Source organism: Thunnus albacares, chromosome 8 (genome assembly GCF_914725855.1).
Source record: "Thunnus albacares chromosome 8, fThuAlb1.1, whole genome shotgun sequence".
Classification (NCBI taxonomy): domain Eukaryota; kingdom Metazoa; phylum Chordata; class Actinopteri; order Scombriformes; family Scombridae; genus Thunnus; species Thunnus albacares.
The window spans coordinates 23,988,717-24,057,577 of NC_058113.1; the positions used below are offsets into that span (position 1 = coordinate 23,988,717).

The window sequence follows — 68,861 nt, forward strand, 5'->3', positions numbered from 1 at the left end:
TCAAACCCTTATAAAATTGTTTTATTATGGTCAGCAAATGGTACAAATAACACTGTGAATATAGTGAAAAGTTTACTGACTGCACCTTTAACAGTGATTCTCTTTAACATATAAATGACAAGAAGTTATAGTCTGCTTACTAGAGGGTCTAATCTCACTCACATTAAGTTACCAAGTGTATACTTTAGAGTCATTGAGAAACAGGAGTTTGATGAACGATCTGTCTCAGACACTGCGTTTAGCAAAGCTCCCATCCACCACTGATGGCTCAGGGCTTATTGTTCTCTAGTAGGAGCTTCACTGGCCCAGACTCTCTTCTGTTAAAGCTCAGGCAAATGTTTGACATGCTAAGTCCAGTGGGTTTGCCTATAAGCACATATATACACTCCTATCTTGAATACACACAGACACACAGACACACAGACACACACACGCACATACATACACAGAGGTAATATAAAGGTGTGGTCTTTTATTTAGTTTAAAGTCTGTTGGAATATTTGTTCCTGGAAAAACAAACTGCAGCTTGCAGGTTTTTTCAGTAAGCAGGAGGTAAGATTGACAACTTAACTGAAATCAGACTCAGTTCTCCCTATGTGATGTGAACCTATTTATGTAATGTAACCATTTTACCAAGCTATCTGGAGGTGGTATTTAATAGACTCAGCAAGAGCCAGAACAATCACCAAAAATGTGCTAATATGTCATACCAATAAAACATTTACAACATGATTTACTGTCCCAAAGAATTAGTGGTAATGGCAAAACTTCACTGAGATTTCCTTTTTATTCTTTTTACTTTTACTCTTGTTTTGGAACATTTTCCTAATCGCCCACTCCAACAACCTAACAACCATCACAAGACATCTCATTCCTAAGCTGCAAAAGCCAAATGACAAAGCATTATTATGATCAAATATAATTTCAGTAGACATTTCTGTTAGATCAGTCCTCTGAGGAGCTTACTCACTCATCTCTATTGTAAAAACATGATGCTACTGTAACTGAAGGGGCAACGTGACCATTGACAATACAGATGTTTTTGTAATTACAAGTGGTCACTAGTAGACCTTTGTAGAAGTCACAAAGGTCTACAAAAACCCTTTAAATATCTGAAAACATGCAACCAGCCTTCACTTTTATACACAAACTCCCTGTCACAATAATATATCTGAACCCACTAAATCTCATGGAGCTGCGGCATGTCCATAAGCATATGCAGCTAATGCTACAGACCCAATCATGGAAAGGGCATACACGTGTTTTGTGTCACAGAGTAATCCGTAGGGTCCATGTAATTGATACAGTATGCGGTGCTGGCGTGCTGCTGGATGGTGGCCCAGATCGATGAAAGGGGTGAGATCATGGCTCTATTTTTGGAGCTTGGAGTTTGGGATGATCTAAAGCCCACTGTGCTTTGGAGAATCAGAGAGAAATGTTCATGTGAATCATATTCAATATACAGAAACATACACAGACAACCAGTTACTGTCAACACACATATACAGCATACTGTACACGCACACACATACACACATAAACCCCATCAACAAACACACACACAGCTGAGGTTCAAATGCGGCTTCCTAATGCCATGAGCACTGTTTGATTTGCTTGACTGGTACCGTGATAACATCAGTATGAAGATGGTACGTGGGATATCTCCTCTTGATTTACATAGCAAAGCATTCTGGCTCTGCCTCACATCAGGAACACATCTGGGTGCTATTAACCACTTGCCCTAACCCCCAGCTCAGTCCCATATCTCCATTACTCTCCCATTACCTGCCATGGCCCACAGAACATGCTCTTCGTAGTACAAGCAATGCACTGTGGTTCACTTTTTATGACACGAGGATACACAGGGATTCATTCGGGTAAGGGTTGCAGTTACTCTGAGCCAAGCTGGTGTCACATTGGCATACCCAGCCATGTTGAATTTATAACTCTTCTTGAAAAGTATCTTAAGTCAAATAATACGCCGTCAACAATGCCTGAATGGCTTGATTCTGTGTTTACCCCTGGAAAGGTTTTTGCCCTTGAAAGCAAAGCTGTTGTTCATTGAGTGTATGTCAAATAAAGTACATGCCCAAAGCCAAATACATCAACACATGAAAAAAACACAAGGCTTTCTTTCAGCTTGATATATCAAACACTAAAACATATTCAAGAAGTTCGGATAAGATTTGAGTCGTGTAATGGAACAAAAATGTCAACGTTTGAATGCTGCACAAACACAAGTTTAGATCTAAATTTATTTCCACTTTAGCCATTCAAGAGGAAACTCAATAAAAGTTAGGCAAGTTCTGACTATGCATTCATTGGGACTGTTTGTCTTTGCAGCTGGCAGAACAGTGTAGTTCAAAATGGGGTCAAATATGACTTAAAATGTGTTTGTTTTACCTGCACAGAGGATTAGGATTGGGTAGGGATTATAACATCAGGATAATTTAGTGTCAAAGTCACCAGCCCATATATGCTGCCTCTGGAGTGCTTGGAACCTCTTGCAAAAGACTAGGGGAGTTCGAGCACAGTATTCATCACATACCAGGAAATGTGAATACCTGTCCGCTACCTTTAAATGCATTTTCTGTAGATTGCTTATCTCTTCAAGTACTTTACAATCTCCCCCTCGCTTCTAGATGTCTAGCTACTCATCGCGTCTTTGAGAGTAGTCACTCTTCTCTTTATGTATGATTTGTTCTGGCCTTTACTGTTTTCAGTTCATCACATTCTAAATAGCGTATCTCATTGATTCAGCGCAAAAGAGGATAAAACTAACCATGAAATGAGGTCTGTCCATGTCTCTGTCCTGCAGGCAACCACATGCCTGTCCTATTTCCAAATGCAACAACCCTTTCTCTTGGTCAGATACTGGCAGGCCTTGACAAGGAGGAAGCAGCACTAACAGTTAGCACAGCTTGAAACCTCTGAGATCTTCATGTCAAGAGGAACTGGGAAGAAATGGGCTCCCGCTTTCTCCAGAAACGTCCTTTGCATCTCCTTCTTGGATGTAAAAAGAAAAGCTCACTGTGGCGTCCACAAGAAATTACCTTCACCCTGTGGACCTTCATGAATACTTTTACAGACACTGCAAACAGATATCTTGGTTTGGACAATGTTTCTGTTTACCATGTGGAAAATAATCGCCTGTACCTTTGCTGTTTTGGGGAGAGCTTGAAGTTCCATTATGTTCTAAGACTTGGGAGTCCATTCTCTGGCTTGATTACAGGTGTGTGATAAATGTCTTGAAGAGACATCCAGCAGATATTTTTGTGATACAGTTTCAGATTCCTTGGCAGCTCCTAGGTAACTGTTAACCTTTCAACAGCTACTGTGAGTGAGAGAATAACTGAGCCAAGACCGAGCTTTGATTCAGTATATTTATATAAGGGGAACATGTTGGGTTTCAAAATGAGCTCCATAAGCTGAGAATAGTGAATAAATTACCCAGATTGATTTGTGTGACTCTGTGCATCATTAAGTCCAGACTGATTTTTTCTTCTTCAGTAGCTTCTACAGAATCAAAGGAGGAACTTTATAATGAACATAATCAAGGGCAAAGACACAAGATGCTATAAATTCTCATGGCAGCTTCTGTGATCTCCCTCGCTAGAGGAGGAGAGAGCATGTGTGTGGACTTGGAGTTGAAAAACGATGAAATGTGATTAAATTCAAATCTGACCACTCTCATTCTGTGAGGCTTTGTCCCGGCCGAACCGCAGAAAGACCATCTGTTATGCCAGGAATTGTTTCAGCTGCACAGACATTCTTGGAATTAAAAATATTTCTTTCCCTCTGCGGTTTGGCGTGTGTCATTACAATGAGGAAATAACACTGACTTGCTCCCTTGTGTAATCTGACCTTTTCATCTTCTGTGTATAAATCAAATGTGGCTTGACTCCCTGCATAAATTCCACTGAAGGGTTATGACTTTGATTTCTTCATAGTGGAAGAGGAGCATTGTGGATGGTTGGATGGTTTATGAAAGAAGTGTTGCTGGTGAAGTATCTGGGGAAAAGTGCCTCTATTCTGTGACAAACGTGCTTTGGAGGTCTGCCCCTGTTATGAGGCAGCTGATCAATCACCCAGTTGACACTTGTGTACAGTAGACAGATCAGTCATTCTGTCTTAGATACGGGAAACGATACTGAAGGAAGACGTTGTTCTGAGACAGTCCCTGCGGAAAGAGACAAACCTTGTGGGAAGGAAGGGCCATTGTGGTTATCATCGAGTGGATGAAAACAACAATGTTACACTACCACACAGCTCCTTCATCCAAACCAAAACAAACAATGCTCAGTCAGAAATAGCGCTTGACCTCTTTTCAGGCCACAACGCCATACCATATTGTGTTTACACTGGCTTTAGTCGGAAGACATTTTCTGCTTTGACCTAACATAAATAACTCATTATTCACTGACAGATTTTGGGAAGAATTAGTTGATCTAGTTGTAACCTTTAAAATGTGTCACTGGCATTGTATTTTGTTGTATTCAACTGATTTAAAATGAGATTTAGACATCTCTGTGGGTTGCTTTCCCACACTATTTGAGCCATGTCAGGATGGGTTAATGATTATTTAATAGTCAGCAACGTGCAAAGACTCAGGAAGGGGATGTCTGTGAGTGTTTCACCTCAGGATATGAGGCCAGGAAAGAGCAAATCATAAGATAGCAGGGACAAAAAATAGGACTAAAACATTAACGTCACAGGAGCCCAGACATGGCACAAAGACATGTGCTGCAGCATGTTTGGCATGATCACTGGAAAATTTTATTATATCATATATCTTTAGTGCCATGCATTCCACTCTGTGAATAAAAAATATTAAAAGGCAGAGGAAAGCTTTTACTAAAACCCATACGTGACCAGTCCTAGCACACATTGCAACTGAAACTTTATGCAGGTTTGTCACACAATAAGACCACATGGTGTCCTGTTTCTTGAGATATACTCACATCTATCGTAGAGCAGTTGGTGTGAACGCTCCCACCAACCAGCACTCCCCAAAAATTGCAGTTTAGAGTGTGAGGAGTGCAAAGCTTTGTTTACTTGATTGATTTTTGCCAAAGTGCAAGACTATCCTGGTCCCAGCCAAAATGATGAAATCACAAAGTATCATTTGGAGTTTGGTTTGTTCTGTTCAGTTGCCATGGTTAGTGTCAGTGTTTGATTACGTCAGGAGCCCTAATCATCATGTTCGAACCTAGGGCTCCTAGGTTTGAACATGATGTGTGCAAAACTGATACTAGTGCAAATCACTAACGCATGACTCCTTTGTTATAATGAAGGGCTGGTTTTCAAGGCTGTAGGGAAGGGCAACATCTGTAACAGAAAAGCAAATTGGGTCACTTGAAAATGACTGAAAGTTGAGTCATGGGATAGTACAGGGCAGGGAAGAGGAGGTCTGTTAATAATTTCCTTCTTAGGGTAAAACAAAAACACAACAAAACAACAGGGCCGGATAATTAGTGTTTAGATAGGCTTTAAACAGGTCTCCAGTTGTCATTAACCACCAGTAACAAATGCCTGAGTCCTGATGAAGCTCAGGTTTGCTGCATTCCAGTATGAAAAGAGGCCAGTTACTGTACTGTAGGTGTCCAGTCATTAGCTTTGACCTTGGCTTGAAGAATAACTGCAGTCATTCGAGCCGTTCACTTTATTACCCTTGAGACAAAAACAAAATATCTCATTGAAAGACCATGTTCTTCAGCTCTGCTTGGATAGTGATGAATAGATTCCATTAGCAGGGAGGGATTAGACTCTGCGGGAGCTAGGAGATGAACTTGTTCATAATTGAAAAGAAAGGAAGGAAGCTCGACAGGAAGACAACGCATAGGTCCATCCCTATGGTGCAGAGCAGAAACAAAAGGCCCATCGTCTCGCTCCCGTGGGGACCGAGGGGGTGGCCTGGAAAGCATGTTGCCATAGTGACCGCTCTGTCACTTAGCCCCCAAGCGCTGCCTTAGTCAGGCGCTCTGCAGTGTACATAGGATCTGCCAAGAGTCAGCAAGATCAAAATCTGCCCTGGAAAGCACACAGGCTCTGCTAAACCAACTGTAGCTGGCAGAGGAGCTTTTTCCCAAACAGGCGTACAAGCTAGAAAACCTCAAAGCTCAGCATTTTTAACAGCCCTTGATCCCCCACCGGCATGTAAAGTAACCCCCAGCAAGTTATAGGGCTTTTATTGAGTAAAGGAAAGTGATTCTGCAGCTCTTGTTATGGGGTTTCAAGCAGATTGTTGTGGTTTAAGCTACGAGAGATGTGAGGGGACTTTGGTGTAAGGAAAATTATATTTCCACACTATAAATTGGAATGTTTTCTTCCCCGTACTCTGCATCCCTCCAGCAAAAGATAGTATTGTTTTAACATCAAACTGACATGACATTACTCACTTTTTGTGTGAGAAAGTATAAACTATGTAACTGCAGCCATTGTGCATGTTTTCCATTTTTAAAAGAGGATAAAAATGTTTTAGACATGTTTGTGGAAACAGCATTTAAGCCTCTGGGTGGTTGTTTCCTATGGCAGCAGCTGACTTGTGAGAGCAAGCCTTTCTTGGCGACACGCCATTAACTTCTATGGTTCACTACTGACTGAAAAAGGTCATACTGTATAACCTTCGAGCTTTAATATAAAACACAAATGGCATCGGCCAGACTGCCAAAACTTGTGTAGTCCTTTAACCACGGCACTTCACAGAGTGACATCGTAGGGAGTTCTCAAATCACAGATGGGACTAAGCAACAGCTAACAATGTTGGTCCTGCAACTGGTTTTTGAAGTGAAACAAACTATAAGATATTACACCAATCAATACAGTAAAGACACTGTCAGTCAGAAGCAAAAATGTACAACCCCTGGAGAACACTAATGGAGGCGGCAAAAAAAACACTCCTCTTTTTTGTAATTACAATTTTGACCAAGTACACAAACCAAAAACAAACACCAAGGATATATTGGTTGCCTAGCAAAAATTTCAGTTTGACTATCAAGATATGTTTGCTTTGCTTTTCCATGCTGTTATACAGCCTGGATATTCCTGTGATTGTGCAGTCTCTGTGCATTTTACCCTGTGTGGATTCAAGACAGCACAGTGAACCCACTGTAGAATGAAAAAACCCTGCCTCTAGTCTCTTGCTGGACCGTGTATTCTGCAATAGGCCTGTCGTTGTTTGCATTTGCAGAAGCCTCAGTGAGTTTGGATCTAATGTAGCTTGACGTCTGTATGTGTGTGTTTGCTCTTGTCTCAGGGTGGCCAAATGAACTGTTTAGCCTGAGGACCAAAGATTGCAGGCCCCGATCCAACAGTAAAGGAGAAACAGAGAGTAAAGCTTGACCATTTCGCGTCCATTCTCTAACTTCTCATTACATTATGAGCTGGGACTGAGGACTTTCTTCATTGTTTCATTTTGTGGTAAGTTCTATACTTCATCTAATTTCTGTTTACTTCTGCTTTTACTGGAAAATAGAGTGTTTTCAAGTCCATTATTCAAGTCCAGTATTCACATCATGATAGAACTCAGGCACTGAGGTTATCAGTGGGTGCAATATGGAAGTAATGCAAACACAAACATGTGGTTTGTACAATTTGAGGACATCCATATGATCCATGTGTAGGAACAGTGACATGTGGTTCAACTTAGAGAGCAGTGCACACAGGTTAGAGTGGGACGGATTCAGAGTTAGTCATCATTTCTCATGAACAGAGTGTTTTTTTTTCCACAGCCAGCCACAACACAAAGCACATGTTAAAGGGGAATGGTGCTAATATTAGCTGGAAGGATTAAAGATGCCTCCTGTTATTTTGAACTGGTCTCTTCTTTGTTTCCATCAACACTGTTATGTGTCTCATGGTGCAACACCATGATGTCATCAAGCCAGAGAGGTGGAAATTGTTAACAAAATGGCAAAGCAGAGGAGAGAAGCCAGAGTTCGCAGGAAACGGCTGCCGGGTAGAGGAGCAGGGGATCTGGGGAAGGTTAAGGTAGAAAATACAGAAAGAAAAAAAACAACAGGACCTTCGTGTACTGTTCAATGCAAGCAAATCCAATAAATGTTTTCTCTCAGATGTTAAACAGCTTGTCTCTCTTGAGGACAAAAGCTACTGAGTCAGGAGGTAGCATTAAGGTTACAAAGAGGACTGGAAACAGACAGTTGCTGAAAACAAAAAACAGACTGCAAAGGGGAATGAACATGAACTGTATTTCATCTGGCGCAAGGCTCCACAATTTTTACTTTAAGAAACACTTCCTTGGGAACAATAGAGTCCCTTAGACTGACAGGATGCCAGAAGGATAGACAGCTTAAATGTCAAGGACACAATGTCCAGACAATACAAATAAGTCAACAGCATACTTGCCTTTTCCTCTGAGCCTCACAAATTGATCTGGGATTCCCATCAGACAGGAAGGAGTCCTCTGTGGCTACTTGGAAAATTGACTCTTGACCTCTCTTACAGAGGGCTGTCATGGTTCAGAGAGAAAGACAGTGGCAGCGTGCCATGTGCCAAACACATTATGATGATCCCAGATCAAGCCAGTACTTAAAGAGGACACAGAGGAGCTTTTGTTTGACACTTGGATGCCTCATCATACCCACTCGAAGGCATATGAAGAAGTGCTGTGGTCAGTGGGTTTGACATCTAAGCGTTGCACAGAATGTGACACTGGAGGAAGGGTGTCTGAGAAAGACATTTAGCACCTGGAAGAGCATTGATTGAGTGTCTAGTCCTGTGTAGCATTATATGCTTAAGTCAGATTTAATATGGTGTTCCCTGTGATTTTCTGTTTTCAGCTGTGAAGAAAGCGAAGTCAATATCACCATGGATGTGAAGAAAAAAGAAATGGACCTCCTGAGCAACAGCATAGCTGCATATGCACACATCAAAGGTAAGTCACATTCTGAAGCCCAGCAAAATACCTACATCAACCTGTGCTCATGACGTGAAAAAGTTTTTTTTTAAGTAATGACATTTATCTCACGTTCATTTTTATCCTTTCTGTAGCAAACCCAGAGAGCTTTGGCCTTTACTTTGTGCTTGGAGTGTGTTTTGGCCTGGTGCTGACGCTCTGCCTCCTAGTCATCCGCATCTCCTGCAAGCCACGGACCAACATTGCCCCCTCCACACCTGAGAAAAAACAGTTAAAGGACATCAGCGAGGAGGACGAGGAGAGTGAGGATGAAGAAGATGATGAAGGGGAGGATGTAGAGGCACCTATCCCTTTGCCCAGCACAGAAATCCCTGCCGGTAATCACACCAGCCTGCCAGATGGAACACTGAGCGTGAACGTATTTACCTCCGCTGAAGAGCTGGAGCGAGCACAGCGACTGGAGGAGAGGGAACGTATCATACGTGAGATTTGGAGGAACGGCCAGCCTGATATCCTGGGGTCAGGAACAGGGACTATTGGAAGAGTGCATTACTACTAAGATACATGAGGCGACAAGGGAACCACTGTGAAGGAGAGACATGGACCTGTGGGTGGGCCTGGAGTCCCTGAAGCCTATAAGACTTGAAAGCCTGTGTCAGAAACAATGCAACACCATGCAAACAGGCTGACAGTGATGTGCCACATTTGATATAATTGGCTCTGACAGAGCTGAACTATGTGATATTGCACTTCCTATGTATGTTATTTTCAACTGACTACATGATATTAAACCACAAGGTGTCTTAAAGACTAATGAATCCATATGAAAACAATGCAGTATGAGTGTGGGAGCTGATGGACACTTGAAGTAACTGGTATATTAAAATGTATGGCGCTTAATGACAAAAATGCACACAATAAGGTATGTAGTGAGTAAAAAATGAAAGCATAAATAAGGACAATGTATGTACTGTATGTTGCAGTGAAGATTCTCTTTGTGTGAATGAGGACATTTCTCCTTATGAATGGTGAGTTTATAAGGAAAATACAAAACTACTCTTGAAACGTCTTCTCGAAAACACCCTCAGGAGACCTCTCAAAGGAAATTACATTGTTTGAACAAGAACATATCAATCAATTTAGGGGGTCAGATTACATTGTAAAGACAATTAAGTCTTAATTTATGAGTAGGCTATATTACACCATGTCTGTATTTTCAGGGATAATTCCACCAAAGGAAATGACAGAATTAAAGTATTAAGATGAAATAATGCACTGTTGTTTCTCTTCGTAATGCTCAAATGTCAGACGAATATACAGAACAGATTTCTTCTTCTCGTACCTTTGGGCCATGGATTTATATCAAGATTTTTTTTAAAAAACTGAGAAAGCCTCATTTTGCCAGCATGATTAATGGAAAGGTCATCCTATGTCATTTGTTTTTTTCTGTTCAGTGTCTCTGTATGTGCCTTTAAAGGTTAAAGAAATACAGTTTTATAATAAAATTTCTGGGAAGCCTGAAAGTTGGCTCAGGTAGATGTGTTGCAGTCGGTACCGGTTGCACCTTATATCAAGCGCACCCTTCATGTAAAGGCGGGCCATTTAACCTGCACGCTGCTCCTGCGTTTAAGTTATTTCCTAAAGAAGAATTCGGCCAAAACTCCAATTATGTAACTTCAGGACAGTTTTGTGGATTAAAAATGAGTATTTGTGTCTCTTGCCATTATGTTAGTCGACCATTGATCATGTTAGTTGCCCCGAAAATCCACTTCAAGCAGTAGTAGTTTTCCTTCACCTACTGCTCACAACTTGGGACCACAGCGCTTCACTCCTCGCCAAGCTAAGTATTTTCTGCTTGTGCTAATTGTGTGTATGTCTTTCTGCTTAGTTTATGTTTGTGAGCTTGGTAATGCTTTAAGGCTGATTTATGGTAGGTCGCTCGAGAGAAATGACACTTTACTTCCATGTCGCGCACCTGCAGAATTTTGTTATGTCGCGCAGTGTGATTGGATGGTGTTACTAACGTCACCATGGAGATTGTACTGAACTTCCTTATTGATATTTTGGTCTGTAACTTTAGATAACTTGTAAACTAACGTCCTTGTTTAATTAGTTTAGCTAGCTCGCCGAAGCATAAATTGAAAACGTTGCACGACTCTTTAATTTCTGTCAAGCGACACTTATGAAAAATGTCGAGCGACCTACCATAAATCCGCCTTTAGCCACACTAGCAGCCAGGTTTTAGGGATAGTAATGTCAGCCGGTCAGTCTGTTGGTCCACCACTTTGGTCCAGACTGAAATATGTCAACAACTATTGGATGGATTGCCATAAAATGTTGTACAGACATTCATGGTCCCAAAAAGATGAATCCTAATGAATTAGGTTACTAAATTTTCCTCTAGCCCCACCATGAGGTTGAAATTTTTGATTTTGGGTGAATTATCTTGACAACATGGATTGCCATATTTAGTAGCCTACAAGTTAATCAAGGTTCCCAGAGAATGAATGATTTTGTTGATCCCCTTTTTCATTTAGTGCCACCAGCAGGCCAAAGTTTCCAGATACCCTGTGAATTATCTCAACAGAATTGGCAGAGAATTTCATACAGACTTTGATGGTCGCCATCAGGTCACCCTCAAAGCAGTACTAGAAGTACAACCTATAGAGCTGCTAGTGTGGCTGTTGACCCTTCTGTCTTCTTGGCATGTCTTCAGTCTTCTGGCTGCTAATTTCTGCTTGTGTGCTGTTGATATGCTGGCTGCTAATGTTGGCTCTTTATGCTTTTGATATGCTGATTCCTCATTTCCACTCTTATGTCGTTGATATGATGCTTGCTATTAATTGTATGCTCTTATGCTGCTGTTAACTATAGGTAGTGTTTGCACTGGTGCTGCTTTCCTGCATGGGCTTGGCTGAGCTTGTTTGCTTGCTTTCAAAATTATGCTTTTGATTCATGTATGCTGTAGTGAAACATGAGGGAGGGGGACATAACTGTCCTCCTGTACACAGCCTATTCCCATCATTATTTCCCTTTTGTCTCAAAAAAGATACTGTAGGTAGCTACTTTAACAGTCGTCAGACACTTTATATTCAGCTAAGTTAGAGATATTTCAACTTAATGCTATGACTTAATAGGACAGCTTGCTTTGCTGTTTTTCATATCTGCACTGGTGTTGCTGCTGCTACGGTTATGTTGCTGCCACATAATATTACATAAGAAAAGCCATCTAATTTTGCTAGATTGAATATTTCCTGATTGGAGGTGCTCACTAGATTCACCTTGTAGTCGTGGTGTCCTGCAGGATTCCACATAATAGCTGGTGTTAGGCTTTCTGTATATAGTGTGGTTTTGGCGGGTATTATTGTCACTCCCAAATCTATGCAGTTCCAACTTTACAAGGGGAGTGACGAGGTCAGAGCCTAGGTGGCCAGTATCAACTCTGTATACTGTGTATTATTCACATAATAAATCCATTCCACGTGAGTTGGCTGACTGAAATATTGTTTGGCTGCCAATAAAGACTTACAGGACATTGATGAATTGCCCACAATGGGCAAATGTTTGTTCTGGATATTATCACAAGTTAGTTTTTCAGTGGTTGGTTGATTTACAAGCCATGAATGTATGAATTCTTGGCATTTCAATAGTCTTACAAAAGGCGAAATGGGCTAAATGCTCATTAGTGTATGGCATGTGTCCATTTTTACCCTGGATGCTATAAACGTTAGTCTTAGAACCTCATGGTGTTGAGCCTGGTGTAGCGTTGCACAGAGGAAGGTTTTGGTTGGAGAGGATGGCAGGCCAATAACTTCCGCTAGATGTCTGAGTCGTCTTCAAAGTACACACTGTGCTGGAGGAGCAGACAGGGTTCAGGTTTGCCTTGGGGCCCGCTCTGTTTTCAGATGGAGCCCACACTGAAGTCATCTCTGTTGAGGTCTTGGAAAAGCCTCTCATGTGGTCAAAGCCTTTCAGAAATCAGTGGTGTTGATGGTGTGGACTCTTTGAAGCAGCTGTGTAATTTTATTTGTGTAAACCTCGTGAATTTGAATGGCGTCTACCTCGAAATCATAGGATCCGAAATATGTTTTACTAGACCCCACAATTCAATATTTTGAAGAAGCGTCTTCTTCTTTTTGCAGGATATAATCAAGACGCACATATACTTAGAAACAACATATTTTCAGTGTCATGGTAATTATGCAACTATGAAACAATACATCAGTAAAATTAAGTGAACATCAACATGAAGAAAATCCAGTTCGAGAAAGCCATAAATCTGCACCACAACACAGTGTGGGAAAGATCTCCACAAAGACGAACATAGTACAAGGGTTAAGACTGTCATTTGTGGTTCTTTAGTTGAATCCAGAAAACACCCTTTTATTTTGTAGATCTATAGCTTCATGCTATTTAAGCACTAACTTAAATAGTTAAATTTATCATTATATATAGTATCAATTATCATAGTGATTTTCTCCATATTAAAATGGTATTTTTAATATGTGGAAGATTTATTGTCATTTCCCATGAGGTCATGCATACGATTTGTTTCTGTTTTTGTCCAGCCCCATTCTTTGACAGAGACAAACTGTTCTTTGTCAGTTCAGTTGGTCTTTTCATTATTTCTATTTTTATCTCAGAGTGCTTTTTGTATTTGAACTCTGAGCTCCAAAATGCATCAGTTTTCAACACTCTGCACTCCCAGCAGCCCGATCTGACTTGTCTTAAATTCCTCCAAAGTTATGGTGCGTTGTCTTTGTCTGAGACTTACAGTTCCATATTTCTTCCAAGTGAGTCAAATATCTAGCTGTGTATTATGATTTATAGGAGTGCCTTTAGTGTGAGCAGCGCTCGTCAACACTGAGATTATTGAATCTTTTAGAGGTCCCTCAGTGAAAAAAGTAAAATGTTCACTTGCAGGGCTTTAAGGAAAATGCATTAATTTTCATATCTTTCAAAAGTTTAGAAATGTATGAAATACCAAGTGACCCTTTGTGCACTTTAATTTATTTCACCCCTTGTGCAAGAGGGAACGTGCCCTTAATGACCATTATTCTACTGAGTTTTTAAAAATAGTACGTTCCCATGGCAATTTCAGAAGCACCCGGTCCCTGATGAGCTCCAGATGTCATCCAGATGTGCACTACAGTGGGCAACACTAGTGGACTTAGACAGAAACACACCACCACGAAGGACCATCACCGTCACCATCATTTGGAGCCAAAACCAAATCTATACTCCAGAGGTGTGGTCGTGATCCAAATATAGTCAAGTTAAATAATTCTCCCTATTATGGGTGCAAAGACTTTCTCATTAATTATCTTCTCATGTTCTCTACATCCATTGCAATGAGTCACTATGTTCTGAGTTTTGAAAGTGAGTCAGTTTTTCTCTGAGTGACATGGGATTCCTTTTCCGTTTCACTGCAAAAATGCTCTTGACCACAAACTCTGTTTAACTCTTGAGGCAGTTAAACAGTACTCTGCAAGGTCTTGTCTCATAAAAACATGAACACTGGTTATTTGCCGTAAATCTTACGTCTTAACACATTTACTTTCCTGAATTTAATACCAGTATGTGAGGTCACACGCCCCAGCTCACTTCCATAAATGCAGCAGTCACTGGAAAGTTGAAAACATCTCTTTATGTAGAATACTAGACATACAGTGCCCCCCAGTGGATTAATGCATTATTACATTCTGGTATAAAAAAATTACCTGCATGTCAGTTTTTGACAGTAGCATTTCAGATATTAATATTCTGGTAGATGACTTAAAAATTATCTTAAAGTTTTCTGAAAAAGACATCACAGTATTTTCTCCTATGTACAGCAACATATATATTACATATTTAGCTGAGGCATCAATTATGTAAATGTTAAAAGTTCAGTAAAACCTATGATGAATAACAGGAACTGTGACAGTTGAAATATGCAAAACATGAATTTGCTACCAAGCATAGTCAACTGATTACCAAAATTTGTAATTTCCAGCATTAGAATATGTAAAACTTTAACAGTACATCATTGTAAAAGTCTTTTGAAGGATCCAGTTTCCTTGATCTAGCGCAGGAATAGCTAGATCCTGTGTCTAATGTAGCCCTCGTTTGTGTGTCTTCAGTGGGAGAGCTTGCTTAGTCTTCTCCCTCCTCAGTTTGATTCCATGTCAAAAAAAATGTTCATCTTGTTTAAATTCGCAGTTCAAGGGCCTGCATGGGACCATGTCAGACAGCCAGCCCAGTCACAGTGTGTGTTTGGAATTAATGTTTCTTCTTCAGATCGTTTACTTCTTCCTGTATGAAAAGGACATTTTTTTTTAATTTATCAATCATACCACAACTGTATTTTTTGTTGTGGCAATATGCAGTAGGCAGAAAGTACAGATGCATGCAAAACTCAAGGCATGCCTTACTGACCTGCAGTGCCAGCCGTTTGTTTCTCTCTTCCTTCAGTTCTTCTTTCACTTCCTGCATGTCTCGCCTGATCAAAAGAAACAGAGATGAAAAGAGGAGGTTGTAGACATGGGCATGTCTAAATAGGTCAACATGTACGCTGTCAGTCAACAACTTACTATATATCAAACTTCTTTGGTTACATTTCACACCATCTGAACGGATTAATTAGATCAAAACAGAAATGGCTTTATTTTTGATTACTCTAATTAAGCACATGTAGTGGACAGACATTGTGTAAATATATGATATATTGACCTTTCCTGTACACTTGCGTTTAATAAAACATGAAGAGTCACACTTATGATGACTTTCACTACAAAGATTTATGTCTTTGGTGGCACAATGTAAGACATTCAGCAGTCATCACGAGAGCGACTGTTGGCTCACAACAAATAAAAAGCATGCCGGTACTAGTCTGAGGAATGAACGATTGTCTCACAGATAGCTTGTCAAAACATTTTAAGTATTTTTGGGTTCTTTCGCCTAAAAAAATATTCACTTGATTTGACTAACTCAGACTGCTAAAGCCCCGTATTAGCATCAGATAAACTTTTGCACAAAACAAGGGCAGTGGATTTTGTCCCCCATCAGTTACATTAAAAACAGATTATGAAGGGATCTTTAAAGTACATCAGTACATTTGATGATGTTAAATGTCATTCTGTCTGTTGGTCAATCCACTATTTTGACCCAGACTGAATAATATCTCAATAACTATTAGATGAATTTCACTATGTGGTTGATATTTTTTGTTGTTTAGTGAAATATCTTGACACTTGAATGGACTGCCATGAAATTCAGTACCAATATTCATGGTCCCCAGAGGATTGATTGTAATAATTTTGGTGTTCCCAGACATTTCATGTAGTGCCACCATCTACAAGACGGATTGACACGAGTTTTGGTACAGACATTGATTATCCTCAGAGGATGAATGCAACTGATTTCGTTGATCCAATGACAAATGTCAACCATGGAGTTTTGTGGTTTTTAGTGAAATATCTATAGTGTGGATTATCATTAAATTTGCTTTAGACATTCATGTTCCCCCTCAGAACAAACTCTAATGACTTTGGTAGCCCCCTCACTTTTCATCATTGTCATCCGGTCAAAGTTTTAACTTATCCAGTACTTGCAAAGTTTACTTTTCAGCTGTACTTTGCGTTTAGTTCTGATTAGAAAATGTTGGCATAACACGCTAAATATAGTGAACATAGAAAACATTACATGCTAAACATCAGCATGTTAGCATTGCCACTGTGAACATGTTAGCATGTTGACGTTAGTATTTAGCACAAAGCACAGTTGTGCCTAAGTACAGCCTCACAGAGCCGCTAGCGTGGCTGTCCCATTAAAAACAATCTCCGAAATGGACAATTCTATTTGAAAAATGTGACACCTACAATATGAAGACAGGCGTAAGTGGATGTCATTATGAAGCACTCATTTGAGCAAGGCGTTAGCTGCAGTCACACTCTGTATATTTTTAGATAATGTGCATGAAGCTCAAATGGACATACACTTTTTTAAAATGCATGACCCTTTAGATTCACCTTTTTTAAAAGTACATTGGTTGAATTCACATGTTAATGGCTCAAAATAGGTTCAGCTAAGCTGCCAAAATATCATGTGTCTACAACTGCTCACAGCAATGCCCATGTTTACAACCAGGCCTCTGATGTTTCATATCCAAATAAATCAAAGAGACAGGAGATGGGGAAAGATCTAACACTGGTCAGCCCACTTTTTCTGGATGGAGCACTTATGTTTTGTATACAGTTTGTATGCTTCTTGTATGTTTTGATAAGTCACTTCCTCCACTTCCTATGTATAAAATGTCCACAACATCTCAGCCAGGAAATATGGAGCATTTAAATGTTTTGAAGTCACTCTATGTGATTCAAAATGACAAGACAGTTTTGGTTTTATATTTAAAATGTACTATAACTTTAATTTTTTTTTTAACACCTCTCAGATAAACTGAATCAGCTGAGTAACACTCACTCATGTCGTGTCTGCAGCAGCTCCAGAGCCATCCTCAGCTCTTTGATCTCAGTCTGCAGGCTTTCTACAGTCAGCTCTTCGTTATGGGTTACAGTTTTGCCATCCACAACTACTTTGGGTGGTGCTGGTCGAAGTGGAGGTGGTGTCCTGGGTCGAAGATCAGGCTTTGCAGGTGATGGCATGAGATTTTCTGTACCCTGAAATGATTAAGGTGACTTTGCATGACATTGTACAGACCACAGAACCACTTTACGTTAAACCATGGCTAAACTGAGACTAGTGTGGTGTCACAAACCTTTTGCAAGCCAGGTAATTTCTCTGCCTGGAACTTTTTTGGTGATACTTCTGGTTCTGTCTGGTCAGAGGTCTACAGAGAAGAATCAGCCACAACCTTAATGGCAATCATTTCTAAGAATCATTCCTCACAACATGCCTTAAGAACTTGATATCTCCAGTATGCCAGTTTGTTGACTGGAAACTAAGTACAAACAATGAAAGAGTTAGGAAACACCACCCTCATAATTCACCTCTACTTCAGTGAATTAATTCCCTCATTCCCAGAATGACTTTCAATGATCCCATGATATCAAGCCTGAGCTTGTTGCTGTCAGTGAAAAGTGGGCACTCATGAAAATCACTTTGAGCTTGACTCTTGCTCAAACACACCTTGTTGCCACATTGCAGTCTTATCTATTGAGGTTGGTAGTGCAGAAATGATTTCTTCCTCTCTTACAATGATTTTTCCGTGTGTGACTGTTGAACCTTAGCGCAAAACGGGCATGAGCAGAAACGGAATATGTCTGGGGAAAAAAAGCCTTTTGTCTAACAGTTACTACTCGTGGCATACTTTGTAAAACATTTTCTGTCATTGAACCCGAAGCTGTGCTGAAAAAAAAACAAAACATACCACCAAACAACAAAATGGGTCTAAAAACGTAAGGCACTAAATGTGTTTGTGTCCATTATCAGGAAGTCTGTCATGCGCCGCTGTAAGTACTTTTACCTGACAAGTATGCACTAGATAAAGAAGGGAGTGCCTCATTGTTGCAGTGTTAATCTCAAGCTGCAAAGGTTATCTATAGAAATGCTGGGTAATGGTTCCTGCCACAGTGAAGGGTTCATAATTATTATGTGATTTTTCTCTTGATTACTACTTTTTTCAGCTCAGGCAAAAATCACCATATGAAAAATAATAAATCAATATCAGTTTGTCACTAAAGTGGTCATACTTGTGCTGCTGTGACCAGGCCTGACGGTGGTCTCCTCTGTGGGGGTTTGGCTCTGTTAGCTGTGGGATGGCTCAGCTTTTCAGTCTGCACGTCCACTCCATCAAACTGGTCGGTCTCTTTCTCCTCTGGTTGTTTTGGTGCAGAAGCCACATCACCATTGGTTCTACTGAAAAAAATCAAGTAAAAATCCATCATATTTAAAGGACAAGTGTGTAAATTTTAGTGGCATCTAGCAGTGAGGTTGCAGATTGCAACCAAATAAATAACCCTTCCCTTCAATCTCCTCTTCCAAGCATGGAGGGAACCTACAATGGCTGCGAAACTTGCAAAAAACGTGAAAGGCTCTCTAGAGCCAGTGTTTGGTTTGTCCATTCTGGGTTACTGTAGAAACATGATGGTGCAACATGGTGGGCTCCGTGGAAGTGGACCTGCTCCCTATGTTGTAGCGATGCCACGGTGAGAAAATATTCCCACCAATTAATACATTTGTGACAACACAGGTGTTACTGGTTACACTGGACATTTTACAAGATGAGATATTCGTTGATGACGCTCAACATCTGTAGAGTGCTTACCTGGATCCTTAACATTAGAATTTTAGTTTAGATCTTCCCCTTACTTAAGAGTTAGTGATGGCAGGAAGCCGGTCTGTGACGTACACAGACATGAGGATGAGCCAGAGGACAACCACCACTTAGAACCAGAACCGGAGCAACCCGTCTGCCATCCAGAGAGAAAGACACCAAGGGCAAGCTGAGCAGACAGAGAGCGGGAGAGTTTCTGCCGAAAAACAAGCACCGAGAGCTGGGAAAACATGAGAGCAGCCGCTCGCTAAAAGCTACATGTGTTTACCTCAGAGAGCAAGAGGGGGCACTGATAAGTGAAAATGAACTACATGGGTTTTATTTTTATTAAAAATAAAGCAAAACGACAGTATGGGCGGTGAGCAAGTAATGTAATCAGTGTATGCCCGAACACCGTGTAACACCAGTAACACTGACTACCACAGCAAGGCTACTATGTAGATATAAAGGGCTCATTCTAAGGTAACTAAAACATAATGATTCTTATTTTCATGGGATTATGCACTAATTAAAACATACTCATGAATATTATATTCCATTTTTGCCAAGTCTGTTCTGCTAGATGCCACTAAATCTTACACGCTGGTCCTTTTAAGTAACAAATGTCACTATTTACTGTAAGTAAATGAACGATGGGAAAACATGAGCAAAATGACCTGAATTTCTTAAATTCTCTCCTAATGCAGTTGTGTTGCAAAGGCTGTTTGTGAAACTTTGAATGTGGTTAGCAGTTTCCTAAATTCTGGTACTTGCAGGTGCAGAGCAAGACAGCTGAAGTGTTGAAGTCTCTCTGTATGTCTTATTTTGTCCTGGCACATGTTTCACTTTCATGGCACATATACGTTATGAAATTATGGCAGGTCTCTAGAGTCTCACCCACTATAACCTTTACAAACTGGCTTTATCCGATGTGAGACATTTAAATAATGAGCCTGGAGGTAAAGGTCTGGAAGACTGAGCTTTCGTAAACATGAAGAAGGATTCTTAAAAAAGCAGGAAAATGATCCCTTTCCAAACGTATTTGTTTGGAAACAATTTTTAGAAAAGCTTGTTCTCCACCAGCAGCCCCTTTAAGACAGGGCAGTTTTTGTTTTCTCAGTCTTGTGTGTGTGTGTGTGTGTGTGTGTGTGTGTGTGTGTGTTTGTGTGTGTGTGTTTGCTCAGGAAACAGGAAATGGGCTGCCCTCGTCTGTTTAGGCCTGATCTGACTCATCCCAGAGTTTCCACTGAGCCACTAAAGGTTGGGCATCCTGGCATTCTTCTTTAAGGACACCATAGCAACCAGTGGCAGCAACCAAAACCTTTAACATCTAAAAGCTCTGCTCCTGGCGCCAGACCAAAGAGGAGAAAGTGTTGCTGACATTTCCTAAAGGCCCTCTGCTTTAGAAAGGTTGCAACTGAATCACTATTCATGTTTCAGTAAAGGTGGTCGAGTGGTCTCTGATTTGGGGGACAATTCATCAGTAAGTCTTGAGTGCGTGAGACACAACATCAGAGATGCTTTGGTATCACTCACTTGGGTAAAACCTTGTTAGGTTTGTCTTTGACTGGAGGTGGGCTGGGCTTGTTCATGGATGGCAGCTTGACTTTGGTTGGAGGATTGCTTCTCCAGTCCTTAACCTCTGTTTTATCATCTGTGAAGCAAATTCATCACATTACTTCACAACATAATTTATCTTTGGATGGAACGTGTCCCAATAATGTTTTAATTATAACAAAAGCAAATGCCATTAATACCTTTTGTCTTTGTTGGACCACCTTTTTCCATTGCTGAGGTGTCTGTCTTTACTGAAAAAGGATAAGTGAATGAACAATTACCAAAAAGTTGCATGTTGTATGTAAATAGCAGTTAGTTAAAATAGTAAAAGTCTGCTTGTTGTCACATTATGGAACTGGCTGCACACAATGATGCAGTGACATCCTACATTAGGGTTTTGTCAGACAAATGTCGCTTTGATTCGTTTGAATGCTATCTTGAACATTTCTACAAGGCATTTCTCAGGTATCATTCTGTCTAACCACAAGACTGGAGCAGGTTGTTGCTAAAAGAGAGCTCGCATGATCAGCAAACCTGCCCTCGATAAATAAATGCTAGCTTTCACATGTTACACAAATGTGACTTCCCCTATGATAAATGAAAGGACACATATACTGTACCCATTATGTTGATATCGCCACTCGTTTTAATACAGTCTAATATTGTTGTCGTGATTTAGGAGAACTACACTGCTTTTAAAAGCCACAAACTTATTTTATTAGTTGGAGCAAGGAGTTTGCTTTTTTTTTACTCCAGAAAGCATTATAGTTTAATGTGGTTGAGGAAAAAATGCTAACAGTCTTTAATTGAGCTGTAATCTAGTTTAAGAGCAGATGCATGGGAAGGCAATGATTTTCACAATACAGGAGCAGTCCAGGTCACAGCTGTATCCAATAGCACTGCAGTAACAGTTCCCGAGGGTCTCAACAAGTTCTTTAGGGACAGTTACTCTGGCTCAGCTCAAACAAAAAATACAGCCCCTGAGAGGACTTAGCCTTGGAGACTGAGAGAATTGATGACTAAATTATGAAACCTCAGTGAACTGAAGGCAATGTGAGAGATCCCAAATGAAAGTCTAGTGCTTATTGCAAACCTGAGTTTGATCTTAATATATAAAATATAAGCACAAATCTAAAAAGTACAACTATTCTTATGCATAGCCTTCAAGAAAAAGAGCACAATAGTACATTTAGAATAGTAAACTCAAACTCAGAGATGACTAACGGACTGAACGAGAACACAGGAAGCCTACCTTGAGTGTTCAAAGCATTGTGCAACATTCCCTCTCAAGCAAACCATCCACAGAGCTGTAATAGTAGCTACAGTGCTGCTTCTTGTGCTGGTTGTGAAAATCTCTGTGACAGAGCTCTCCTCAGCTCCCCCCACCCCCTTGTTTCCTCCAAGACTCCTGAACTGTGTCACATGACAGCCCCAACCATCCCCCATCTCACTATAGTCTGAGACTTCCTGTGAAATTCTTGTGAGTGATACTGTGTGGAAAAAACTGCTGTAATTATCATAATGTGGTGGAAATGCAACATGTCAGCCTGTGCTGAGATTCAGTTACCTCAGGTGAATAACCTGAATAACAGAGCACAATGTGTGGCAGTGTTGTCACCTGCCTGTTGAACCACTAATGATTTGAGTATGGTTCATTCCGTGTTAAATCAGGTAAGGTTGTTGCAGCACTGTCTCAGATTTTGTTCAAACCTTGTCTATATCATGAATGGGTCCCAAAACCAAGGCCTATAAAGTATTTCTGTTCAAATCCTCATATTTTTTTTCAGCCCTTGATATTATTTCATTTTTATAGCCTCAAAAATGCTTTATCCGGGAAGCCATGTTTGGACATTAATATCTCAAAGTATTGTTCCTAGCCTCACCAAACTTTATAGGATGGCAGACAAACATGTGTTCTGTATGCCAAAGCCATTAAAAGCCTGTACTGCATGCCATTTTATTTTTATAAGGCCCTAGATTGGGAAAAAAGCGCAAAATTCCTAAATGAGAGTGATATTGAGGGTACTACAAGCCCACATTTTTGCAACAGTATGTAATCAATCATTATTTTTTCTGGAAATACAGTCTTTCATTAAAAAAGCAAGGCATGATGATGATGATTTTGGTCATTTTCATAGGACCAAAATGGTATGTTGGGTAGCTAGTAAGAACATAAATATGTACATGGAAATTGCTTGATTTATGGTTATTAAGAGTACAGTTTTGGGACCCAAACATTATATAGACAAACTCTGAACAAAATCTAAGACTGTGCTGCAACCGCATTCCTGGATTCTGTCTGCTTTGACACGGAATGACCCGTATGCATTTTGGATTTCCAACCAAGCAAAGGATTGGAAGTCAAAAGATGTAAAGGAGGGACATTTTTGTTGTTTTGCTGGTACAAAGTTTGCTAAACCTGCAACTTTGCACTATAGATGGCACTTCTCAGCTGAAACTAGAAACCACATCCTCCTCTGAGGCTTGCAAATTTGATTTCTACAAAGGATGTTAATGTGCATTCACTCTCTTGATTTATATTGGCAGCAAAAAATGTGTTAATACATTAACAACAAACATTTAGCATGATTTTAACATTAACATTTAAGTACCTTTTTAAGTAAAGTTAAGGAAATTCCGATATCAAAAATATTCTTTAGAAAACTGTAAAAAGAAAATCAGTTATCATGAACAACCCAACACTACAAAGGGTTTATATTTGCCCTTACCAGCGAATGTGGGACACACACAGTCTAACAACATCTAAAACCTGGGGCCTATTTGAATTCTTCTTCATTCACTGGTTATATGTATAGTGTGGCTCCTTTTTTATAATGTAAACGTTTTACAGATTTTGTGTGAATAAAAACAGCATTGCCTTTTAAATAAGAATTAGTCAGAGAGGCAATAACTGTGTTCTAGTTATTCAATGTGCACTGCAGGGCAGACAACATCTGCCTGTCTAACCTCCTTTGCATACCGACTAAATGAATACTTACAGACCACAGTATGTCATAGACAATTTGTAATGAACCATGAAGTCAGGTATATTTAATCTAAAAGAACAAGATCACTGTGTCAGGAACATGTTCACATAACTCTTGTGACTCCAGATCATCGGCACAGTCAGTGAAAACATTTTCTCACACAGTTTAAATAGGCAGTAAAATATTATTTAGGCCAAAATAAGCACTGATATGATTCTCTGATTAATAAAGTGTGCTAGCAGTCATTGTAAAAATAATCTTCCTAACTCTTGTGTCATCGATAAGATTAAGCATCAAAGATGAAAGGAGGTTGGAAAGACGAATTCAATAAATTACATATGTAGAACAATACTGAAAGCTCAAAGATTCTTCAGGAGCACATCAAAATAATGACATTGATGATCAGGGGACCATTTTGTCTGTTTTTCTACTACACACTCAAAAGCACCCAGCCAGTAATACTGCCAATTTCTCCATCTGCTAAAACAACAATCCAAACAACGCCAGGCTAAACAGCACTGCAGCCAGAAGTCATGAGTCAGAACCTCTAAAACATGAAGCCTTGCTAGCCACTCTAGTGTCAAACAACATTTGTTCCTGCGCCGCTCCATTTGATCAATGCTGTTCTGTTCGCTTACCTGAGAGTTTCTTGTTGATGTTGCGTGCAGGCGGTTGGCTTGTGGTCCAGGACTAGAGGAGGAGAAACGGAAAACTCAACAGGTTGGCAAGTACGTCCCCTTGTGCATTCAAGACACCTCTACTTTACGCACTCTTTCCACTGAGGGGATTTTCAGTGAGTAATTCCAAAACAGAGGAAAGACAACCCTGAGTCACTCTGTATTGACTGTAGACTTGCCAAGGTAGATAAATAGACATTATGTACTCAACATTTTAAGGACATTTCAAAATAATAAAGTAGAGCCAATATTAATTACTATAGAGCATGTCCATGGTTTCATGGTAGCACAGTGCAATAGTCAAACCCGTCTTGAATATGGTTAAGTTCCAGTCCAGCAATGATATTTTTGAGATAGTGCGTCAGGTCCACTCACTTTCAGATTGTCCACTGGTGGTATCACCATGACAAAGTTATCAGGGAAGAAGCCGCAGCGTCCGTTCAATTCTCCCTCCCACCAGCCATCATCTTCTGTTTCCTTCAGATGGAGATTAAAGAGTCACATAACCTCAAAGACATGCAGCACAGTCCTCTGGGATGTGAAATTGCTGCACAAGAGGTTACCAAACGGTCAAGCAAACCAAACTGCCAGGGCACACAATTGATTGTTATGTATTTATCTTTTAAAGCTATCTTAGAACTATTTCTCTTCCATGATATCGTACAGTATGATTTGGTATCAGTCACATTTGTGTCATTAAAACATTTGCGTCATCATGTGCACCATGGCACGATTTCCTCAAACCCAACCGGTTGGGCTGGTTAAACAATATGATACACCTGCAGCTACTTTGAAAGGAATGAAATGACACCCAGAGGAGTTGTTGAGTCTGTCAAAAGAATGACCTCAAAGGATAGCATGTCAGAAACGTTGCCATAACATAACAAAAAAATGCGCTCAAACCTTTCTCAGTATTACAACAAGGTCTCCTTGTTTCATGTCCAACTCATCCTCTGCTCTGGCCTTATAGTCAAACATGACTTGGCAACACTCCACCACTGAGGAAACGTATGAGAGTTAACAGTTACAAGCCTAACAGAATACAAGCAGGAAAGTATACTTTATGTTTGATGGGAATAGAAGATTTCAGCAATAATGACTGATTTTATCAGCCTTGCATGCAACATCTCACATGACTAACTCAAAGAATAACCAAACAGAGGGCGTAAGAAACTAGAGATAAAAGTTGTAAACCCTTGATCCCTGAGGGATATTCCACTCTGACGTAGCACTTTGTTCGGTGACTACTGAAGCTACGTTGCCATAAATATTTATTTTTGACCCACCCACAAACCATTCAGCTAGAAGTACCGGAGTTACCACTTGTCACATGTTGATGGTGTCAGGGTATAATTAGACCCGTCTAGTGACTTTTGAAATGTTCAAAAATAGAAACAGTGTCTAAAATGAGGATATTCCATTAGTGTTTATGATTTTGCAGTTTAAGAAGTAGCTTTATAGCAGCTTATGATGAGACTTAAGAAGAACTTACCATTTTTTGCTTTGTTCCTCACACTTGCTCTTTGAGATATCTGTAAGGAGGCAAAAACAAAATACATGAAGTCAAAGGAAAACAATTCATACGTAGTTAGACTGAGTTATTTCTGTGGTGCATACTTCTTTATTGAACACAGCGTCTGTGAGTTTGGGTCTTGTCTTTCCCTCATTGTATTTGCCGTCTGTAAACAGAGTATCACCAATAATTAGTTTAGTTGTTTTTCAATGTTAATTTAGATTAAAAATGAACAATAAAAGTACACTAAGTTTGGGTTTACCCACCTTTTGGGGAAACAAAGATTTCTTTGACAAAATTTGATGGAAATGCCCCCACTTTTCCATTTTTTATCCCCATCCACCATCCATCTTCAATCTGTCACAGAGACAATGTACAGCAAGAAAATATGTGAGAAAACATGAATTGTTTTAAAGACAAATACACATTGTGTAGCTGTTAGCACTTTGCTAAAACATGAACATTCATTACACATTCAGGAGATTACCAACAGTCTGTTAATGATCTCTGGCTATTTGACAGTATCAACGTCCACATGATCTTTCAGAACTAGTCTGATCAGTTCGCATGAATTTCCGTAATGCTGCAAATTGTCCGGGAAACATGCTTTGTCAGCCTGGCAGCCAAATATAGAGCCCAAGCACTAAATGAATACCATACAAAAAATGTTCTTTATTTACCCAGAGAAGATTGGCTGAGCAAACATTTCACCAACGCCCTGCTTAACAAATTATGCTTAGGTTTTGGCTACTCAGCAGCTTCAGCAGCCAGCAGCAAAGTGTCTTGATTCTGGGCACCTTTACAGTAGCCGAATATTCAGATTTTTACCAGCAGGGATTCATACGGGCAACCAGAAGCTTAATCTTCTAACCATTGGGCTACCGCAGTGTGTTTGCAGAGTCAGCTGAGTCACTGTTTGGTTACTTGTGAGTGTTTGAGCAGCGATAAGAGGGAACTCTACTGTACCTCATTGATGATCTCTATAGTCTCCCCAACAACCAGCTCCAGCTCGTCTTCATTCATGCGGCTATAGGCAAATGCTACCTCACATTTCCTCGGCTGTTTCATCCTCTTTGCTGAAAAGACAAAGCATCACCGACCACATCAGCAGACAGATGTGAAGTTTATAATCCAGTGGTAATGCTGATTTTTTTTTTTTTAAAAAAAAAAAAAAAAAAAGAAGAAGAAGAAACTTCACTAATGGTGTGTTCAGCTTAACAGAAGGCAGTGTGGTCAAGTCTCAACAGGAGAGTGCTTCGACTGCAAAGCACTTTGCACGCATTTATGTGTCTAACTTATCTAATCCTTCAAAGGGAATGTGTTTGTTTTATCTGCTTCATTTTCATATATTATAATTCGTTTCTGTGTGGCAAGGATGTGGTAAACATATGTTTACAGTCAACTCCGTCGCTGCAACAGTGTTGCTGAGTGCATGCACCACACTGACCACAATTTAAAACACTTATGTCTTTAGACTATAAATCTTGCAATAGATAAACCGGCCTGTTTTGAATAGCATTGTCAAATATTTTCATGGTTTATATTTGGTCTACTTAAGAGAGTTAAGGGTTTAAAAGTGTAACGTGTGCAGTTTTTCAAAAAAGATATCTATTCTTAGTAGAATAAATTTAATCTAATAATCTCTAATTGACTATGTCTGACACAACAATGCCAGAATGCAGTAAACTTTCATCTGGTACACATACAGATCTAAACAGTTAAGTTATTTGCAAATGAAAAGTTTCATTCTAAATTGAGATATGGGCAATTTGAAATCATTGGCACAATCTCTCAATAAAATTATGGATGTTATTAAAGTTAATTCTATTGCGGGCAAATATCAAATTTAGCAGTTATGTTCTAGTTTGAAGTAATTGCTTGTATTGGCATATAAAAGCAAAAGGTGTTGGAACAGAAATGTTGTACTAGATCTTAAAACTGTTCATTTTTGATCCCATGAAATATTGACTAATGAAATTTACAAAGTAAAATCATTCCAGAAATGAATATAGTTTTCAAAATGAGACCCTTCACACATGCTTTGTGTTCATTTCTGTTTAAGCTGATGACATTGAGGAACAGATAAAGAGTGCTGAGAACGTAGACTTAGTGTTGTACTTTTTCTAATGCTTCGTGGTTCCCTCTTGCTGTCACCTATCAAATAGACCGGTACCTCCTGTAATGAAAAACCAAAACAAGGCATATTTAATGCAGGTGGATGAACATGAACCTAGATAAACACACAGTGCAGCAACAGTGCAATGCTTTGGGTTGTACAGTTTTACAGTAACAGACCTTGACAAAGTTGGCAGGGAAGATGCCTCTCTTTCCTCTCAGCTCTCCCTCAAGCCATCCCTCCTCACTGGCCTTGGTGACGTTTTTAACCACATCCCCCACCCTCACTGTTATCTCGTCTCCCATGGTGCCCTCGAAGTCGATCAGCACCAGCACCTCTGCAGCACATTCGTAAATGGGGCAGAAAATTAGATTCTTTGCACAAAGGCTGGCATACTTGCCTCACATGTGATGTGTTCTGACATTTCAAGACAAACCTCTACACAGTGGAGGCTAGCTAGGCATTATGGGCTATGAGTGAATGTGGATTATTGCAGATGAATTATACTTTTTTTTTTTTGTCACTAATCATTCCTGACAAGCGGAAACACAGTTTTACTGTACAGTTTCTCAGTTTTTGTGAAAACAAACCTGCAACATTAAGAGAACTTAACACTTAACAGCACTAAAAACCAACTAACATGAAACATTATACATACATATCAAACACAAATACATTCAATGAAAAGTTATACAATAGTAACCATATACTGTACCACTGCTTTAGTTTTATTTGCATGCCAAATTAAAATGGCAATGGCATTATGTGCAGACACAAAGCAACAAGAATTTTCCATCAAATTCCCCAATTACCACTAAACAAAACAGCTGAGGGTCAAAAACATCAAGAACATTTGTCTACGAGAAAAAACAATCATGCTGACTCACCCATTGTGTCCGTCTTTAGTTTCTTTTTTCCTCAGATTTCAATATGTAATTCCTTCACAAAGCAGCAAAGAAACTCTTTAAGTAGAAGGAGAACTGAAAGAGCGTGGCTTTGTTGTCTAAGTCTGAAATATATGGCAGCCAAGGCCCTTCTTCCTGCTTGTCAAACATTAACATTGAGCAACTTTTCCTGAGGCTAATCATGGCAAGTCAACAGCAAGGAGTAGGATGGGTCATACAAAGAGTGAGAGAGAGAGGGACAGAGAGAGAGAGAGAGAGAGAGAGAGAGAGAGAAAGAGAGAGAGAGAAGGAGGAGAGAGGGAGAGACAAACAGGTAAGACAGGTTTTTAGTGGAAGAAATGAACAAAGCTCATAATAAGTGTGACTAAAAATGGAGTATGAGAATATACTGTAGTTTATATGCAGCAACAAAAATATTAGAACACAAAACTCTATATATATAATATAAACAAGCATTACAAATTCACTTTAATCCAGGTTTGTTGCCCTCTTTCATTTATCTCTACAGGGTGTCTTTACAGAAATTCAAAGTCAATATAAGTCAGTATCTCATTCATGCTGTGCGGAAGAGTTTGTGTGAGTGTACTGTTGTTTTCGTACGCCCCTTGAGGCAAAGTGGCTGACTTCATAGAAAGCAGAACTGAGATATCCAAGACTGAATTTAACAAATCTCTTCAATGTCAATGTCAATATCAAAAAAACAAAACAAAGAAAGGCAATAAAATACGTTGTAGAAGAATAAAAATGTTCTTTAAATGGTACATGAGCTGCAATTTTATTAGCTCAAGCTCTCTCCCTTTCTTTCCTTTGCTCACACTACTACTGTATGTTTTGGACATCAGATATAGAGCCATGATTCATGCAAGTACTTCCTCATCTTCCTTGTTTCTAAATACAGAGGACTTCAAAATAGATTTTTTTTTTTTAAAAAAGCACTAAATACATACAAAAACTTTGCTATAAAAATGTCATTACAGTATCAGATCCTTCATGGACAGATAAACAAAGGGGCATTTATCTTGTGTCTGCTGTGGGGAACCCAGAAATATCAGAGGGCAGAAGCTACAACTACATACGCACGGAGGACATGTACAGGTTCTGAGATGATAATCAGGCTCTGTCTGTTGATTGTTTAATCAAAAACTACTTTTGAACTCTACACAAACATGCATTTCTTATTATTACTACTTATTTTATACAATTATGTACATTAATTGACCTGCATTCTAATATGTATAATATTTCCTTGTTGATAGGCTTGTAAGAATGAGGAAATGCTACACATGGAAAACAATGTTTTGGATCTCCTGATTGTACTATAACTAGTTTTATTTCTTTTTTAAACACACAGTGGCAGTGTGATCAGAAAACCTAGCTATGTAGTTGCTTGCCACTCTAACAGGACTGGTTAATTGCTCCTGGGGGACTCTGTGTTTATGGTCATGGGTTCAGTCAGGGTTCTTTTCACTCATGATGTATTGAGGCAATGCAAGCCAGAAATTATTTTGCCCCCTTATTGATGGGTTTACATTAATATGCTGTAGTGTTTCTGGGGACTTTGAATTAAAATTTACAATCAACAGTCAGGCACTGGTCTCATTGTTGTCAGGATGTTTACCTATTGATTAAATGATCAGTGCGAACTGGTGGAGGTCTAGCTGTGAGCATATATTAAGCTGTAGTTTGCTCCCCATGATCTCTTACTTTTCTCTTTTATCATGACTAGAGAAAACTGCAATGATGGCAGTAATGTTGCTTTAGAGTAATGAACCTGAAAAGCTCTGTACCCCAAAAGAGATGACAATAAGACACATTGAGGCAAACATCAAAGTAATCAGTGTCTCTTTAATTTACAGTCTCTAAGAAATAAACAGTAACATCTATTAAAAAAGCAATATCCCCTAAGCAGGTAAACAATTATATGTGAATCTCAATCTGTGGGCCTGTACTGTACAAATGAGATAAGTGCACCCACAGCAAGGCACAAAAAAGTTTGTATTTCAATATTACAGGCAGTTTGCCAAACAGAGGTGAGCCTAATCCTAGACTTAAAAAGATATGTACTGAAAAAACATTATTATTCTAGGACTAGACTTAATTCTTGACCTACATATAAACTGCCCTGTGTTTATGTTTCTTACAAACTACATACTAATCAACAGATAATTTTGAGCCTCTTTTATCACAATGTCATAGTTGCACACAATGTGCATAATAGATTAAACATAACTGGCTGGAGAGAAGTTTAAGAACAGCAAATGAAATTCACATCAAAATCTGTTGCGATAAGAGGAAAGTCCTCTTTACGAACAAAGTCAAAATCCTGCTTTCCCAGGTACAAAAACTACAATGAATGTCTCAGGAGGAAAACATATAATCACTATCAATATTATACATTGATAAGTGGTATCCAAGATCAAGCAAATAGCTACTGTGAAGGATAGAAATCTCTGACAGCATATTAAATGTAATTAAAACAACAGCTAATATTGTAGATCTGTTGGCTGTTGTACAATGAAAGACTGCTGAGCGTAACCTTTGACCCTTTACAGTTTGGTCCCGTTGTCAGATCAGGGTCATTTGTAGAGTGCTGAATTGGCTAAACAGTGATGTTTTTATGTCAACAGTGCACTTATTGCTGTTAATAATAATCCAGGCAGGACACAGCTGAAAACAACAAAGCGACTCTATTTTTAAAACTCATGGTTGGGGAATTAAATTAGTTTTAAATGCATCTACCAATAAAACAATTTATCTGGTAGACTACTCAGAAAACAATTAATTAATTTTCATAAGTATAAGGCACTAGCTGATTTGATCTTCAACATGATTTTATTCGAGAAAAGTGTAAATATTACCAAAACTCTGCATGAAAATGTGATCATATAAAGCAAAAAAAAAAAAAGTGTAACAAATCCAAATTCTGAAAAACAGCAATTCACCCTTTTAACAGTGCTTCTACTAGTCATATGTGGTGTCCTGATGAAGGAAATGACCGTGTCAAGTAAAAGTAAAAGTGAGCAGTCCAGGGAGAAATAAAAGCATAGAGGTTTTTCAAGCAATAGCTGAGACTGAAAACATTTTAATCTGCATTTGTCAATCCGTTGTTGCGGATAAAATCACTGAGTCAGATCCCATTAAACGCAGAAGACAGTTAAGATTCTTAGATGACTTTGCTTTGATGCTCAAGTATTTTCTCCATTGATTTCTTCCTCTTTATGGTCCTGTTCTGTCTCCTCTTCCTGCGCGCCACCTTGTTCCCCGTTGACGTGGAACTTATCGTGAGCCCATTTGGAGCATTTGCTGTTGGGACCTGCGGTCGCTTTGCGTATGATGAATCGTGCCCTTCCACGCGAGAAGTTCCCCCGTCCTCGCCCTCGGTTGTCCATCCACTTGCACTCTATCTCACCCTCTCTGTCATCGTGCTGAGTCAAAGAAGGAAAAAGGGATGGAGGAATTGTATGAGGCAGATTTGACTAAATGACGTGTATGTGTGTGGATTTAATCAGAAATGGGAGGCATTAATGAGGGAAGAGATCTACCCTACCAAGTAGTATTTTCTGCTCTTTGGAGTATATTCTGGGTCCCAGTCTTCACTTTTTGGTTGTATTGCCATGTTTGCAGGGTGACAATGTGAACTGTTTCCCTGATAATTTCCTCTGTTCCAGCCCCTTCCACGAATTCGTACCTGCTGTAAGTTGGGGAAAAAAAGACAAGGGATTGTAAAGAACCAAAACTTCCTCTCTTCTGACTTCTCTTCAAAAAAACATGAATTTGACTTACAAATCCTCCACGTGGCCTTCCTCTTTCAACAGGTCCAGGTGACTCCTTTTGATCCAGTCGGGCCCTGTTAAAGCCTTCATCTTTGAGATCAGATTTGTCATCGAGCAAATCATCTACTTTTTGGGAATTAGAGGATGAGGAAGACGAGGATGAACTGGAGCGAGAGCGCTTCTTCTTACTTTTCCTACAAGGAGAAATTTAACATGCAAATTCCCACATGCTCAGTTGTTTATCATGCATGTGGTTTACCAACAGTATTCAGTGTAATTGTGGATAGTCTCAAAAAAGTCAGGGCAGTTGCACATACTTAGATCTCTTGTGGCATTTGGAGAAGTTTTCCACAGATCTCTCTCTACTAGAATCTGGGGAATCTCCCATATCTCTTCCCCGATCCTGATTATAATCTCTTTCATGGCTGGAATACTTTTTACGCCGTTCAATATCCAAACGAAGGTCCATTGGGTCACCCTTTTTTCCCCCGCCGTCCTGAGCAAATCAAAACAGAACAAAACGTCGTGGACAGACTTTGGATTAGCAAGTAGATGCTATCAGTCTGCTCTCAGCCAGCTGGTTTGTAAACTAAATAGTAGGGTCCATGGGTAAAAAGGAGAAAGACCTAGGTAACAGCCAGCTGGCATGAATAAAACCAAGCCATTCTGGAGTGAGTTTTCCAGTGCACTTTACGGGCCAAACCAGTAGTTTTGCATTTTTTTTAGCCTATTAACTAAAATCTCAACCATTTTCCCAAAACACAAGTTTTTAGATTCTTCTGCCATCAAGTCAGTTGTACCATAATATGGTATGAAAATCAACTTGCAAAGACTTTCCTGCATAGGCAACTCATCAACATTTAGTCTGTTTTATTTTGTGTCACAAACCTCCTCATTGGTACATTTAAGTGCTTATGGGAAATGCCAGCAATCCACTGCTCAGCAGTAATGAACAGCACCAACATAATTAATTATCATCATCCTGCCTTGTTTGTCCTCCATGTGTAATACGACTTCCAGCAGCCACAATTTTAAATGTTGGAAGTCTCAGTGATCATGTGCATTCATGGCAATTTTTTAAAAAGTGTTTTAAAAACAGTCCCTGATGCTTCTCCTATTTCATACAAGTTTTAAGTCACTGTTATTCTATTATCATACTATACTGATATGAACTGTGCCAATAGCTGTATGGAAGGTGGGAAACCAATCTAAAAACTTTGATGTATGCTTTGGGAAATAGTTGGTTGTAGCTAATGTATGTGCACTTTATAGATAGATTGGTTATGACATGCAAAACCTCCATCATGGAAATAAGAAGAACAAGGAGATACGGTTGTTCACGCTAATTTTAACGTTTTTTTTTAGTAGTTTTTGCGCTTCATGTTTATCAAATGTGTCATCATGTGTGTCCATGCGCATCAATAAAGAAATATTGTGAGGGTTTACTCAGAAAGTTAAGCATGTAAATACAAGCACAGGTGCATTTATTGCTTGCTGTTGGTTATTTCCGTTCCTTATTTTTGTAAAGGATACTTACGAAGACAATTTCTTAGAGTCCTTTGAACAGCTTGGGCACAGCAGCTTCCATTTCTGACCTTATTTGATTCATTAGCCTTGGTCAGGCTTGTGCCCACAGTATAACCAATTCACCATGTGTGGAGGTGATTTATATCAAACAACAAAGTCAAAGTGCCATATTTTGCATTTGCATTTCTTAGACTTTGAGCATCTCCCTTCAAGGAAAGCCACAGGCTTTAAGAGAGCACAGTCTAAAGGCATCTGGCTTGCTGACTGGTTTGCTGTTGTTTGTTTTTCCAACATACTTCATACTGCAAAATATTCAGTCACCTTGTAAGTGCCCTCCTCTGAGCTTTTCATCGCCTCAAAAAGTTGAGAGTGTTTCTTAAAAGCACTTGGTGAAACATCAATTCTCCTGTGAGAAAGGAACACAGTTAAGAAAAAAAAACAATTAAGATAATACAGGTGTCAAAAAACAAACATGTGAGACACATTGAACAGCAAACACAACATAAAACAGAAAAAGAACAGAAAAACTGGTGGGAAAATAAAACTGACCTCCACCGAGCATGAGAACAAATAAGCCAAGATAGTCTGTTGATTTTCAGGTAGGAAAGGTGAGAGAAATACCTGAAAGCTGTTAAAAGAGGAGGTGAAGCCACAGCACACTGAAGGTGAGAGGGTCACTCAATAGGCGACTCTACCTGTGTATCTCTGGGCTTTTTCTTGGCTTCATCATTTCCTTCTCTGCAGCTCGTCTTTGGTACAGGGTGAATCGCTCGTTTAGAGTCATTCCAGAAGATGGAAAGTGCTGAGCTGTACAGAGAAAGAATAAAGTGAAGTTATTTGTGCATCTCATTTCTGTCACTTTTCCATCCAACTGTGATGCCTTGTCAAATATGGAATATTCTCATGTATCTATCAGTTTTTTTTCCAATAGAGGCATAGTTAACTTGGGGTACAAATATTATTATGCACAGAACTCTGCTTTAATTACTCTGCTTTAAACAATTAATTGATTAGTCTATCTTTTCTTAAATAAGTCTCCAGACAATTTACAATATCAATATACTGTGTCACTATTAAAAATTAAAATCTTGAATAACTTCAATGGCCAAAGCAAATAAAAAAAAATGTAGTGCTATTGGAAATGACAGATGCTTATTTTAATTTCTCAAAAACTCAGACTGATCTGTGCTGTGAATAATAAGTGAAGACGTGGCTTAGACACAGAGAGGGCTCACCTTTAATGTGATGAACGATGGCGACAATGTGTTGAGCAAACAGCTCAGAGGGACTCCTCTGTAACTGGGCAGCCTGAACATGTTGAAAGATGGAGCGAAACTCCTGATCCCTTTTTGAGGACTGCACAAGATCCTGAGAAAACTGTCGCTCCTCAGCTAAAATATCAGAAGAGCTGAAAATGGGGAAAGGCATTTTATTTAGTCCCCTGCTTGTCTTTTAAAAAAGCTATTAACAGAAATCACGTTGCTCTTTAATGAAATAAAACAACATTCAAACATGGGAAGCGGATGTGCAGTTAATATTACAAAGTTTACAGATGTATAGATTGGACTGCAGATAAGAGTATAATGTTAATTGCTCACCTTAACAGGCTATCCCCAAGGAAATCCATTCTGACATTAAATTTTGCTTCCTGTTTTCTTGAGGACTTGAGAGGTGAGTCCTCACCCCTGATCATAAACATCTCTCTTTCGGAGTTCCTCCTTGGTGGTGGTGTAGGAGATGGGACGGTGGGAGATTTTACCACATTCCTGGCTTTACAACTCCTATCTGTGGACAGTTCCTCAAAACTTCCTGCTAACTCCCTTTTAGCAAAGGCAGCAGCAAAGGCGTCAAGGTCATTGCTAGCTACCTGTGAATAGGCCGCATTCTGCCATTTGCCAAAGCACTCTTCAAACATTCCTCTAGCCAAGTGAGTGACCTTGCTCTTTGGCTTAGAGGACTCATCCCCATTGTGCCGGTCTTTGTGAAGAGACTTTGAGTGGGGCTTTATTATCATCTCCTCCTCTTCCTCCGCATCGCCAGATAGAAAAGGAGAAGCTTTCAAAAAGCTGCTCAGAGACACTTCACCATCAGTGTCCTCTTTGTGCCTTCTTGACACTGAGTCAGAGATTACTGTGGATACTTTGCCGTTTACTTTCCCTTGCTCCATATCCACATCATTTTCTTCTGCATTCTTGCCATTTTCCCAAGAAGATTTAGCTTTTTTATTTTGCTCCTCCAAAAACCTAAACAATGACAAAGAGATAAAGATCTGTATCTAACTGGGCATGCTACTTGAGAGACAACTTAAAAAATGAAACTTGTGGCAAATTAATTGATCATCAAGGTTGCTTATATTTTCTCCAGGTCTTGGATTAAAGGAGTTATCTGACAAGATGTCTTATTAGAGCCTCTACAAACAAGACATTCTAAAACAGTTGTGACATATGAATCTCTTTTATCTATGAAAACAAAAACAAAAACATAAAAGCATAAGATATTTCAATTTAAAACAACAATGTTTTTTCACAAGGCAAATATTTTGAATCCCTCTGAATTCCCAAATCTTATTGTATTCTGTTAAAGATCCAGTGTTTTGAATTTAGTGGCATCTAGTGGAACGGACTTGGTTTTAATCCCAGTATGTTTTAAGTTTATAATCACCTGAAAATAAGAATCATGTTTTTGTTACTTTAGAATGAGCACTTTATATCTACATAGGGAGCGGGTCCTCTTCAGTGGAGCCCGCCATGTTGCACCACCATGTTTCTACAGTAGCTCAGAACAGACAAAACAAACACTGGCTCTAGACACCTTGCGTTTACATGCCAGGAAGGGGTGGGTGAGGGGGAGCTGTATTCAGTTGGTTGCAATCTGCAACCTCACTGCTAGATGCCACTAAATCATACATACTAGACCTTTAAGACAACCCTAGCTAACTACTCAAAGCTTGCAAAGTCAAGAAAATGCTACAGTAAAATTATTCTGTGGCCTAAAATGTGTATGTGAAAGCATCAAAGAACTAAACAATAATTCATAACATGTTATCAACTAAGTTTGCTAAAACAACATAATTTAGCTGAGAGAAGAAGAGTAAAATCAGCCTTACTTTCTGAAGGCAATGGAGATTGCTGTTTTATCTCCATCCTGGTATTCTTCGCTGGAGAAGAAGTCAAAGCTGGAAAGCATTGGATTTAGATCTTCCTGTGAGGGTTTTTTTGTAGAGGAGGAACTATGCACCGTCTGCCAGGAGGGGGCGCCATTGCTGATGTCATTTGTGTTTTTTGTGGAGGGACTAGACTGGTTAGCAGTTTGGCTATTCTGACCAACAATAACATCACAGCTTGCCAGAGGACTGGCTCTCTTTGGACTGCTGCTGCAGTCTGCCAGGCCCTGCCAGGGCCCCTCAGTTTTCCCACTGCCTGTACCTTCCTTGACATCTCCTGCGATTACCCCAACGACCTCCGCTTGCTCCCCATCTCCCACTCCTCCCTTTTGGACCTCCTTGGAGGCTGAGAGATCCTCTTTCACATCTTTGGAGTTTTGGTTGGGAAGCAACAAGGATGGCCTGCATTTTGGAGAGGGGGATTGTGAGGAAGAGGAAGAATGCTGTGAGTGTCTGGATAAGGGTGAGGAGGATCGGTCAGAGTGACGAGACTGATTATGAGGTGGGCTTCCTGAGCGTTTCTGGAAGCTGTGAGATCGTCCTTGTGAATGGTTTTGCTGCTGCTGCTGCTGCTGCTGGTGTTGCTGGTATTGATACTGTTTTTGAGGATGCTGCTTGTAATTCTTCCAGTTGGGGCGGAAATTATTGTTGTTGTAGCCACCGCCCCCACCACCACGCTGGTAGCGTCCACGTGGGAAGTAACCTCGCCCTCGGCCCCTGAAATTGTATGGCCTCCGGAAGCCGCGGTGGTAGCCCCGGAACTCCCGACTGTTCTGGTATCCCCTCTGATATTTCTTCTCCCGGTTATGAACTGGAGAATGAGATCTTGACCGTGACCGAGACCTAGAGCTGTGAAAGAATTAAGGAAAGACAGAAATCACATTATTAATTTCCAGAAAGAGACCAATACAGATAGAATAAATACATTTTTTTCTGGCCTCTGGCCCCAAATAATACAACACTACAACAAACTCTAAATAAGTTGAGTTCTGATACAGTTCCATTGTCGGGCAGATGCATGCATACATACACATTTGACATTAAAATGGTCTTTTTCTGTTTATCAGTGTTCAAAAAAAAAACATTTAAAATCTACTTTGATTTGATAAAACATGAAAACTTCCAAGAGGGGTGAATACTTTTTATAGTCACATATGTTGTGCAGCCTGCTTAGTATACTTGAACTTACATTGACAAACAAACAATAAAAAATACTACTTACTGTAGCAGATCGCCACTTTGAACCATTCTGTTCAGTTTTCTTTAACAGACACCAAACATGTAACAACCAAAACAGGCTAGCCAGTGGCCCAACATATGGAAGATCCACACCTCAATAACATAAATTTGCATTGCACAGAAGTGCAGATGCATCCGGCAGCCATACATCAGTTGGAATTGGTAAAACATATATTGGTGTATATAGGAGGGCTTCTTCATGCAGTAGCGGAGAATGAGGAAAAGCAGAGATTCATCAGTGTGGTGCTGAATCAGGCTGCAGGGTCAGACTAGTCCACATGGTGGCTCTGCTGCTCTTCTGCAATAAAAACTTGTGGAGCACTCCAGCCTGAACATATAACATCGTCTTCAGATTATGATACTGTATGTTCTGTTCTTCGAATCGAAAAAACGATTTAATCAGCTCAGCATTCTCTTTTTAAGCCTGACCATATTTCAAGACAATATCCACAACTTTCTACTGGTATCTTGTGAGATTATGAATGTATCAAATCCGGTGTAGACGTCAAACTAGTTATGTTTTGCACGTATTTTTTAAACCACTACAACAGTCAATAAATAGAAAGTAACTAACTGCTTAGTCAGTTTATACATTAAAACTTTGTTGCATATAGACTGCAACTCAACTTTAGTACAGTATAGAAATGTACAAAAACAAGTCTGGAGAGATATTACAAAGTATACATTTGTATAAACAAACCAAAGCTTTAAAGCAAACACATTCTAAAACCCTATAAACACGCTCAAAATGCACAAAACTCACCTAGTGCGTTTTTTCATTGGAATACAGAGTGATTAAAGAAGGCAGCGCACTAAGCAGCACTGCACACCCACAGTGCGAGCTACAGAAACGGCATCTCCTCTGAACAGCTCTAATGGAACGAGGAGTCACATGGACCATATGAGGGGGAAAAAAAACTCCTACTCAAATCCTTTGACTCTGTGCTTGCCAGTTACAAGGGCTGGCCAATCATTTCAGAGAGGATTTATTAAAAGATCAATTAGACACAGATTCCTGTTAAGATCGTTGCACATAAATCGTTGCAGATATGAGCGTCTTCATCATGTTGCCACTTAAAGCAAGAATATACTATAGCTTCTCTTTTTAATCATATGATAAGTCACTGAGAAAAGTACTTTGATTCTGGGTCCCATTAAAGTATTGACTTAGATGATGGTGTTTAAAAGCAAGGCAAAGTGACAGTAAGAAAGGAGTCACTATTAAGGAAATGTAGTGAAATAAATCATTTCTAGATGTAAGTGTAGATTTGTTGCTTTTGGGGGTGTTTGTGTGTGCATCTCCGTTTATGTACAACTCATGCAAATGTGTGCATTCAGGCTTACAGTACTAGTGGGACCACAAATCTATTTGCACATGTGCAAGGTAACTTCAGAAAGATTCCTTCCACGTCCCTTCTTTATGCTAATTTTAATGTGCTGCAACACTGCCAGGAAATGAGCTACCCTGCCATTTTACTGCCATGCCACAATCATGCTGCCAAAAGCAGCAGAAGCATCAGAGTGAGGCCACACTCTTTCTTCCAAATGCACATCATAGACAGCAGATAACCCAACAGCCAGGGCACTTTTATTTAAGCAAAGCAATGGAAAACAAATACTGCCCTGATAGGCTTGATAAAATATTTTCATATGCCACTGAGGTCAACTAATGTAAATCTTTCCCACAAAATGCACACTGCAATAATATTCACTCTTAAGTAACTTCACTAACCGGCAGCTGAACTCTCTCTCAAACATCAATTTCCTCTGGACACAGAAGCCTTCTCCAGAACTTGGGTACGACCCAAATCCATTAATACTCTACACCAGCATTGATCGTTCATATGAGAACCAAACTAAAAGTCCAGGACAAGACAAGGTTTTACAGATAAAAACAACACATCTACAGCAAACAGGAAACCCTGGTTATAACAGAATACAGAACTGCTTGTTGACAGTTTCCCTACTATCACAAATAAACTACCAGGATATGTAGTTTTTACATGTAAAATATTAACAGTGCGTTTCATTGTTAGTTCTTTCAGACAAGTTTAGATTTGACAGAATTTCAGTGGAAAAGGAAGCGGGAAACATGGGATGTGTCAAGAGTTGAAGTCTGTCCAGAATGAGGCAGCGCTTTGACTACTGCACCTGCTGCTAATTTCTCATTCTTCATGACGACCAACTTTTTTGGTTCACAGTCAATCACACCATAAGCCTAAGAGGGATCATTGCACTCTTTATTCATATGTACTGTATAAGACCTTTAAAGACTCAACAAATATTGTTATAATAAGTCTTCTCTGCCAAAACAGTTTGCTGCAGCAAAGGCAAGACAATGTTTTAATAGGGGTGTCTTTACCAATACAGGACAATACATTTGATCTTTACAAAAACACAATACAGGCCATTATTGTTAAGGAGGGTAGATCATAAAATGAAAATCTACCTGTAACGATGCTTCCTAGACCGGGATCTGGAGTGACTTCTGGAGCGAGAGGTGGACCGGGATCTTGACCGGGACCTTGAGCGGCTCCGAGACCGAGAGGCTGATTTTGTGGATCTGGACATCACTGCAGACAGCCCACCTCAAACTGTCATACAAAAGAGTTGCACATCCAAGTTAGGATTTTGATAAATGTCAGAAAACAGACAGTGCAGAAAATAATAATGGCTATCCACCTTTTTCAAGGTACCGGCAGCAAACAATGAATATTGGCATCTGGTATAACAATGGTCATGTGGAGTGAAATTAATATAAGGAAAATTGAGTCAAAAAATCCATGGAACGGAATATCCAGCAGAGATAAGCCATCGGAGATGCGCTTCAAAAACAGTCTTCACGCAAAAGCCGAGTGAAGTGACTGAACAGCTGTGAAAAAGGAAGGCAATCTGTAGTGGTGTAGGGCATCCAAACAGAACCAGTTTTATTTAGTCACTGATCATTTGCATAGAGGGCAGTCTTATGTCAGTCATCTGACTACTTAACTATTGAGCCAAAATACTAATAGAAAAATACAGTTATCAGTAAGATGTGTCATACTTTTTTCATATACTGTACATACACATGGTGATTTACACCATAAATGAAAACCCATGATAGAAATGTTTGCGCTTGAGTCTCTGTCCTCTGTGTGTATAAGAAAAAACAAGAGACTGTTCAAATATGATGGAAAAAAAAACAGGATGTTCAGAACTATTTTTCGAATGAGTCAGTCTCAATCTATCACTGCATTTCTTTGAAGGATCAACCAATGATGTGACAAGTCTCAGTCTTCTTTGAAGCTTCACCACTAATGCACACTTAAGCCTTATTTAACGTCTTAATATATATATATGAATATATATATATATATATATATATATATATACACACACATATATACACTGTATATTTTCCATTTTTTTTCAAACTTGGAAACTCTAACTTTCACTGAGAAAGTGACAACTAGAGAAAGTTAATGATAACAGGATTTAAGTATTTATTACAAATAACTGCACAAACCATTTTGAGGAAGCAGCTTAAGACCATATTATGCTGTCTGTCAAGGAGAGCAGGTTTCAGCTCCATTAAACACAGTGCTGCTATGTTTAATGGACCATTAAAGCACTGTTAGGACTCTTGACAGAAGATTTAGCACTTAAGTATAATTTTAGATATACAACAATCTACACTTTGCTGTGCAGTAAATTTGCTCTCCTTGAAAATGTATGCTCATGATTAACTATTAACTACTTTAATTATTTAGTTGTCAGTTTGCTTGGATGTTTTGTATGTGTCATTGTTAGAAAAGCACAGGTTACTGTAAACTTATATGACTAATCCAAAGATAATACTTATACTCCCCCCTCCAGCCACTAGATTGATGGGAAAAAAGTTAATTTGCTATGTAGCTACCTCACTCTACCACATTTGCTTATGGTTAATGATCTGCTGTGGATGCTCACTTTGGACTGTTTGTTCAGTGCACGCAGACCTCAGTAAACTTCTAACTTCAAAGGCTGTTTTTTTTCTCTTCTCCTCCAGGGCTCCACATGAATACTTCCAAAAGAATTAATACAATTCTATAGCAGGAGCATTTCGTTCTCTCCAAGGTCCACAAGGCATTATCTGTGACATATGATCCTCTGAGTACAGTAAATGCCAGGGATCAAATAATTGATCTTTCATTATGAGAGTGATCTTCAGGGACTTTGGAAGGAGGAAATTGCCGAATACACATGACAGGGATTTCAAAACCAGCGCACGCTATCACATGGTGGTCCCAGTGTGTATCCTTGCTACTATTTTGGAGGGTATTGAAATGGATCCATCCTCCCCCCGCCCATGCTCTATGAACGTCCCACTCTCCTCATTCCTGGCAGCTTGTTGTTTTTGGCTTTCAGAGAATAATTTCCTGAAGGTCCAGCCTCAACAATTTAGCTTACTGAGCACATTTCAAGAGTGGCATTCATATGTGCCCGTTTCCAGCATGTGGTAACCAAACAATGAAATACATGAATTGATGATTGACTTGATTTTTCTTTATATACCAAAAGAGATTGGCCTTGTAGTCAATTCTTGGGGAAAAGTTTCATTCTGATAGGTTTTTTTGAATTCGTTGTAGTTGTAGTAATAGTAGTAATAAAAAGGTAATAAAAAGTAATAAAAGGTTTTATTAAGCTTTTTGTGGTTTTCTGTTATTTTTATACTGTTATCGTGTCATATATCTATGGTCAAAGGTCCAAAACTTGAGACGAACTTTTGTAAAAACGCTCCATGACAATCAAAAGCAGGGGCTTCAACCTGCTCTCAACGCTTCGTTTGCAATGTTACCTACTTCCTTCCTGATGTTGACATCAGATTGTTCATGCATGTCCACAAACGGACATCCGTTTCATAGCCTTTGTTACTTAGGCTTTCCCATGGGCTGTTTGCAATGCATATTTGAGAAGTTTACATTTTGAAGTGAAATCCTTCTACTACTCTTTGTTTACGTAGCCTCCTGGAAGTTGCCAGCGATAGCTTCTGGACGCTAACCAATCAGAACAGAGTGTCCTCATTGGGAGGGTGGCCTTAAAGAGACAGGCGCTAAAACAGCCTGTTTCAGACAGAGGCTGAACTGAGGGTCAGCGTAAAGGACCAGTATAAGATAAATAAGGTTGTGTTTTTTTGTTTGTTTTTTTTAACTGTAAATCATGCAAAGGGTTTCCAGTAGAGCCCCAGATTATAAATATAGACCTGAAAATGTTCATGATACCTCCCCTGTAAAACCACTACATCTGTGTTTCAGACATTTTCATAAGGCTGACAATAGTTTCATTTTAGACTTTTGTGTGGCTGTCGGCAGAAACTGTATACAAAACAGCTATACAAAGCTAAGGTTCCCCAACCAAAGTGCCCATAGCATTATGACTGCTTTATTACCACAGAGAACCTTATTTTGAACCTTAAAGTGTGACTGTATGTATGTTCAGTACATGTGTGTAAGAAACTGGTCTCTGCCTTCTGTGTTCAATATAAAAACTAGATGGTGAAATTGAACAGTGGGATCTGTTTCTATAGACCCACTCTGAACGCTTGATTGATAACCAGCTGCAGCTGCACAGTGTGTGGTCGGCAGCCTAATCACTGAGATTTCGGCCTGTCAAAAAGGCTGTGGCAAGCTTGGTCTTTAATCACTCACTACTGGATTTGTGCACACAAAAGCAGTTACTGACACACATGCACACAAATGCACACACACGTGTCTTGCTATACTTGTGAGGACTCTAAATTGATTACATTTTTTTACCTAATGACTGCTTCCTCTCCCTTCCTATATCATCCTAAACCTGAACTAACCACTTCACCCACTGCCAACCTCATCTATGTACCCATCAATCACTGAAATGACATGACTATTAATGACCTCCACACTTGTCAACACTGTATCAAATGCTACACTTGATAACACAGTCACAAATGGCCCCACAGTACCAAGAAAAACATCGTTCCAGGTTGAAAGTTTAACTTCAGTCATCGTGGTTTCAATCTTTTATCGGGGACATAAATCATCAGATGGGGGATTTGGTATGAAAAAAATCATCATAAAATAGAGAGTACTGATAAGTGTACTGCCAGTAAACCCAAGATAAACTTTCCTTGGTTGCCTTGAAAGTGGGACAAAAACCAGGAACAAGACAGTATTAACTGGAACAACATATAAAACTAGAAAAGTGGGTCTTGCATACAGATTAATGCAAAAGAATTGTTGGAAAGAATCAAAATAATACAGTATGATGAAGACATAGATGCATTTTGAATACAGAATGGTTCTCACATGGATAGAAATTCAAGAACATGCACACACACACGATTAAGAGTCCCCATGGAGCAGAGAACGACAGCTGTATAATCCTCATCACCTGTTTATTTCATGTAACGGCAAAAGTAGCTCTAAACAACAATAGTCCAGCAACTTGATACATTGCTCAAAGAGTACAAGAAGAAACACTCCACTCAATCAGCTGGCCTATCATTAAGACCGGGATGCCACAGTGGCAGCTGGAATCACATTTGCTATCTTTATGTGCCCCTGGGACACCCGCTCACTATTTCAGAAAAGCCACAGCAACTGTCATTGGCACAATCTTGGGTTATTGAAATATGGCCGTGCCTCTTACTTTTCCCTTAAGACACTTCACATGCTGAAGCAGTTAATGGATAGCAAAGCCACCGGCAGGGCTGTGAAAGACGAGATAAACTGTACAGCTTCCTCCTCGGGTGATTAAATGAAAAACAACTGCCTCTGAATAGCCTGTTTCATTCACTGAAGTCTGGCTTTTCATTGAGTTTTGTTCAGGTCTTAAGGGAAGCTACTGTTAACTAGTAGAAAGACAAACAGATGACCTCATGCAGAGATTTCATGCAACATTATTCTTTGCTTATCACTTAAAGTGACAGGTGAGAACCCCATTCAACTTGGCAGTGAGCTTGGCCACAAGTTAAATGATAACATGATCCCAGTTTCAGCTAACTTTTTTGACTATTTCTGAAAGGATTTGTGCCTCTTTTAACATTCAGTTACATTTGAAATAATATTTACAACAGTAATCAGCACTGTCACACCACTGTTTGGTTTCTATGATACACATTCAGGCTGCTTTTGACTGGAAAATGACACAGCATAGTGTCACTGAGGCATCCTCACACCAACATGCTTCTCATCTGTCTGTCATCACCATGTTTGTGGAACTCTGCTGCATACAAGAGGGAACTCATCAGCTAAAGGTCCTGTCTATTTTAGTCAGTTGGGAACGGCCTGGCAAATGATGAGTTATAGTGCTATATTTCCAAAATACGGACAGTTGTCATTTGTGTTTTGGAGTCTCTGGATAAAGCCGGAGACGTGATTGGTGTTTATGTTGCTGATTATGAGTGGCATGTTGTATAACCAGAAGACTTTCATTTCTACTGTGGAGGCACCGGTTCATTTAATTCAGTGAGGAGTGAGACAACCAAGTTTTTTTAAAAGTCACATGTAAATGTTGCTATTTTTATGTTTGTCTGAAAAGAAATGACACAACAGTGTTTAAATAATAACAGCAATGTTTAAGCCACATACACATAGCAAATTGATTCAATTATCAATATATAATCACAAAAAAGATGGCTCAGACAAAAGTGAAAATAAAACTAAAGGAGTTGTAATGCTACTTCAGTACACACCAGCATACTTAAACACAGACACACCTTTTTCATTGTGTGTGTATTTTCTGGCAGTTGGTGTTTGTTAAACAGGATTGGCTTCAACCAGGATCCTGTAGCCTAAGATGAAATTGCATGATAATGTTTTCAAACTTTTTTTGACGTCAGTGGACCCCTGAAATAGATTCACATTGGACCACAAAACCCACTTAGATACACATTTACAGGAAACACATGTAGCGTCAATTCTTGTTGCTATATATGACTTGGTAGGTTTGTTCCAGGATTTCAACTGTTTACTGTAGGTGGAGGTTCAACTTAGTAAAACATGCAATCTCAACAGTCCTTCTGTCATTGGGCTAACCGCTAAAAACAGCAGTCATACTATTGGTAAAATTAAACAACTCATTTTACTGAGTTACCCCTTGAATCTTCTGGTGGTCCAAGGATCCACGATGGAAACCACTGAACCACTGCACCGTTTTCAAGATATAAATGTTGACTCAGCATCTCTGCTGAGCTTCCAGCAAATTATCCAACCCTGACTTCACAGATATTTTCATTACATCCATTCAAGTGATATAAATGTGAGCCACATACTCCAAATGATCAGAGCCAGTGGGTCATGTCCAGGATGGGACACATCCTGGAGATTCCTCATGGTCATCATATTGTATGCATGAACCTACTTTATGATGCTTCAAACAAGCAGCAAGGGACAAATAAGAAAATAAATACTAAATCTATGAAGAATAATCCCATTGAGAGAGCTTTCAGAACCACGGCTCCCTTTGTAGCTGTCACTAGTAAGTAAGTGTTGTTACTTTTCCAGTCGGTAGCCTATTTGTTCCTTCCTTGTTCTCTCCACAAATGCAAATTTGTAGCAAAATTTGGTGGCAATGATATTTCACACAGTAGCATTTTGGCATTATATGATCCCTGTGCTTAACGTCCATTTACGTCCCGTTTTTCATGCTGCTTCCAGTGCAAATACATTATTTTCTGTACATTTCCGCTGTCAAGCAAATTATTGCCACAAAATCGATAGGGTAAAAAAAGAGAAATAAAAGCTACCCACCGGTCGGCGTTGTCGTTCAGTGTTGCTGCGTCACATTCAGGCACCGCGCTGTAGTATTGCAGGAATGAGTTATAGGCAATTTCTCCCTGGTCTACTGTGTGTTTGTGCTGTTGTGCCCAACTTCTGTCAAGTGTGTGTGTGTGTGTAAGTGTGTGTGTGTGTGTGTGTGTGTATGTGTGTGTCGGCTGGAGACAGTGTACGGTGTTCAGAGAAAGGAGGTGTGACCGCTCCGTGCAGCTCAGATTCAGATTTCCTTCCGCCTCAGTCCGTCACACCTTTCGCTACATCGCACTGAACGAGAGCGGCGTTCAGTAGCCTAGTAGAAATACAACAGGCTAATAGTCCCGCCGCCTTGGAATGACATCATTTTGCCCAATAACGAAAAGTCACTGTAGTTACCGTATGAGTAAAGGAAATAGACACTGTGTGTGTGTCTGTGCTACACAGTGGTGTTTATTATAGCGAAGTCATTGTATTCCTATTTGTCAACATTCATGTTCTTCCTCTATTTGCCCCATCACCATTTGTTAGTGGGAAGCATATTTTACTTAGAGGAACACACACACAGTTTCATTCAAGTGTGTGTAAAAACAAGTCAGGTGCCCCTATGAACACTGAAAGAGGTTTCGCTCGCTGTAATCATTCCTCCTGTTCATACTGGCTATTAAAAGATCTCCTTCAAATGTGTTTTCAGTGTAAGTGATGGGGGGCAAAATCCAAAGTGTGTCAACAAAGTCATTTTGTGCAAAAATGTATTTAAAAGTTTATCTGTAGCTTATATGAGGCTTCAGCAGTCTGAGTTAGTCATATCATGTGGATATCTGCCACATTTACAGTCTTATTAGTATCAAATTCCCCCTCTGTGTTTTCTCGGACAATGTTTCCCTGTCGAGCTGCAGTGGAAGTATAGTAACAAAAAGAGGGACTTTGGCACTATAAACACTGTAACGATGAAAGATATCCACTTGATTTGAGATGGCTGAAGCTTCATATTAGCCTCAGACAAACTTTTAAGTATATTTTTACACAGAAGGAGGCTTGTGGGGTTTAGTCCCCATCACTTACATTGTAAGTGCATTATGAAGGGATTTTCTAATGGTCAGTATGAACATGAATAATTATGGCAAGAAAAACCTATTTCAATGTTCATCTGGGCACCTGACTATTGTTTTAAGGCAGACTTGAAAACTGTGAACCCGTACTTTAAATCCGTATGTTTGAGTATAAATGGACTGAAGAATACACATTCATTTGAAGAGAGGTCATTTGAAATGCCAATATGACACCAATCATACCAATTTTGAACAAAACTCTGCCCAAAACATGAAGGTAAGAACCACAAAACCAAACCAGTTGAAGTTGTCATATCAAGCCTCCAGCAGAATAATTGTAAGATCAAAGATTTTCAACATTGTTTCCAGAACTCATAGTAATTAATTAATGAACTCTCACACTAGTCTCTCCGCCTGGCCATCACACCTTTTGATGTGGTGGAAATTTGGTAAGTCTTGTATTTGAGTACCCCTGATCTAGAGCATCCAGAGTTTCGCATAGAAAACCTTTTTTTCTCATACTGCCTCTATCCATTTTATGGCTGGAGGAGGAAAAGAAGATTTGTATATGTATTTGTGTTTTGTTTTGTTTTTAAGCCCTACAAAGCTATGTCCAGCAACTGAATATGATCCTCACTGCCACAATATGATAAGTATAGGTTTTCCAGCTCCATTCAACTACTGATTTTTCAAATGGAAATCATAGTTAGAAGCATAATGAGACACATTATTTCTGATTTTGATCACATCTGAAACAAACATCACAGTTACTGTAGTTTGGCCTTTTGATCCAGTAGCTCAAACTTGATGTTGTTGTGCTTCAGCCCTTTTACTGTTGAGCTACATGCGGATATCGAGGAAATATCTCCTGAGCACAGTGGTTATCTCTCCGTGTCTCCAAGCAAAATGTGCTGCAGCAGTGTATATTTGCATTGGAAATACATTCACCCATAAATGGCTATGTGTGCAAATGCCACTGACAACATCCTGGAAGTGGCCCCCATCACTTACATTTTAAATGCATTATGACGGTATCTCCCAATGATCAGTATGAACAGGAGGAATGATTACGGCAAGAAAAACCTTTTTCAATGCTCATTTGGGCACCTGACTATTGTTTTAAGACAGACTTGAAAAATTGTGAACCAATCCTTTAAGTCCAATTTTAAATTGTACTGTAAGTATTTTCATTATTGCCAATTAAATTACAAAGGGAAATGTGCTTTTGCACAGTCTGAAGCCCCTTTCACGCACGCAGTCTATCCCTGAGATGTTCAGGAACATTTCCTGCATGGGGTCATGTGTGAATGGGAGCAGGGATCAATATTCAGGGAAATCTGTACTGCCAATTTCCCACCTCAAAACCTATTAACATTTCAGATAAAAAGCAGATATGGCTGTGTTGTGAATGAAAGCAGTAATATTGCAGGGATAAGCACATAAAGGGTTACATCCTTCTGACGAAAGACACTTTCACAAGACTCCGCTGATGACTTATTTGAATCGGTGACATATTTACAGTTGCCTTTCCAATGCTTCCGCAGGTGATTTGATAAGCAATTCCAGTTCTTTTGTTTGCAAACAAGCTCCTTTTTTCAAGAATGGCTTGAAAGAACATTGGCACCAGACAAAAATAGCACCTTGCCCGCCATGTTCCTGAAAAGTCTTCTGCCGCATACACGTACATTCGACCTTGCCCCAACTTCTTCTTTTGTCAAGTTTTATGGTGGTCAGAATCCATAAGTGTTGCATCACTGCCATCTGCTGGACTGTCCCTTGCCCCATCAACCCATCGATTCTGGCATTGCCATAGCATGTGTGAAAAGGCATAAGAAGGAAATGTTCCTGAATGTGTGAATCTGCATGTTTGCATGTGTGAATAGTGAAGATCACTAGCTTTGCCTGAAAGGTAACTATGTGTGAAAGAAGCTATAATTACCAGACACTTTGCAGATTCATTTAACAAAGAAATTTAAGTCCTTTTACTTTCTCTACAGTTTTCAACTGCATCTCACAGTCTTCTTTAGTGGATAGTGCAGATAAAGATTTTGTATGTAAAACACAGATAAGGTTATATGGCCTATGCCATGTGCAATAAATGACTGTGGTCATTTCTGCAAATGTATTTTGGATTAACCCGCACGGAAGGCCAATAAATATCTTCTGTTTATCTTCTGTCTCCTGTTTTAAGGGACAGGGTATAATTAAAAAAAAATCGAAACTGTGAAAACATTCCCTGCACTGAAATTGGCAAATACAGAATTTCCATATAACTTGGTGTGTGATTGTTTGTTATGAAATCAACTGAGCTGGAAGTAATTCTGTTTTGAATATGCCTCCTGAGTTTCATCAAACCAGATGAATACAAGGCTCCCTGGCAATGAGCACAAAACTGCTAATAGACTGCAGTTGTATTGATGACTAAGCCACTGGCAACAATAGATCCATTCAACTTTCTGAATAATTACAAGGTACAGATCATCTGTGCCATATTTAATACTAGCAGTTTTCATGACTCATCAGGGTTTTTCATCAACTCTTATTTCTCAGTGTGGTGTTATTAACACCACTTTGCAACTGTATCTACATTTTTCTTTTCTGTTGTTTGTTACAGCATGTTCTGAGCAATAAGCTGCATATTTGCTTTGTTTGCTACATCATAGGTCACAGTCGGTTAGGCTACTGCCAATCATAAGTGTATCATGAGATACATCTTATATGGTTGTGTAATATCCTCTCAGTTCATGTGTTCAGAAATTGCTAGAACTGTTGTCCGCTGCTGATATACTTGCTGTTTGACCTCATCTACGCAAACATATACTATAAAACATGATGTGCAGTGTCATTGTTTAATTGTTCAGTGATGAAACAAGAGTTTCTTCAACCATCTCCTGGAGAGGGCATCAGTCCTTTTAATAGCTGCTGTCCCACTGACACAATTCCACTGATATGGGTTTCAGTGGAGGATTTTAGCGGCTCATGATCCGTATCACAGGTTTTTCCACCCTACGAAGAATACATTTAATGATAATAATAAAAACTTTATTTATATAGCACAATTCGTGCATAAAATGCAGCATTTAGTGCTTAACATAAAAGCAGATAGCAACAATAAAAACAAGAGGGGAAAAAGATCAAATTAGATTAAAAACAACAGGATAAGACTTTTTTAAAAAAACTGTCAGATTAAAACTTAAAGCTTCAGGAGAAAGCAATGGTGAAAAGATGTGTCTTAAGATTTAGTTTGAAAGTGTCAACAGATTTAGAGTCCCTCAGACCCTCAGGTAGACTGTTCCAGGTTTTGGGGGCCTTTTAGTTCTGACCTCAGGAACAGTTAAGAGGTTAGAGCCAAAGGATCTAAGAGACCTAGCAGGCACATATGTCTTAACCATGTCAGATAGATAAGACGGGGCAAAGCCATTCAGTGATTTAAAAACAAATTCTGAAACTAACAGGTAACCAATGTAAGGGTTATAAAATTAGAGTGATGTGGGCTCTCTGTCTGGTTTTCGCCAGAACACGTGCTGCTGTGTTCTGTACAAGCTGTAACTGACCAATAGCTTTCTTAGACACACCAGACAGAAGAGCGTTACAATAGTCCAACCTGCTGGAGATAAAAGCATGTATTAACTTTTCTGTGTCTGTCTGGGAGAGGAACTGTCTGACTCTGGCAATATTCCTCGAGCAATAGAAGGACACTTTAGTCACATTTCTAATGTGACATCCGAAATTTAGGTCAGAGTCGATGATAACACCAAGGTTTTTGACCTGTTCCTTGGTGTTTAGTGTGAATAATTTTAGGTGGTCAGACAGTTTTCTCTCTCAGCTTTGGCTCCAATAACTAGGATCTCAGTTTTGTCTTGATTCAGCTGTAAGAAGTTCTGAGTCATCCACTGACTAATGTCAGTGATGCATGTAATCAGGTCATTAATAGAACTGTAGTCATTTGAACTTAGAGAGATATATAGCTGAGTATCATCTGCGTAATTATGGAAATTGATGTTGTGATTTCTAATAATATTGGCAACATATATAGACTAAGAAGAATTGGGCCTAAGATGGAGCCCTGCGGGCCACCATGTCAGGTCTATTTCATCACAGGAGTGGTCATCCATGGCCACAAAGAATTTTAAGTAAGTAACTTAAGTAAGAGCTGAAGCATTTAAGAACTGTGCCAGAGAGACCGATCCAGTTTTCAAATCTGTCCAGCAGAATGTTGTGATCTACAGTATGACATGCAGCACTGAGATCTAAAAGGACAAACACAGAGGGCCTTTTCTCATTAGTGTTCATTCTGAGGTCGTTTACAACTTTGACTAGAGCTGTTTCCGTGCTGTACTGGGACCTGAAACCAGACTGGAATTTTTCAACCGCAGTGTTGTCACCGAGGAAATCATTCAGCTGCTTAAAAACTTTTTTTTTCTAAAAGGTTTCTGGGTGAAACGCTTTATCTTTGTAATATTTTGGCATGGAAGTGTTAAAATTTATGAATACTGGATACTGGTGTGTTTTGGTTTAAAAGCTGAGGTATTGCTACTTTTTCTTTTTTTTTTTCAATCAGGCATGTTTTATATAGCAAGGAATACCGGGTGTCATGAGTTGGAGGATAAAATTAAAAATATTAACAATGAATGACCCGTATAAAATGATGCAGGTTTTTTGTGGAGAACTGATTCCACTTCTGGGATATTCTGGTGTCTCTTTAATAACATTTCACAAGTCTCACAGTCTTACATGTTAGCATATTTTCATGAGACACTTAATGAGTCCGTCTTTGTAAGAGACAGGAAGGGTGTCAGTTGACAGTCACACAAGGCATGATTCTAGGATCTTGTATCTTCTAGTTTCCTTGGCATGTTTTCAGTATCAATATTTTCTACATTCATTGCAGTCTAAGTAGATACAGTTCATGTGGCTGCTGTGTGCGCTTTATTTTCCTTTTCCTGGAATGTGCTTCATAAAAAGAACTGTTTTTGTTAACAAAAGGATCTACTTCAGAGACATTTGTCTCTCAAAGTCCTACTGGGAACAAACATGTTGCTAATCATTCTCATAACATAAATAATCATGACACTTTTATATGCATACATCAAACCTAACATCGAAAACATATTTAAAAAATCCTTCACCACATCCATTACATACAGTAGATAAAGCCTACTCACAATCTACAAAAACAAAATACTTGGGGATTTCTGGAACATTTGATCTTTTAATTGCTATAAATCCTAACAGACAACATTTACAGGGTGACGATATTCTTAAAAGCTGCACTAAGAGAGACTGCTGTGCTGGATTTACAGAAGCTTAATTTGAGTGTATGTGTCATTACAACTATGTGTACAGTGGCTTATCTACATGGGAGTGAGTGTGTTTATTCAGAGCATATATACATAATAGGCGGACTCTAGGTAACAATTTAATCTAGGCCAGGAACAAACTTTCACCACAACCTGACCACTTTTGGGTGACACATAGCTATCACGTCACCTTACCTTTCATCATTCAGCTACCCTTTTTTTTGATAAAGCCAAAAAAGTAAAATGGCTTTATCAAAAAAAAAAAAAAAAAACATCTAGCAATTACTAAAAAGAAAGGTTGATAGTTCAAGGATAGGTTGGCAATTTTTCAAGTGTGTCTTAAAACAACAGTCAGGTGCCCTTATGAACACTGAAAGAGGTTTTCCTTGCTGTATTCATTCCTCCTGTTCATACTGGCTATTAAAAAATCCCCTTAAAATGCACTTTCGATGTAAGTGATGGGGGCCAAAATCCACAGTGTCTCCACACAATCATTTTGTGCAAAAATGCTTTTCAAAGTTTATCTGAAGCTTATAAGGCTTGAGCAGTCTTAGTTAGTCATGTCAAGTGGATATCTGCCACATTTACAGTCTTCTTAGCATCAAATTCCCTCTTTGTGTTTCCCTGTTGTGCTGCAGTGGAAGTATAGTAACAAAAAGAGGGACTTTGACACCAAAAAGACTGCAACATTGAAATATATCTGCTTGATTTGACTAATTTGGATGCCTTGGAAGCTTCAAATTACCTTCAGACAAACTTTTAAATACATTTTTGCACACAAGGAATTGTAAGTACATTATGAAGGGATTTTCTAATGGTCAGTATGAATAGGACGAATTATTATGGCAAGAAAAACCTATTTCAATGTTCATTTGGGCACCTGACTATTGTTTTAAGACAGACTTAAAAAATTGTTAACCCATACTTTAAATCTGTGTGTTTAAATATGAGTGGACTTGGGAATATGTGTTCATTTGAAAAGAGGTAATGGGAAACACCAATATGACACCAAACATGCCAAGTTTGAACAAAACTCTGCCCAAAACATGAAGGTAAGAACCACAAAACTGAATCAGTTGAAGTCGTCATATCAAGCCCACAGCAGAATAATTGTAAGATCAAAGATTTTCAACAATGTTTCCAGAACTCATAGTAGACTCATTAATGAACTCTCACACTAGTCTCTCCGTCTGGCCATCACACCTTTTGATGCAGTGGAAATTTGGTAAGTCTTGTACTTGAGTACCCCTGATCTAGAGCATCCAGAGTTTCGCATAGAAAACCTTTTTTCCTCATCCTGCCTCTATCCATTTTATGGCTGGAGGAGGAAAAGAAGATTTGTATATGTCTTTGTGTTTTGTTTTGTTTTAAAGCCCTACAAAGCTATGTCCAGCAACTGAATATGATCCTCACTGCCACAATATGATAAGTATAGGTTTTCCAGCTCCATTCAACTACTGATTTTTCAAATGGAAATCATACTTAGAAGCATAATATGAGACACATGATTTCTGATTTTGATCACATATGAAACAAACACTGTAGTTTGGCCTTTTGATCCAGTAGCTCAAACTTGATATTGTTGTGCTTCAGCCCTTTTACTGTTGAGCTACATGCGGATATCGAGGAAATATCTCCTGAGCACAGTGGTTATCTCCCTGTGTCTCCAAGCAAAATGTGCTGCAGCAGTGTATATTTGCATTGGAAATACATTCACCCATAAATGGCTATGTGTGCAAATGCCACTGACAACATCCTGGAAGTGCCCATGAAGTGCTTATTTGATTTGATGACCAGGAAATTGACACAGTAGAATACACAAGTCTGCTCATGTAGGCAATATGGAGATCAGAAGTATCAGTGTGGTTAGAAGATGCAGGGGAGATCAGGCAGGAAGTGACATGTTTATATTATTTTTAGTTCATAATGTCAGAGTAAAAAGACTCACAGAACTCGGCATTTTACCTCACAGACGCATCGAAAACAAGTGCCAGCAGAAGATCAACTGCACTTATTCTGAAAAGGCCAGACGGCTATAACCAATTCAGCAAATGCACTCCGAAACAATGGTGTACAACATTATACAAAGTGCGTATTGAGCTGTTGATCACTTTGGAAATGTACCAAGAAAACAGATTTAAGTCATCTGTTTGATGTCTCCTTATTTAGACCTGAACCAGCAGAGTCTGCGTTGCTAAGTGTCAGGTTTTGTTTTGTTTTTTTGTTGTTGTTTTTTTGCTTTTTTTGGGGGGGGATAGGGTTAGGGTTAGTCCTTTTGAATCTGTAATGCACTCAAAGATTCTTTATTTTACTCTGCAGTCTGTCTTTCATAATTCATCAGTATAATAGTTGTTTGTTTTTTCTCTGTCATGAGTTGCTATTTGCTTCCCAAAATTATTCCCGCAACATATTGTGTGCTACAATTGCCTAATTTTACTCATTATAATGTCAGTCATTTCCAGATTTATTTTCCACTAATATAAAAGCCCACGAACATATTCCAGTTCACTTATGTTCTTTTTTTTTATTCTATTGTTGTGTTTATGACGCATTTACAATTAAATATCCTTAAGCAGAAATGCTACAGTATGACATTTCCAGAAGTGTGTAGCCTTGACTCTGTCTTTGCTGAAAGTCATTCCTGTGATGGCCTTGCTTTAGAACCTACAGTTTTCCCTGTGGCCCTTTCCCATCCATCTCTCGCCTGTTAGCTCTGCATCATATCGCCACTGTCCAGACACCAGGCAGGTTATTTTGGGCAATCCCTCTGACACCACTTTCTCCCTCTGCGCCTGGATAAAAGAGTTCATACTCCCCCCTACTTTATATCCTTCCCACCTGTTGGAGTTGTCCATCTCCTTGCTGACATGCCTGAGCACACAGAGCTTCAACATTACTTCTAATAACTGAACTTAAAATCCCTCAGGGGTGGTTTACCGAAGAGGATCTTGAACCACATGTTACTACTACCTTTATAGAGATTTCTTTATAAGAAAGGAAAGGAGTGGAGCTTTTCTATACAGTATATATTTTGACTGAAGGAACTTCTCTAATATTCATATCCCATTGTATAATAATGGAAGGGAATTATTTTATGAATAAGAAATTATTTGATTTGATGAAATTGAACTTTTTAATTAACTGAAGTAACCTTTTCAATATTCTTATCTTACAGTATAATTAGGGAATAATATTTTTATGAATCTTCTACTTATACAGTAGGTAGTTTTAAGGGAAACACAAAATATTGCCAGAAACAAACAACTAGTTAGGCAGTGCCTTGCAGGATCTTTTGCATTGATACAGCCCATCTGGTTGTGGTTACTGAATCATTGTGTAATTCATCTTTAGGGCACTGTGGCAACGATTAAGGAAATCAATTGTCTAAAAATAAAGTTGCAATTGTTCTAAAGACATAAAACGCTTTCTCTCTATTACACAAGCCATATTCAAATAATCAAATCCTTTCCACTCTGTGCTGATAAAACATTACTGCTTGTGAAAGCACATGGCTGGATTCAGTATGACTCAACAGAACGAGTCTGTGTCAAATCGCACATTAGTTCCAAGTTCAGTGTCTACTCACTTTCTACCGTCTGTAACCTTGGCAATTCTTTCTTGTTCCACTGGCCACAAAGCAGTGATATTGAATCACTTACCATTTTTATGGCTTTGTCCATGGTCCAGTGAGAGCTTAAGGTCAACTTCAAAAGAAAAAGAGAAATGGCTGCTTTGAATTTGATGATTTGAGGAAATAAGATAATAGTTTTCAAAGTCAAGAGCCAATTGCAGGAGATGGATTTTTATTCAGTGTTTTTGTTTTGTCCTGTTTGCAACCTGTGGACTATTATAGTGTGACACACCAGAAAATCAAGACAGCAATTGTAAATCCTTCAACACTGGTATCGCTGTCAAACACAGCAAGTGTTTACGATCATTATATTTTGGGGTTTTAATGTCCAGTTCACTTTGGTACACCTATTCAGATCCAGCTTTCCCACCCTATAAATGATCAGATTTGGCTTGAAAGTGAAAAGACACTCGCTATGCTACTACCATCTACACTGTCCTTTACCATCACCACAAACGTCAGGATGTCTAACACCTCTCCAACGTAAGATTGATGTCTCTCTTGTCATCTTTGTTGTCAACACAGCCGGCAAAACTCGGTCCGAGAAGATGAACACGTAAGCGAGACAGCTGCCCGTGCCTGCACAGGGTTCCATGACCCCTGTCCAGAGCATATTAGCACCTTCTAGATGTTTCTGTGGGGAATTAATCCCACCCTTGCCCATCACACCCCATGTCAGCAATTGGAGTGAAAGGTGGGAACCCAAAATGGAGCTGCTGGATCAGGGGTTTCATTGGAGCTGTGATTATGAGCAAGAGCCTGATGTGATTAAAAGGCAAATAGAGAGAGCCAAAAAGTCATAAAAATGCTGCACAGCTTAACAAGTGAGCTGTTGAAACAAAATAGCAATTGTTTTATTAGTTCTTGATAGACTACATCTTTAACATGTCTAAGATAAATGACAGAATTTTTTTTTCCTTCCTCTACCAAGAATAGGTGCAATTAGCAGTGACCAACATATCTTAAAAAATCAAAAGATTGCCAGATTTACATGAAGTTTGCTGTCCCTACTCAAGCTACCAAGAAGACTGATTTGGTAAACCTATTGGCTTCAACAACAGCTTTATAAAAGGGTGTGGACTCAATAAAACTAAATAACAGGACAAGGAGTCTACAGCCATGTTAGCAGCTCTGTGAGGCTGTACTTTTGTGGTGCTGTGGGCTAAATGCTAACGTCGGCATGCTAACATGCTTACAAATACAATGCTAACATGCTGCCATTGTAATGCTAACATTTGCTAATTAGCACAAAACACAAACTACAGCTGAACCAAACCAAACTAAACCAAACCAAATAAAACCACATTTTGACTTGATAGTGGTGCTAGATCACCACTGTAATTACAAATTATCCTGAAGGAAGCAAGGATCTATGTACCAAAGTTCATGGCAATTCACTGAATAAATGTTGAGATATATAACAAGACAAGTGAAAAAATTGAACTGCTGGTGGCATTAGAGGAAAGGTCAGGGGATTATGAAAGTCATTTAGATTCATCCTCTGGGTAACTTGGATGTCTGTACCAAATTTCATGGTAATCCATCCATGTTAAGATATTCCAGTGAACGGACAGACTGACATGGTCATCTGTAGAGCCATCCTGCTGGCATGGCTAAAATTACCACATTTTTCACCTCCTGTAGATACAATGGAATATAATACTGATATCAAAATACAACAGAACCTTTTCAAAGGTACTTTTTATTGGAGGATTGCAGGATTTTTTTTATTTATATGGTCGATCATTTTCTGTATTTTTATTTTTTTTATTGTCAAACAAATCCAAACCAACCAAAAACAAAACCAACAATGAATTTATCCTACTAACAAGCCTGATATATTGTAGCTTATGTGCTGTGGAGCTCCATTGTTGTTTAAAAACTATTTAAAACACATGAATGAGCCACGCTGGCGCACTGGGTGACATGTTCCTTGATTACTGTGATCATGAGCACTGTAGTTTATTTTGAGTCAATCCCACATATATCATCCTGCTGCCGTAAGTAGAGCACCAAATGTGTTTATAATCCATAGCTGAAAAGTAATCCCCAGCAAAAGCGCTACCGTTTGACTAATGTTTAAGTACAGTGTCCAGTTGTTTTTAGAAAATTAGTTAGCCTTTACGAAATGTAACTATATATTTGTGGCCTTTTTTTTTTTTTTTTTTTTTTTTTTTTTATAAAGTTTCATGTCTTGAGTAGGAACCAGTGGTTATAGGGCTAGGGATGAGGTTTGAAAGCATTTGAATCCAGTTATTGAATCTTATTGAAGCTTATAGGTTTATCTTTCAACATTTCCAAGTAACTAAAGGCTAACATAACTACAACTCAAAGACATCTAATCATATTTTGTTGGCTGAAAAGACAGAAACACTACAGCTTTAAGTGGCAGCCCAATTAATGTTCACAACCTGAAAATGAGATGAGCAGCATAATATATGAAGTGTTAATTGTATGACACATTTAAATAACAGGTATACCCTACTTTGCTTACAGTAGTAGTAGTACAGTACTTACTTCAAATACTAAGAGTTCTCATTCAGAACCATAAAGATGATCAAATTAAAATGCTCATATAATGTGAATAAAACTGTGATGATCAGCTAGATCATACCTTTAGAGAAGAGTTATCACTCCGAGAAACTACAAAGGAACACAGTTCACTCAAGCTTGTAAAGTGGTGTTGCAGAGTGGTGTGTCTTTTCACTCATAAACAACCTTTGGCTGAATACAGACACCAGCTGCAGAGAGCACATTAGACAGAGAAAAGCCAAACTTTTTTTTATCTTCACCATTACAGAATTAACATTAATTTGCTACAGCTGATCTAATCTAATGTCATTTTAACCAGAGACAGCGACAGTCAGCTAAAAATGATGAGCCTGCAAACTTTATGTTTTCTGTTGACATTTGCTAAAGAAAAAGAGTGAGGAAAGATAAAAGGTTAAGAGACTCGCTAGCGTCAGCTGGGTATTTTGCCAGCTGGGAACTGGATACAAAATGGAACTGGCTATCAAATCTTATCCCTACCTGGAGCTGAGTGCCATAGATGGACAGATTGGAAAGTATTGCTAGTTTTGGTCTTTCATGGGTTTTAATGACAAAAAGAAAAATATAGACAACAGAAATATAACACCAGTCTTATGTTTTAGTCATCTCAATTGCATTTACATCAACCTCAGCCAGTTCATATCACCTTGTTTCTCTCTCAAAAGTTCAGAAAGTGGTTCATGAGATATGTTCTCTGGGAAAGCTTCTCAATTCTTGTTTAACATTGTTTATGGAGCCCTTTTATAGTTTAGAGTTTACTTTATTCCATTTATCTATAAGAGTAGGAATGGGATGTATATTTGACATAGTGCTGTACTCAGCAATGCTAACTAATTACTGTAATTAGAAAAAAAAATGTCATTTATCAATAAATTATGAATTTCATTCATTAAATTGTAGAACAAAGAAATGACAATTTTTATAAAACTGAAATATTTCATGGGCTTTGGTACTGCTGACATACAGTAACAGTTAATGTTATTAGTCTTGATGGAAAATCAAGTGAAGTTAGTAAATAGACTTCTGTTTTATATTATGAGATCACCACCAAGCTACTAGATCTAAAATAAACAGCAGTACATAAAATATGTTTTGGAACAAAGAGGCCAGTGTGTTTCAAAGATACCTTTTGTATTGGAAGCATGTGTCAGTCAGAGAATCCAAAGGGAAAAATAACTTTTCCAAAACTCAAGCTACACTCACAGAGATTCATTTTGTCTGAAGTACATACTATATGTAACTTAAGCATTATGACTGGCATCCTTATGAATTATTGGATGAATGCAATTATATCAACCATAGACAAACTGAAAAAAAGTTGGGATTTGTTCAACTTTCCTATTGTGAGTCACATATGAGTTTTTCCCAGCTACCCATCACATAATATTGAAAACCACATTGTAAGACAACCTCTGAGCTAGTTGTGCCTGTCCAAATTTCAGCTCCAGTAATTTATAAGATACAGAAGAAAGACCAGTAATAAATTTCACTTTGTCTCAAGAGATAGTTTCTTTGGTTTCTGGAACCCAATGTCTTCTGGCTTCAAATCAAATCCTACCAGAACATTCTCTCCTGTTTCTACAGTGTCTCCTCCCCAGATTCCCACTCTTTCAATACAGAAAAGAAAACCCACACCAAAAGGCGATTGGACTGCCCACACTTCTTTCTCTAGTGATCAGTTTTCTCCGCAGGGCTTCTTCTTTCAACTAAGTTTGGTTCTTAAGCCCCTACTTAGAGTCCATGCCAGCAACCCAGACCTAAATAGACTACGCATATGATGCAGCACAGCAATCTCATAAAAGAGGAACTCTCCCTGTGCATGTTACTCACACATGCACCCCAGCAGCTGGGTCAGTTGGAGTTACAGTTAAGAGCGGTTTGCGTCAAGTGGGGGACTGTTAGTGGGGGGTTCAAGGTTTCCATGTATGAGGTTTTGATGAATCAGTAACTGGGGGACTTGGAAAATCTTGTGCTCAAAGCGTAAGCCAAATATGTGACCTGTGTGAACTGTCAAGCAGTGTTAGAGCAGGTTGACAGGCTATGGTGGGGCAGTTTTCTCTAATGCAATTTATGATGGCTATTATGATCATTTGTAACTCAACTCACCAGGAAGGGACAGCAGGTGGTAAGACCGTACACCACCGCCAGTGATGGCTAATAAATGACCAGAAAGTTAACTAAGTAGGGGTCTTAGGCCACATGACACCTCTTGTGGCATCTCCCCCAATACTTTGCAGACTAAGGAACTGGATCCTGTTTGTTGATTACCCTCTGTTGCTTTACAGCTTCTCAAGTTTGATATTCTATCAGCCTACAGAGGGATAGCGCAGTGAGCTTGGCTGTCTGGGATCAAGGTGCTTATTATGCTCTAGGTGTAGAAGGTGACTATGGCAACACTTTGGCACGTCTGAGAACATTTTGCCACAGAGATACTATAAAGCAGATGTTGTGGTGGGATTCAGCCTTTGTAGCAGCTGACACATGAAATTTCTATCCACGCTGTGCTGAGAAAAGAAATTCAGCAGTGCATCACAATTTGCAGACAGTTAGTTCAAGACTCTCTTAACTAAACACAGATACAAGGGTATCAGATAAAAACAGGAAGAGTCCTCTTCTAAGTGGCAAACAGTTTCTGCATTAGTCTTATCATTCAGTTACTTCCTTTACTTCTAGCAAGATACAATGCAAAGATCTGAGAATTCAAACATCTTCAGCTGTAAAGGTTGCCCAGTATACAATGTATATGTTTATATGTGCATGCAAGCCTCTTTATCACATGTATTTGTTTGTGTATGTGAAAAGCACATGGGAGTTTACGGTGCATGAGGAAAAACACTTTAGCTTCCATCACAGCTGCACTGTCTCAAACCCAAAGGAAGCGTCCCTCAGGGCAGCTAGATGCCCAGAAGATGGTCTTTATGATGGAGAGCAGCTGAGGCTGCCACTCTCCACTGAGGCTTGGCTCAGTCCCGTTGAGGACAGTTTGTGATATGTTACATCAATAAAAAACATTTACAAGCTCACCTCTTCCCAGCTGCAGTCGACAGGGCTGTTTGTGCATGCAGTGAAAGGACACAGAGCTGGCAGGGACACCTGACCTGCTTTCACTCTCATGCACAAAGATGTACAAAGATGCTAACACATGTGCACTCCGGTATTCATTAACCCCTATCTGTGGTCTTCCATGGGTAAAATTAGTGTCTGTGCAAATCCTCCCAACCTTTGGTGCCCAATCTCCCTTAGCTGTCAGTCAACGTTACATGCTGTCAACGGTTTCACTTACAGTTAGCATTTCAATGGATCACTGGTAACCTGAGAACATAACCAGGATACAGGCAGCATAGAGAAAGGCTACAGATTCCATCATAAAATGTGCATATGGCATCCTGACACCTGAGAGCCCATTCAAGTTTTTCCTTTTTAACCTTATTCTCGTCCTCTGATGGCCTGAGAGTTATACAGCATGATTAATTTACCTTTACTACAAAAACATATAAAAACATAGCATGGCAGTAAGCTTATGCAACCATAGGGGTCAATTAAAGTTCAAATAAGCATAACCTAATGCTTATTATATCAATTGAGCATTGTAGTTTATTTTCACTTTAGGGCATTTCAAGCTTTAGGAATACTGTTTTTACAATTCTGAAATTCATATGGGGTATTTGACGTGATATAAATTATATTTATTTGTTGATCTTTTCCTGCTGGCATTTATGGGGCTGTATTTTTTTTCAAAGATCACCTCTTTAGCTGTAACCTAATCATGGCAATAAATGGATGGCATATTTTATGTTCTGGACTGGAGGGAGAGGCTTTGGCCTCGCAGCCAAACAAAAGGGGACTTATCATGCTCATTTCTAGCTCTATGTTTTTATTCTGGCATTCCACTAGAGTCGCTTTGCATGATTCACAGTTCAAAAACTCATTATTTATCATATACTGGCCCTTTATGCAGCCCCTCAGTTCAGCCTCTGTCTCAGGCACTTTTAGTTTCTGTCTCTTTAAGGCCCCCCTCCCAATGAGCCCACTTTGTTCTGATTGGCCTGTTTTCTGGAAGCCTACTGAGGGACAGCTGTATCAGAGTCGTGTTAAGTTACTGCTGATAAAAACCTAATATTTCCTGCTTTACTGCTTCATATTAAAAGCTTTTAAATGACTAAATAACAGGGGACTTTTATTGTGAAGAATTTACAGGAAATGAAAAGTAATCCTCACCAAATTAGCAGAGCTTTGTTAGCGGTGCTAAAAACCAGTCGACGCTACAACATATGGAGCTATTTGGAGCTATTCAGCGGATCAGTCAGAAATAATACAGGGAGGAATAGTACAAGCAAAAACAGTCTCAGTGATGATGATGTTTGATGAAGAGCTGCAGACGACCAGCACATCTTTAACAAGTTATTTACTTTGCCGTAAGGTGTAATGGGGAAAAAAATGAAAGCGTGCCAGCCCGACTCCAGCCATGGCTCAGCATGACTACCCCCAAAACAATGGAAAAATGCCATAATGTTAGAGGAACGGAGCAGTGAACTCATGCTGTGCGTGGAGCAGATGACCATATAAACAAATCCATCACGAGCTGACATCGAAAAAAAACCCTTGGAAACCGAACGTTCAGAGCAGTCTGAAGCCGATGCTTTTTGCTCACGGAGATTACTTCTATATAAATTTACCTCATTATTTGATACTTTGGCCACGTTTAATATGAACATCCGACATTGTAACATTAAAGTTGAGATTTTACAAGCTATTACAGTCCCCAGTACAATATACATAAGTAGTAGTGCATCTCATAAGCTTGTTAGTTCTCTTCGAAAAGACTTTTGCTGATCATATAATTCAAAGTTGGAGTACCTTACCCCCTCTGTTTTGAATATTACACAATACACTTTTGAGACAGCCATCTTGGAGGGCATTAAATTGAATCTTTGATTCGTTAAGCGAAGGCAGATGCCTTCTGCAGGGTTTCATATCAACTTTACTACCAGTGGAGGGGAAAGCAGGAACAAACTGTGCGATGAAAATAAAAACGCTAACAAACAAACAAAAACAATAAATTCCACATGACCAAGTAAATACAAAAAATATAGGATTCAGCTGCTTTTAACTATCACCAAAAAGGGTATTCATTAAATAGAGGAATGCTTTTTGAAGACCACAGTGAGTCACATCTGGTTAAAAAAAAAGAGAAACACCCCATCAACACCACTTGTGTAGAGGAATGTCAAGATGGCATACATCTCCTCTTCTGACACATGCTTTTAAAACCTTTTTTTTAACATACTGACAACATTTTAATATGTGCACCTAAAGGTATTGGATTTGACACACACTGGCTGGTGTCCTGTGCTGCTGTTGTCCAACTGTGTGGATCCATTTAGCTTGTGGCAGAAACGGTCACAATACTTGTGGCCAGTACATGATGACTTTTTGAAAGCTCTGCTTGACAAGGCACTCTGTGTTTCTCCACCGTCTGGACACAAGATGCTTCTCATTGGCCCTGCGGCTATATGAGTGATGAAGTGTAGGCCTTTACAGCCTGCTGACAGGAGCTAAATTTTTGCCACTCAACATGGAATGGGTGGATGAAAGATCAGAGAAAAAAGCCTCCGCATACGCTTTTTTGTGATTGTGTCCGTTTCAGTTAAGCCAGGTCTTGCTTCAAAAAGCCTTTAAACTACTCAGCTAGCAGTTACTTTCTTATTGTCAAGACTCGACATGTAATTCCTCAACAGTTGCAGAGGAGGATGTGTGCTTATATATTAAAGGGGTGGTTCACCAAAATAACAATGAATATTTTCTTGTTTACCTCAAGTAGTATCTAGTCATGCAGATAGTTTTGGTTTAATGTGCTCATTTTCTTGAGATATCCATCTCAGAGATTTCTGTCACCACCAAAGTACAATGGATTGTTTTTATGGTGCTCACAACACCGAAAAATGTGTCTTTGTTAAGACCCTGTTATAGAGAGTGCAATGTTTCATTTAAAAACTTTCACTGAATGAAACACTACACACACAGGGAAAATCACTCCACTGAAATACAGCATTTATTTTATTCCCTTCCATTGTTTCCACGTTTTTGCCTGTAATAAGATTGATTCAGCCAGTCACAAAAAGCAGTGCCACACATGGAAACAATTACATGGAATTATAGTACCAATGGGGGATCACCTTAGCAAAGTCCATAAAAACAGCACTCAGATATTGGCACTTTGGGGACATTTTGTGTATAAAGTCGTTCCTGTGAAAACTGTTCAATGTGTTCTTTGGATTACCCAGAGTAATCAGGACATTATGTCTGACATGAAATGATGCTGCATGGCTCCAGACAGACATGGCAATTTTGGTCAGCCAGTCCACCGCTTTTTTCCAGACTGAAATATCTCAACAACTTCTGCACTGCCATGCAATTTTGGATAGACATTCATAATCCCCAGAGGATGAATCCTAATGGGCCACCAGTAGGTCAAAGTTTTTACTTATCTTGTGAAATATTTCAATATCCACTGGATGGACTGGCACAAACATTCCTAGTTCCCATGCAATGAAACCTGTTAAGTTTGGTGACTTTTCCTCTAGCACCACTATGAGGTTGACATTTGTGGTTTTGAGTGAAATCTCTATTGAAGAGATTTCCATGAAATGTGGTATACACAATCATGTTCCCCTCAGGAGCAATTGAAATCACTTTATGAGCAAATGATATTCCCATCAGCCTCAGCTTTACTTTGTGTTTAGAGCTGTTAGCAAATTTTAACATGCTATACACAAAACTAAGATGGTGAACAAAGTCATATTATACCTCCTAAACATCTGCATGTAAGCATTGTCATTGTGAGCATGTTAGCATAGTTACATTAGCAGTTAGTTCCAAGCAAGGCTTAGCCTAAGTAGAGCCTCACAGAGCTGCTAGCATGGCTGTAGACTCTTAACTTTTGTTAACAAACATTCATTCACCTCCACTGCATTGGCATAGCAGTAGATAGCTTTTTTGTAATTTGGGTGAACCAGTGCCAACCTTAATCTTCTGGTTTTCTTTAGACATTCAACTTTCACATCACACTTTCAGAAAATCACAAATCATAGGCTCTTCATAAAGGTGCTCTTTCTGCTTAGTGTGTGCATTAGAACATTTTTGCTCTGCCCTTTTCCGTCCTCATTAATAGACTGGTGTTGCTGTTCCATTTACTTTGGCTACTTGAATGTTGCATGTGGCCTGTCAGTAAGGACAGACTGTGACCTGAAGCAGCTATTTTACAACCAAAATAAAGAAGACATGTAAAGGTACGTGTGTGCCAACTTGGGCTGAAACTTACATAAATTATGTATTTATGGAGAGGATGAGAGCTTCAGAGTCTGCAGCTCAGCCTATATATTTTTTTCAAGTAATGTCATGCTCATACATACATACAAGAGCTCTACCAGTGCAGTAGTAAACCTCCTTCCTAACAGGCGTGTCAACAATAGCTGGCGGAGGAATGGAAAATTTTACTTCTCATACGTCTGCAGCCAGTATAATGATTACAACCAGTGACCAGCTGGTCACAAGCCCACTTCTCAAACCATGAGGCCCAAATGGGATGCTGAGTAATTTAAAAGGATATGCCAGAGCAAAACCTGCAACTGCAATCACTGAGACTTCAGTCTCAGCTGACTGGATTTGTTGACTGTGTTACCCTCAGGCTACATTTACACAATGCTCCATAGGCACCACGTGGGAACTGACAGCTTTCCATCTCTGTCCCTCTTGTCTGTTTCTAATTTCAGTCATCTGATATGATAACTGTATGCCCCTGCAGTTTGGATGAGTTGTAATACTGAGTATTTCAGTGTATGACTGCCAACTTAGCAACTAAGTGTAGATGAAGACTGACTCAAGTAAAAAAAAAAACAATGAACTACAAAAAATCAATTTAGTCAGCAATGTCAATACAATCTGGTATGAATAATCTCCTTGGAAGAGGTACTCCAATATTTTGTAAAGAAAATAGCTGAATAGGACTGTGTGAACTCCTGTGGATAATACTTTGCCAGCTGGCCAATAATCAACTCGATACTTGGTTGTTTTGTAATTGTTTTCTAGAGTAACTGTTGCACTCTAATTTACTCTCAGCCTCATATGACCTTTCATCGGCTGTTGAAAACAGAAATTACTGACAAGACACTAGCTGTGGTTTGTTAGGATGGGAGGAAAACACTGACTTCAATTAATTTCACATGGCTAAGTGTGATGGGAGAAGAACTGACAGTGTGAACTGGCAGAAGAACTGTTATGTAGCACATTATCTTCTGGATGATTGAAGATACGGATGAGCCTGGACCCACATGCTCTCTAAGTCAGTGGTTTTCAAACTTTTTCACATTAAGGACATCTAAACTGACACAAATTCAACCATGGACCCTCATCTGATAATACTTTTGCTTTTAGATATTTTATTACAGAAAGTGTATGAAACCCAAGACCAAAATAGTCAAACATTCTGTCATTGTGTTACTCATGGATGGAATTGTAGTGAAAATAAATTATTCCCTATTTTGCTGGGGACCCCCTGGTACCCCTTCAAGGACCCCACTTTGAGAACCACTGCTCCAAGGAACAATATTTGTAAGCTGGAAAGCTTTAAAGCCTTACAACTGAACACTGTGGTAAAGCTGGTTATGTTGTGCATCACTTAAGCTAACAGGGCTAACAGCATTGACAGTAACAAGAAAGAGATGAAACCATGACCTTGGTTTATATATGCAATGTTAATCACTGCTGTTGAAGAACATCAGCTTACCAAAATACAAAGGCCAGACTTATTTTGTTTTTCAGTAGGTTTAACCCCAGGGGATGAGTCACAGCCACAGAGCTGAGCTCTAACATTTAATGAGTTAGGTCTGTGGGGAAATCATTGTATCTGTAAAAGAGTCACACTGTAACACACACACATACACCAACTACAGCCAAATGCAGCAGGACTGAGATATGTCCTTTTTAGAATGCTTTTTC

General features: G+C 39.2%; 3 protein-coding genes across 8 annotated transcripts in view; 1 reads left to right on the forward strand and 2 right to left on the reverse strand.

The window, feature by feature from the left end:
* Positions 1-10,243, forward strand: part of eva1ba (eva-1 homolog Ba (C. elegans)) — a 13,137-nt gene extending 2,894 nt beyond the window's left edge. Inside the window, exons 2-4 of one of the 2 annotated variants that reach the window (XM_044358203.1) lie at positions 7,256-7,419; positions 8,799-8,893; positions 9,010-10,243. In XM_044358203.1, the coding sequence (XP_044214138.1) occupies positions 8,827-8,893; positions 9,010-9,434 (492 nt within the window). In that variant the 5' untranslated portion in view covers positions 7,256-7,419; positions 8,799-8,826 and the 3' untranslated portion in view covers positions 9,435-10,243. The remainder of the gene's footprint in view (positions 1-7,255; positions 7,420-8,798; positions 8,894-9,009) is intronic. The other variant, XM_044358204.1, reaches the window with a different exon arrangement.
* A 4,259-nt stretch (positions 10,244-14,502) lies between these two features.
* On the reverse strand, positions 14,503-29,086 carry sh3d21 (SH3 domain containing 21). Of its 2 annotated transcripts, none has more exons than XM_044358202.1 (17): positions 28,865-29,086; positions 28,157-28,314; positions 27,980-28,037; positions 26,828-26,937; positions 26,128-26,218; positions 25,966-26,027; positions 25,841-25,880; positions 25,252-25,346; positions 24,724-24,825; positions 24,310-24,361; positions 20,885-20,935; positions 20,664-20,781; positions 18,565-18,727; positions 17,631-17,702; positions 17,336-17,532; positions 15,293-15,356; positions 14,503-15,169 (listed from the first exon to the last, which is right to left on the reverse strand). In XM_044358202.1, the coding sequence occupies exons 1-17, from the start codon at positions 28,866-28,868 to the stop codon at positions 15,137-15,139; spliced, it is 1,470 nt and encodes a 489-aa protein (XP_044214137.1). In that variant the 5' UTR covers positions 28,869-29,086; the 3' UTR covers positions 14,503-15,136. The 2 variants fall into 2 exon arrangements, with proteins under 2 accessions (XP_044214137.1, XP_044214136.1); XM_044358201.1 differs by having other exon boundaries at positions 18,565-18,730; positions 28,865-29,083.
* Positions 29,087-30,707: 1,621 nt separating this feature from the next.
* Positions 30,708-47,553, reverse strand: thrap3a (thyroid hormone receptor associated protein 3a). 4 transcript variants are annotated; one of them, XM_044358197.1, is made up of 11 exons: positions 47,332-47,553; positions 41,034-41,178; positions 37,289-38,194; positions 35,781-36,425; positions 35,418-35,590; positions 34,878-34,989; positions 34,504-34,588; positions 32,973-33,151; positions 32,666-32,849; positions 32,430-32,573; positions 30,708-32,307 (listed from the first exon to the last, which is right to left on the reverse strand). In XM_044358197.1, exons 2-11 carry the CDS (start codon positions 41,153-41,155, stop codon positions 32,068-32,070), a joined length of 2,790 nt encoding a protein of 929 aa, XP_044214132.1. In that variant the 5' UTR covers positions 41,156-41,178; positions 47,332-47,553; the 3' UTR covers positions 30,708-32,067. The 4 variants fall into 4 exon arrangements, with proteins under 4 accessions (XP_044214132.1, XP_044214131.1, XP_044214134.1 ...); XM_044358196.1 differs by lacking the exon at positions 47,332-47,553 and adding an exon at positions 41,267-41,503; XM_044358199.1 differs by lacking the exons at positions 41,034-41,178; positions 47,332-47,553 and adding an exon at positions 39,348-39,464.
* Between the last annotated feature and the right edge of the window lie 21,308 nt (positions 47,554-68,861).

Bases quoted from the DNA above. Each gene is read 5' to 3' on its own strand.
- sh3d21 (XM_044358201.1), bottom strand. The intron at 20,936-24,309 runs GTAAGCGAACAG...ATCCTTTTTCAG, and splicing joins CATCAACAAGAAACTCTCAG to TAAAGACAGACACCTCAGCA. The intron at 20,782-20,884 runs GTATTAATGGCA...TTTGCTTCACAG, and splicing joins TGGTCCAACAAAGACAAAAG to ATGATAAAACAGAGGTTAAG.
- thrap3a (XM_044358197.1), bottom strand. From the start codon at position 41,155: ATGTCCAGATCCACAAAATCAGCCTCTCGGTCTCGGAGCCGCTCAAGG. The intron at 38,195-41,033 runs GTAGATTTTCAT...ATTCTTTCACAG, and splicing joins TCTAGGAAGCATCGTTACAG to CTCTAGGTCTCGGTCACGGT. The intron at 33,152-34,503 runs GTGACTGAATAT...TGATTTGCTCAG, and splicing joins CAGAGGAGGGCACTTACAAG to GACGGCGGGGGAAAAAAGGG.